The following is a 72,089-nucleotide window of genomic DNA, read 5'->3' on the forward strand; positions in this document are numbered from 1 at the left end:
TAGCCTGTTTCATACCTAGTCTGTTCGCCCCTTGGGTCTCTGGCTACTAGCCTGTTTAGCAATTGGTCTGTTTAGCTACTAGCTAGCTTAGCAGCTAATGTGCATAACACCTAGTAGGCCTAGCCAAGCCTGTCTTGTGTGTTTAGCCCCTTGCATGTAAAGTCCCCTGTGTTTAGTCCTCTAGTCTGTTTAGTGTGTCTCGTCGTTTGTATCCCATGTCTGTACTGTATATACGTTTGTGTAATCCCTTGTCTGTGTATTAGTTAATTATTGGTTTTGTTCATAGTATACACCCAAGTAAAGCCAACTTCCTTTGTTTGTTTGGTTTTATTATTAAAAGACTGTTTGCCACCTTATCCCCTCTGCGTCTTTGCCTCAACACCATGTCCACACTCCAACACCTAGCAGTATGTGACATTTCCTCTCTAAAACAGTACAGTTAATTACATCTGTTTGCCACGAGGTTCCATGAATTTGTTTACCAAACGCATTTAAACACACAAAATGAATTAAAATTTTTATAAAAAGGAGTATGTTTATTGAACTTTTATACAATCAAAAATGACCGGTCATTGAATATGAATGGTTAAGACTACAATTAGTATATAAAACAGAGGTTAAGCATATTTCTACACTCCTTTCCCACACCTAAACATGCAGGTATGTTTGAGCAGACACACAAGCATGCAAATTTGCAAACATGATGGAGCCCCTGGTTCAAGTGCCAAAAACCTTCCACGAACGCCATCCTCTGCTGCATTAGTGAATGACATGCAACAACATCCATGACAACCAAAGAAGGAGGAGGCAAGAGAAAAGTGCACAAAGTCACAAAAGCTTCTTGTGTCACAGATGTGGTACAGTATATATATATATATATGCAAGGAGCAGGCAATGACCTCAGAACGTTACCCAACCTGCTCATGACATGACAAAACTGAGGAATATTGGGATTTCAGAACTTCATGAGAAAATTGTTAATGTGTTTATATCGTGGTAACGGTGGGCAGAGTGGCAGAACGAAGCACGTGGAAGCAGCGCTCCTGCAAGCTCCCTCAACAGTTTTTCTCCCGCTGTCGATGGCCGGCCTCTCCCCTCCCAGCGTTTCTAGGCACGGCGTCAGACAGGAGTCCTCGCTGACTTGCGTCGGCTGGGTGGCTTTGCCAGCTGGGATCGGGGGCCTTAACTAACTCCTCATCATGGCCTTTTCTCCTTCGGTGGTGGGGACGCGAAGGCAGGCTTTTGCGTGGAGTGAACGTGCTGCGGGAGCTTGCGCAGCTTTTTCTTGTGCTGTCCTCAGCGCAGAGATCAAAGGGCGGAATTCCAGTGTCCTTATTAAAGTCCCTGGGGCGCGTCACATCGCCCCAATCGCATGCCACTCACTCATGCTCCACCGCATCACGTACTTCCCAGACCCCAGACTAAACCGCCTTGCTTTTATAATGTGGAGCACGCCTGAGATCCTATTAACGTTATTTATTGCCACGCAGGCCGAATAGGTGGCCCCGTCCCTTTGCATACCAGCAGAAGGGGGTGCCGCCTATGTAGGGAGCCTATAGAGTGAGCGAGGAGTGATAATAGATTTGGCCGCACACGCATTACAGATGCATGCTGTGACACTATCTATCTATCTATCTATCTATCTATATTACACTATACACTATATGCTATCCATAAAGTTTAATATGATGTTCGCTCCCCCTTTGCAGTTTCAACTTTTCTGGGAAGGCTTTTCACAAGGTTTAGGTGAATTTTTGTGTGTTTATGTGAATTTTTTATCTTCCAGAAACACATTTGTAAGGTCAGACACTGATTTTGCATAAAAGGGCCTGGCCCGCAGTTTCAACTCTAATTCACCCCAAAGGTGTTCTCGGGTTGAGGACAGGACTTTAGCCTAGTTTTTCCACACCAAACCCGCTTATTCATGACTTTATAGACATTGCTTTGTGCACTGGTGTGCAGTTATGTTGAAACAGGAAGGGGCCAAAACTGTTCTCACAAAGTTGGGAGCATGAAATTGTCCAAAATGTGTTGGTATGCTGAAGCATTAAGAGTTCCTTTCACTGGAACTACGGTATGAAGGCGAGCCCAACTCCTGAAAAACAACCCCACAACACCATGATTCCCCCTTACCAAACTTTACTGTACACTTGGCACAAGGAAGTACCGTTCTCCTGGCCCTTGTCAAACCCAGATTCATTTATCAGATTGCCAGACAGAGAAGCTTAATTCGTCACTTCAGAGAACACATCTTCACTGCTCCACAGTCCAGTGCCTGCATGCTTTACACCACTGTTACAACTCTGATGCTTTGCATTGCATTTTGTGATGTAAGGCTTGGATGCAGCTGCTCAGCCATGGAAACACATTTCATGAAGCTCTCTACTCCATACACTGTTCTTGATCTAATCTTGAAAGTTGGTGAAAAGTTGTGCACTATGCGTCTCAGCATCTGCTGATCCAGCTTTGTGATTTTATATGGCGTACAACTTCATGGATAAGTTGCTGTCATTCCAAATTGCTTCCATTTTGTTATAATAACAGTTGACTGTAAAATAATGAATATCAAGGAAATTCACGACTGGCCTTTTGCACAGGTAGCATCCTATCATGGTACCATTTTGGAATTTTGGAGCTAATTCTTTAGATAGATAGATGGATGGATGGATGGATGGATGGATAGATAGATCAGCATATGTTTATGTTTTTTCTCTCACTAACAAGATTAACCCTCATGTTGTGTTCGTTTTTGGCTCGCACTCATAACTTATCACTTTTGTTCTTTGACAATAATTCTTGTAGGGATAAACAAGCTCACAGGCAATAAATCGATCACATTCTGCCATCATCCTAACCTTTATCTCATCTTTGACACAAAGCCGCATCGGAGTGACACAAAGAAGCGTGAAACTTAAACCAATCAGGCAAAGGAAGGCCGCTGTGCCCAGGAGCCAGTTAAGTCCAGTTAACCTCCACTACAATGGTATAAATTGGCAATCCGCTAAACAAAAGAGACAGTTTTACTTCTTCGAAGTGGAGGAATAACCTTGCCCAACTCATACCACTGGCACCTTTGTTGACCTCCAAAGCACATGCCTTTTCCACTGACATTCTCAGGTCTAGTAAACAATACTAGAACAACTCCATTAACTTTCTCCCTCAAAACTGTTTGTGTATGTGTGTGTGTGTGTGTGTGTGTGTGTTAAAGTTCATGTATTATAGAGAACTTCAATAAATTCATGTTTCTTTATAAAAAACTGTTGTCTTGGTCATGTATTTTAAAGTCTAAACAACTGATAAATACCAGATTTTGTGTTATCATCGGTGGCCACGGAATGAACAGAATTGGTAAGATACACTAAAGTGTGCTAAACGCTGGATGGATAGATGATGAAGTGTATGCTGTAAATTTTATTCATTTTAATCAAATTAAACCAAATCCCTAAATTCCTTAGATTCGATTTACCTCTGACTTAGAGCTGAAACCCTACATTCTACACAACTTGAACACACACATGCGCGTGCGCACACACACACACACACACACACACACATACAAAAAAAAAAACACATACAAAAACAAACTAACCAAAAAGACCAATTTTGCATAAATCATTCCCCTATAAACAAGTCACACATTTCTAAGTAAATATATGGAAATCTCTCCAATGTAAATTGTACCATGACAAAAGAAAACAAACTTGTTTTCCAGTCTAAAATGTAAAAATAGAAAGTAAAAAAAGTTGCAAACATTTAAAAACGTTGCAAAATAATAATAATAATAATAATAATAATAATAATAATAATATAGTAAATAACTAATATCTACCATAAGCTACATTTTTATTTGTTGCTTAGACAAATTAGTTTATATGATTGGAGTTGATGCTAGTTTGCAGTATGATGGGCTGTAGCATAAAATAATAAAGTACGTATAATAAAATAATAGTTGTAGTGGTTACAAAATCAAAATGATAAACTGATCAACATTTTAAACATAGACAATTGTTGTTAGCAATTTAGGGAAACTTACCTTAGTGGGATGTTTCAAGTTTAACACCTAGACAAAAGCCAATTTTAAATACTGCTTATTTAAATGAAGATGGGCCCAGGGGTGTTGGACTAAATTTGAACTAGCTTCCATGTTCTGATGCATACAGATAGTTCCAAAGTTACTGCAGTAGCAATAGTTTACTGTATGAAACAATAGTTTAACCAATATTGATACATTTGACTTACATGTATTTATTCATTTATTTTATGAGTGCGCCATTTCCTATATTTTATTTGAGGTGTTAATGCTCCAAACTATTTCTTAAGAATTTATGAGAAGTACAATTACTATTTTCCACCTCCTATAAAAAAAGTATGTTTCCTTTTTCATTCATATTTAGTTTCTGTATAAATTATTCTAACCTAGTGTTCTACATCAAATGTTGTTCAACAAGAATTGTTATTTTTGGTTTTGAAGCTTGTGAATTCTTAAACCAAACTGTTACAGTAAGCTGCTTTGGTCACATCTTTCATTTATTTTAATGTGCTGCTCTTTGACACTACCCATTTATTTTTTTAATTGTTTTCTTTGCTTGATGCAAACCAAAATTAGTTACTTCTGAGCATCAGTAGCATCTTTTTGATGACCTCAGGATGTGTCTCCTGACATGGTTACTCACTGAATAATTTACTGTTAAATTTTCAATAAAAAAGCATATCAATCATTTCAGTAATTATCAAGTATTTAAATCTAAACGATATCTTTACAACAGCCACCTTTTTATTATAGGCAGTCTATACACCTAAAATAAAATTCTAGGTTCTAGGGTTTTTTCATTTGGGAGCCATGTGTTGTGACTTGGGTGGACGATGCAACAACCTACTTACAGCTACTGTATATGCTGACATATATCATTAGGGTTCCTGCTGGCTGTTATGTGACCTGTTTGTACTAGAACTTACTCTAGCCATTAGCTGTGACGTTTGTAAATAACTTTGAATAAAATCTTTTTTTCACATCACACCATGTAAATATCATGTAAATGTCAAAGTTGGGAGCTAAGTGAGTGAGGGTTACTTTCTACAACATTTACAAACAGAAAACATAGAAACCATCATAACAGAGATTGATTAATAGTTTTAGTTATTTATTATTATTATTATTATTATTATTATTATTATTATTATTATTATTATTGAATACATAGTTTGGATTTTTCCGTACTCTTTTTTTTTTACTTAAATCATCTTAAGAATTTAATTCTCCTAAAATAATTACTTTATTAAATTATATTTAATTTGCATTTTTACATTATTATATTATATATTATAATTATGTACTTTAGGTCCATGTATTAAAGAGAGTATTAGATGGTTCTTAATCAAAGAAATCACGCACTTAACATTATAATTGTAACAAATTTGTGTGCATTTATATAGAAAACAAGAATTATACAATATAATAAATATTTACTTACAGTACCTACATTATGATGGATTGGCTCCCTATCCACAGTGTAGCCTGCCTCGTTCACTGAGTCTCTTGAAATAGGTTCCAGGTTTTCTCCAACCCTGTACATGATAAGTGGTTACTGAGCATGTAAATATTAACTTTTTTGTTTATTTTTTGTTTTTTTGCTGTTTATTTTCAATTGCTTTCCTTTCTTTCTAAAAATTGTTTTAAAAAAATCATTTGTAATAATAAATAAAGTACCCCAAACCACATACAAGCACACAGTAAGACACACTTAAAGTGGCTGCGAGAAAATGATTTGCCTCACGTTGAAGAATTTTGTGAATCTTTGTTTGGTAAGAAGACACTAATTTGCCTTCCTTCCGAAATCGTTTGCACCTGTATGCAAATTGTTTATAAAATTAAATGCAAGAACTTCCAGTCCCAGCCGAAGTCTTTTACTGTCATTTATGTCATTTCAGACACACAATGTTTTTTACCCAACAGTAGAAAGGATAAATGACCACTAAGAAAAATCATCTTCATACATTATGTAAGAGCAGTTTTGATATTACGAGAAATAATCAACATATTTGCAATCAGCATACACAAGTGCTACAAGGCTGGGCAAATGCTGTAATTTATACTCTAAATCTATATTGTTATGGATTCAGACTTCTGGGACACCCTATATACCATTATTAATCACCAAACTCAAAATAGGAAACACTGTTTTTCACATCCTGTAAAGTAAAGAAAATTGTTAACTCTGAACTATTACTATTATTATCTATTAACTATTATACTATTATTATCCCTTACTGTACATGGGCATTACTAACAATTAAGCTACATCCAGCATAAGTGAGACTACATTTCTAGATTATCTCTCTTGAGTGCTAACACTTACTGTGGTTTCAAAAATTTTTATTTTTTCTTCCCCAAGCAACTCAATGTAAATGTAATGTAAATGTAAAAAGTGTGTGGTATAAGTAAGAGACCTGTAAAAACATTTACATAGGTGAGAAAAACCATTGCAAAAATGACAGGGTCTGTTTTGCTTTTAGTGTTCCTTTGTAGAACGACTATAGCTTTGGAAGGACTTTATATTTACATTCCGGAAACAATGAACTGGACTGATGCTCTTAATTATTGCACACAAAATTATGGTGGCCTGGCTACTATCACCACTGCTGAGGAATTGCAGGAACTTATTAGTCTACAAACCTATACTCAAGGCTGGATTGGGCTATTTAGAAGCCCAGTAAATTCAAATATTTGGCTCTGGTCAAATAGACAGCCGAATATTTTCTTTAGCTGGTGCAGTTTGCAGCCAAATAATTATAAGAGAGTCCAGAACTGTGTCTCTATGGAGCCATGTGGCTGGAATGACTTGGAGTGTGAAATCATTCAACCTTTTTATTGCAACAAGGTTATGGATATCTTGGTTATGGAGAAAAAGACATGGGCAGAGGCTCTTGCCTATTGTAGGACTCTTTACAGTGGCTTGTCGTCTATGTCACATCTACACCTGACTAAAAATAATGCCATACAGATCCAAGGTGACAGGATGTGGAGTGGCCTGCATTTCCTCAATGGAGCTTGGGTCTGGGTGAGTGGGGAGCGACTGGGGATTCCGCAATCACTGCCATCATGTCCAATTCAATCCTACAGCTGTGGAGCTTACAACTTAAAGAGTAATGTCTGGGAGAACAGAAACTGCAATGAGAAGCTTAGTTTCTTCTGCTACTAAGGTAAAAAAAAAAAATTCTAAATATTAATTTTATTATTTCTTAGCGTGACTTGTGGCTTATTTTAAATAACTTTTATGTGATGACCCATTGTCTCATTCTCTGAACAGAGGGATTTGCATGAGTGGGACAGAGACCTTGAAGAAGAATATACAGTTCAAGTTTTTGTTTGTTTCTTTCTTTTTTTATTTATTTCTATTAAAATACTGTACAGTCCAACTGTATGGATTTCTTGCTGCTCATGAATACATTATGATAGATGATAGTAGGGAATTGCTTGAATGCAAGTTATGTTTTGCAATGTAATGGCTTGTTATTTTGTTTCAGGCATTTAAATTAATTAATTAATTAAATTAATTAAAAAAATTATGTAGCTTTATGGGTGAAGGGAAATATATATAAATAACATATTTTTTAGTCTACTGACACAATAAGTATTTTCTGAATAAGTAAATTAATAAATAAATTAAGTTAAATGAATAAATAAATAAATGAATAAATGTGTGGTGTCCTGAGATATACTGGTGTGTAATTCAGAGGGTGTCTCTGTCTCCCAGGGGCAGGGTTGATCATAACCTCAACCAGGACAAAGTAATTATGTTATTATAATTTATATATTAATTAATATATATGTTATTACAGTTATGTAATTACAATAACATTTAAATCAGGTAATAAGACTGATGTATATGATGTTAATCAAAGTTATAACTCATTACTGAATAATAAATGCAGGGGTAGCTGGGGTATCTTTTATTTGAACTGCAATTAAATGCTTTTTTTCCCCCTATTTTCACTTTTGTAGGTAAACAGACTTTTAAAATTCTAGAAATTGACTTAGGGTTGATATAAATGCAGTGTAAATATATTACAAGTCAAAGAAACTAACTGTTATTAACACTATAGTGGAAAATGTCAAAATGTGACTATGTGGTTGTCCCAGGCCATCAGACATTTACATTTAGGCATTTGGCAGACGCTTTTATCCAAAGCAACTTACAAAAAGTGGTTTTAAATTTACATCATTGGATACATACTTACACTGGGTTAATTAGTTTAATAACTTAGTGCCATTAGTCCAAAACAACTGGGAAGAGGTTTTTTTTTTTTTAGGGTGGGGTGGGGGGGAGGTGTTGGAGGTAGTTGTAGTACTGGAGAAACAGATGCGTCTTGAGTCGTCGTTTAAAGATAGTCAAAGTCTCTGCTGTACGGACATCTAGAGGAAGTTTATTCCACCACCTCGGTGCCAGATGGAACTGTTGCTGTCTTGGACTGATTTTGTAACTTTAAAAAAGCAAACAGATATTAATACATAAACTGTCAGTTGTTACCTGAGGTTACATTGAAAAAATGTGAAACATACATCTAAGAGCTGGCTTCCTATAAAACATTTCTAGCTGTTTCATTTGATTTCATTTGAAATGTAGCATTACTAAGTCAAAATTAGTCAAAATAAAAATAAACTGTGAAGCTGCTTTAAGACAATGACCATTGTTAAAAGCACTACATAATTAAAATTGAATTGAATTGAAACAGTGGTGTAGCACTTTCTTGTTGTTTCTGTGGTTACCCCCACTTACCGAAAACCTGCCATAAATCAACTGATTTGGGAAATTGGTGTTTGAATCTAAATGTGGTTAGTGCTGTAGGATTGCCTGGCATTTTAATAGATAACTCTGTTATTATTGTAAGATGGGTGGACAACTGTTGTCTAAAGCATAATAATTTTCATTTTTTAAACTAATGGGTTTCATTTTGGTCTGACAGGCAGCACAAATTTGAGTGTGGCCCAGCGACAAATACCTTTAACAAGTCGCACAGTACAATTTGGGCACTGGAAATGATCTCTTTTTCTTAACTTTTATATTTCTCTTATATTAAAACTAAGGTGCAAGGAAGAGCATGGGGACGGATGTACTGAACTTACACCACTGCTGAAATGTAAAGCTGACAGCTAGTATTACAATTTTAAAATGTCCTCAGAAATTTTCAGTAGTGGAATGCAAATTACACAGATTATCATTATTTATTAAGATTATTGAGATGATATACCATTTGGCCAAAAGTATTCTACTGGTCAAAAGTTTGGGCCCTAGTAAAATTCCATCGATTTTAAAAGAAACACTTAAGCACACTTATTTTAAATAAAGCAACATACAATTTAAGACAATTCAAATACTATCTAGACATTGATAAAATAAATAAATTAATTAATTAATTAATTAAATAATAAAAAAGATCGGTGTACTTTTATTTTAAACATTAGTGGCTTCTGCAAGTTTGAGATACTGTAGCTTTAACACAAAGAAGAACAAATGTGATGCAGAAAAGATAAATAGAGTGCTCGACACCTTCTCCCTAGCATGTTTTTTTCAAAGTAATAGTCTGGGGTAATATTCTGCTCCTAATTTGGGAGATTAATTCATGATTAAAGGGTTTTGAACACGGAACATTGTCACTTCTTGTTGTAATGCCACACTATGCACTATACAGTAGATGGCGTTTGCATATGCATTTGGGAAAGTTGACGCGAAAACCGCGAATCTGGCAACTCGAGGTCGAGCGCTACGTGCCGCGTCTGCCTCCACGTGCCTCCCATTACTGAGTTTGCATTACGCACGCGCCGTATTTCTACACGCATGCGCAAACTACAATAACTTCCCTTTCCCTTACCCTGAATGCCCGAATAGTGAACCATTCAGTAGCCGAACATCATCATGTTTTCTGCCCTTATTCGTGGTTCTGCGGCCGGAATCAGGGGTTTAGCACAAACAGGAGCTCGGTCCACAGGTGAGTGTTTGGTTCTTTTTTTTTTTTTTTTTTAAATACTTAACTGTTATTATTATTATTGATTTTTAAAATATAGCTACTTTCAATTGTCCTTAGCTGCTATCTGGTGTTGCTTAGATTCAGGAGATGCTACATTTTAATAGGTGTTTATTAATAAAAAAATAGTCTTTATGCAGAATTTTGAGGAACAGTACAGTTACATTAACTGGGTTTGTATAAAGTAAATATAGTGACAAATTACTTTGGCTTCGGTGTGCTTAAAGTATTGCTGCGACTTAACATTGACTGGTTAGCATGCTAGCTTATCGAATACGTGCCCTTGTGATGACCGAGGAATCTTAGAAACACTGCAAACACACAGACTGAACTCTAGACATTATTAGCACGTAATAATGCGCATAGTCTCTTATCTCATCTATTTCACATCTACACAGACCACTTCATCATATGTAAATTAAATTATTTAATGTCAGTAGGAAACTGTCAAGTTCACATTGTTTAGTTTGTATCAAAGGAAAAGACATTGAAGAGGAATTTTATAATTGATTAAGGATGATTTTTTACCATTGAAAGTAGGAAAGTTATGGGGGTTCAAATTAACTTAAATTATTTATTTTTTTTGTAACAATACAAATATTTTATTTTTGTTTTTAATCCTAAAAAGAATATCAGTGGCAGGTACAGATGGGGGGGAGACATCAATTTTGTGGTGTATTGTGATTCTACTGTGTGACAATTCATGTATCGGGACACTGTCTCCAAAATAAGTTTTTATTATTATTACTCACTCACTCACTCACTCGTCGTCTGTGTCAGTTTATCCTGTATTCAGATTTGCGGGGGGAGGGGGGGGGGGCTTTGGGCATGAGGTCGGGGTACACCTTGGACAAGGTGCCAATCTATCGCAGGGCACACATATACACACACGCTGCCTATTAGCATAATGTTTGTCTTTGGATTGTGGGAGGAAACCGGAATACCCAGAGGAAACCCACCAAGCACGGGGAGAACATGAAGACTCCATGCACACAGAGATGGGAATTTAACTTGGCCAGAAATCACACCCGGACCTTGTAGGTGCAAGGCGACAGTGCTAACCACTAAGCCACTGTGCCGCCATTATTATTGTTGTTGTTATTATAATTATAATAATAAGAAGAAGAATAGTGTTTTCCACAGGCCTGAAATAGACTTGCGGTGTTAACCAGCGGAACGGGCCGGCATTACCTCCCAGGCGAAACGTGGTCTACTACCAATACCATATATTACGCAAATATAACCTTAAACATAATATTTGTATTTATTTTACATTTCTATTAATTTTCCAGATAAGAGATCAGAAGCTCAGGTATATTGACTGATGCCCAAGTATACTCTGTGTTGGAAACAGTTGTTATTTTTATTATTATTATTATTATTATTTAATTATATGTTTCAATTATTTAATTGTTATACGTTTCAATTATTTAATTGATATAGGTTTCAGTTACTCCTAGAGGAGGTGCTTTCTGAATCCATATCCTGTGTTATACACAGCTAATTATTTGCTAGTTTTGTAAACAAAATCTAAATACAAAAAAAAAAGGCCTTGCACTTCCAACGTCCGGTTCCGATTCCAGTTTGTTTCAGGTACTTTGGTTTCCTTCCACAGTCCAGAGAATTGTTATAGGTACAGGATCGCAACACTAATTAAATCGCAACCTAGGGATTATGACAATATGGTATCGTGAGGTCCCTGGTGATTCTCATCTTTTGTGGAAATGTTTAAGAAAAGAAAAGGGCCATAGGAATAAAAAGAGTTCATGAAGACATTTTTTAAACAATATTAAAGTGTAAACATGAATAAAAAACATTTTGCTTTGTGACTTTGAAAACGATGGTATAAGAATAAAAAGTGTCAAACATTTGTTACACAGATATTTGTTACAAACCTTTCTAAAATAAAAAATGACAGAAACAGCAAAAGGGAAAAAATGCTCATCACCCAAGCTAAACTGATTACAGGACTTGACATAATTAACCAGTGGGGGGAAACTAGGTCCTGGGGTCCGTTCTTCGTACGTCACTAACTCAGTTAGCTGGATTTGATTGTTGTGTATTTGTCCTGATCTGGTCAAGACCATTAATACAAATTCTTGTATAATTTTTATTTTGTAACACATTTATTTTTTAGGGGTTTCTCATAAATATACAAATAAATAATTATATATAATAAATAATTTTTATAATGATAAATTGGACTAAACTGATTTTATTATAACAAATAGAAATATTAATTACTTTTATATTATTTTTTTCATATACAACATATTTATTTTCATATTGCTTATTTTATTGTCTCATGTAATTTGTAAACCATTAACCTATGAATTTATGTTCTAATATAATATTTGATAGCGATTATGTAGAATCCATGGCAGGGGGGCATTTCAGCGCATAACACGTGTTACAGAAAAAAAAATTGAGCTCGCTCTTTTGCCATTTCGTCAACCAATCGGAGGGGGTGGGATCAGTGTTTCTAGTGTCGATGCATTTCGCCTTTTAAACCAACGCATGAACGCGCAATAATCCTAGACAACTCAATCTGACTATACTAATCATCAACAACAGGTGTGCTCGAAGAACCAACTTAGCCAGATCGTAATTAGCACGATGATCTCATCTTAGATGTGTCAGTTTATCTCGGATGTGTCGTACGAAGAATGGACCCATGGTCACACCCCAACCATCACAGATATCTGGTACTCTTTACTAGGGCTGCAGGCATCTTTTTCTTTTTAGAAAAATCAACTTTTATTTTTTTTTATGTATACAGCATTTTATCAAAAATAAACATTGTCATTATTCACAATACAAGGAATGGCTTAAATTTGAATGAGATGAATTAAGTGCATTACAGTGCCATACATTGTTATTTTAAAGCCTTTTTTTAGATGCAAAAAAAAAAAAAAAAGGGTATTTCAAATGACTATCAGCAAGTGGAAAGCCTGCTCCTTGAAAATGGACAGATAACTTGCGGAAAACGTGCATTTCCTGTACAGTCCTGATCTCGCTCCAAACAATTTTCAACTTTAGATGTAAAGCAGGCAGTATGATCATGGCTTCGGCATTGAGAGAACTTTATGCCTTGATGGTATCCAAGCACTAGTAAAACGCTCGGATAAGTGCATTAGTGTAGCAGTGGATTATATACAGTAGGGGGGAATTGGAAGTCATTGTTCTCATAACTCTGTTCTTTTATTCTGCACATTTGAAAGTTTCTGGATTGACTTGAACTTGGAAGCTTTCTTATTTGCAACCATGATCTGACAATAATCGAGGGTTCTTTCAAACATGCAAGCTGGTTGTGAAAATGAAAGTGTTAAATAAAAGAAAGTTCATTAAAGAAAAATCTTCTTACAAAATAGTTCTTGCAATATCCCTTGCTGTACAACAGCAAAAAAACAAAAAAAAGGGGGGCTGGGGAATCCACCACTTGCTGTTCCTTTATATAAAATACGTATTTGCCCTTATTTATGAAAATGGATATGAATGGATTTGTTTGTTTTTGCGCAAGGGATATGGTACCCAATGTACAGGACGTACAGTGACATCTAGTGGTTTGCATAAATTAAATGAAGCACTTTCCTGCCTTGCTGTTTAAATATAGTTGAGGTTACATGTAATTGACTGCAGTAAACTCTGTAAAGTTTTGTGTTTTTGTAAAACTTTAAGTCTGTGGGTGTGCAATAGTAAATGCACATAGTGCATTTTAAAGTATATAAATGTAAAAAAAATAAAAATAAATAAACCTTTGGTGGTAGCATATAGGCTCAATTCCCCTATGGGCTCATGCATATTTACTCTCTTTATTTATGAGTTAATTTGTAACATAGAAGGGACATTTGAGCCTTTAAGCTTGTGATAATTGAAGATTGATTGTGCTGGTTGTATTAATTCCAAATGCTCCCAGACTTTTGATCAGCATTTTCCATTAATACTGGTAATTTTGGTAATAGTTTTAAACAGTGATGCGTAATCAGAAACACCAGACATGTCTGAAGCTTCGGACATCACCAGTCACAGGGTATTGTCCATGTGACACAAGCTCCAAAACACAAAGTATTGAAACAATTTTGAGATCTAAGCATGTCCTTTATATTTGTTGTAATGCATCCTAAGAGGTAAATGATATTTGTTCTTTTGTTTTCTCTTTCTCTCTCCAGCTCCTTTGGCTTCCCGTTGCTACTCTCATGCAAAAGCAGAGACAGATGAGGAGTTTGATGCCCGCTGGGTGACTTATTTTAGCAAGCCCAACCTTGATGACTGGGAACTTAGAAAAGGTAAAATGTAAGGTGTATTCATGGGCTCATTCACTTGTGTACATCACCTTTGCTGAGTTAAATAAATTAAATAAAGGCATCCTAATAAGGCATCTATTTTTTTTTTATTTATTTTTTTTTTTTTACTGGTTATCCAGCAGAAGTGGATTATGGGAGACAAAGAAAGCCCAAAAGGACCTTTTTTTCCCTTCCTAGACTGAAAATTTAAATATTCAGCTTAATGGGAAAGTAAAGCATTTTATTATTGTGCTAAGTTAAAGAAGACAAAGTGTTGTTAAAACTAATGAGTGTTGAGATGACCACTGGGTATTAAACCTTAGTAAAATTGTGTCTTTTAAAGCTTTTTGCACATTTCTGTTTTTATAACAATTTGTCTTCAGGAGTGAACACTCTGATTGGTTATGACCTGGTCCCCGAACCTAAGATCCTCGACTCTGCACTGAGAGCTTGCAGAAGGCTGAACGATTTGGCCAGTGCAGTACGCATTTTAGAGGCGGTTAAGGTGGGTTTGTGCTCCTCTTATGGAGGCAGCGGACATGATACAAACAATAAATTAATTGCAAAGGCTGGTGATGAAATAAAAAAATTAACATCAATAGCTAACATCAATCAAGATCACTTAAATAACACAGCATTTTAAGTGCATTAGCCATGAAAGAAATGAAATTTAGAATGTTATGTGCTAATTTAAGCCATAATTGGACAACAGAGTTGCAAATAACTCGTGTAGTACTTGATTTACAGATTATATACCAAAATGTTAGGGTTTAAGAGGAAATCTCAAAAGTCGAGGTAGCATATGTCAGACCTGGAACAACATCATTGGCAAAAAAAACATTTTACAGATAGCTGCTAAATGGGCTAGAATTAACCACAAATTAATAAGCATGGGATGTTCCAAGGTGATTCACTCGAAAGAGGTCCTGAAAATTCTGTAATAGCTCTGGTGGAAGTTATCTCTGTGTATTTGCCTGACACATTTTGACCTGGCTCTCCATGTTCCTCCACCATAAGAAGGGATCTATGATCCCATTGTTCTCAGTTTCCGTACCGGTCTCTGACTAACAGTCTTGAAGGGTAGATCAGGACCATCGTATTTCTTCGTAAACTTCACTCTGACCTCGCTTAAACGAATTGGTCACCCAATCGGTTTGCAATATGAATCCCATTGCTCATTACTGTACATCACCATCCTGATGAGAAATGGAGTGAAGGGGTATGGCATTAAACGGCGTGATAGCTGTTTGGCGCCTTATTGGTCCGACTCGGGGGCATCCCGGCATGGTTAAAGTTTGATATACTGAGGAGCACATTGTATGATTTTTCGTTCAGTTAGATTTTTGCTAGCGAGTGTTATTACAGAATATTCGGTCCTTCTTTCGAGTGAATCACCCTCTTTAAGCAACACTATAAGCCAAAACCTTTTTGTATTAAAGGCCAGTGTATGAAGACTTGTAACAAGGTAAAATAATTAGCAAACCCGGACCCCTGAGGGGAGGGGATAAATTGTATAATATTTCATAATTCATAATATTTCTTGTATCTAGATGCATATGTATGGAGAAAAATCAAAGTGTACCTATAACCCACCCTGTCTGCTCACAACTGTTAGAGTCCAAATGTTTTTTTTGTAATTTCAGCTGTAGACAGGAAAAGACACGCCACAGTCGAAACAAAGTTGTTTGCAAATCTTTTTACCGTTCTGTGTATTTAGCTACTTTGCTGAGCTTTTGTCAGAATTGTTTAGAATTGGCAGAGGTGCGGTACATCTCAAACAATAGTAGAAATCAGTCAAGACTTCACAATGCTGTCATTAAACTGGTGTACATCATCAGTATCAACTCAAGCTTTCATAGGGACTTTAAGTATGAATGACATTCCATAATGGTACGTAACCATAATAGAGTGCAGCCATTTTTATCAATTGTTAAGCCCACATTCTGTTATCCAAATTAAAAACAAGTCACCAAATTAAAACGATTTTAAACATTGGCTAATGCTACAAAACTTTCCATATTCATTCACAGCGTTCTAAGAAGAATTAAAGCTGGTCTGAGGGCACTCCTTATTAAAGGAGTTCTAAAGCAGACTTTTTTCCCCCCCCGCTCTGTTTTAACCATTCCCAACTTGTCTTATTAATCTTTTTCTCAGGATAAGTCTGGACCACATAAAGAGATCTATCCATACGTGATTCAAGAGCTTCGCCCCACCCTTTTGGAACTAGGCATCTCAACCCCAGAGGAACTGGGCATCGATAAAGCCTAAGCAGGTGCATGCATGCAATGTTATCTCAGGAAATTCTCCTTAATAATAGGAGTAAAGCTGCAATATGGGTTTAATAAATTTGACAAATTTGAAAAGTAAATTTTTCAATAAGTAATATCTTAACTTTGTCCTGTAGGTTTTGTGACGCAGCTGACAAGGTTGTTCATTGCACTTCAGGTCTGCCTTGTTTTCTACATGTTCAGCATCTGTGAAGTTCTGTCTAAACGTTTTGAACTAATAAACAGCAATATTTAATTTGTGTGTGTGTGTGTTTTTTCGCCCCCTTTTTTATGGTTATGCACTGACACTTGCCAATTACATATAACCCTAGGTAAAGTGTTAATTTGACCTTTTTTTATTTAACTGTTTTGTTAATTGGTTATTGATTATACAATTGGTTTACGAAGCACCTTTCCCAAACCTGAGATCACAGTTCTTAAAAAAGAAAGACACAGCATTAAATAAAGCATATAAAGCCAAAATATTTAAAGGTGGGATTAAATAATTTGTTAGTTTTTATATATTTACCAGCATTTTAAAAATATTTAAAAACTATTTTACATGTTTTTGGCAAAAAAATAAATCCATGTTTAAAATTTAAACCAAAGGCAAGTAGGAGAGAGAGCTGAATTATATAACCTTGGTAGTGGCCACAGTCATAGGTGTACAATAAGTAGAGCAAAGGGTTCAGGGGGCAACTTTAGTCTCCAAAGTTAGTCAAATAGCACAATCCTAAAATGTGCATGATGTGAACATAAATTTAGTGTACATTTCTGACTACTTTACCTCATGATGTAACATACAGTATGAGGGATAACAGGATACTGCTCTGTCTGGAATTAATGCAATGGAGCAAAGAGCTTTCCCTATAGCGTTTTTTCAAGCAGCATCGAGTGTAGCTTTAAAAAGGGAACTAGAATGTTCAAACAAAACTGTTCAAATTTTTAATGTCCAATTTTTGGACAATTTGTAATGTCCAGTAAAATAATTTAATTTTTGCACAATAAATCAGGGGAAACGAGGGAAACGAGATGACAACAATTGCTTACTCACCTTTTGTAAGCCAAGGGTCTGTGAATTTTTCCTTAATGTTTGTCCAATGACAGTAAATGTGATGCAATTTAATCTGTTGTATTTAATTCTAATATTAAGCTAAAGGCAATGTTAGTGCAGGTGGGTACTCCAAAGGTTTATAAATCTCTGTTTATTTTCCAGGCTCTAATTACATTGGAACACTAGGACTGTCAGCAAAAAAGCAGTACAAAAGTAAGAAGTAAATAATACATAAAAGCTTTAAATGTTGCCTATGAATTTTGCATTTGTTGTTTTTGTCTGTGGCAAAACAGGGCTAGCATCGTCAAGGTTGGTGTAAAGGTTTTCTAAAGTTACGTAGTAGGAGTGGCGAGTTGCTCGGTCTGTCCGGTGTGCTTTGGTAAGCTTTTCTGGCCAGGAGAGACTCAAACACACACACACACACACACACGTTGTCTGTCAGAAAGGTCTCTCTTTATTAACAGCAAAAGATGGGGTTTATATATGTTTGACCAAATGCCTGTACCATAGACATATTTTACTACAAAGAACATGAACCATTGTAAATGTCCTGGTGAGATCCTGAAGAATCAAAGGAGAGGAAGATAGAGAGATGTCCGTCCAGAGACAGATCACAAGATGTTGGCTCGAGTTAGGGGGAGAGGGGGAAGGAGAGAGAGGGGGAGAAAGACATAAAGAGAGAATGGGAAGGTGAGCGTGGGAGCGTTCACACCTTAAAGAGCAGATCCAATAGGAGACAGGAAGATAGCAGCAGGAAAGATTTAACACGTTAATATCAGATCTATGAGGAAGAGAGCAAGAGAGTAGAAATTACTCCTTTATATATAAAATAATTCTAACAGTTGCCCCCTTAAATTCTAAAAGGATTTGTGAATGTCAATTAGTTAACAAACAAGATGGCGCCGGTGAGGTCGGCTGCCGTCACGACTGCTCCGACCACCTTTTCTTTGTTTTTGTTCTTTAAGTTAGTTTACAGCGTTTTAAAACCGGCAAAATTACCACCATGGGGTACATTAGTTATGATAGAGACACTCTTGTTTCTATTGGTATACAATGTACTCACAATTCGACGTTTTTAACTCCGGATCCGAGCTGGCCGAGTGAGATCCTGAGGGACAACAAAGGACGCGACGCGAAGCGGCGGCCTCGAGGGAAACGAGCCGGCATCAGGAACAGGCTGAGAGCCCGTGCACACCGCACACCTCTGCCTAGCATCCTGCTCGCCAACGTCCAGTCACTGGAAAACAAGCTCGATGACCTCCGGGCCAGGATAAAGTTCCAGAGAGACATTCGGGACTGCAATCTCCCCTGCTTCACCGAGACATGGCTGAACCCAGCGGTGCCGGACCACGCCATCCAGCCGGCCGAGTTCTTCTCGGTTCACCGCATGGACAGGACGCGGGACTCGGGGAAGTCAAGGGGAGGCGGCGTGTGTTTAATGGTGAACAGCAGCTGGTGCAACAGTGCGAGCGATGTTCCTCTCACACGCTCCTGCACACCAAATCTGGAACTACTGTCCATTATGTGTCGTCCTTTTTACCTTCCTCGGGAGTTTACATCGGTCATAATCAGCGCCGTTTATATTCCACCACAAGCGGACACGGACACTGCCTTATGCGAGCTGCATGAGGCACTCACACAACAACAAACACAACACCGGGACGCTGCGCTTATTGTGGCGGGGGACTTTAATAGTGCCAACCTCAAACGCGCAGCGCCAAACTTTTATCAGCACATCACCTGCCCCACCAGGGGCGAAAGGACACTGGACCACTGCTACACAACGGTCAAGGACGGCTACAAGGCACAATCTTGTCCATTGTTTGGTAAATCCGACCACGCCGCCATCTTCCTCATGCCAAAATACAAACAAAGGCTGAAACAGGAAGTTCCGGTTCAGAGGGAGGTCGCACGCTGGACGGACCAATCGGTGGCCGCGTTACAGGACGCACTCGATGACGCAGACTGGGACATGTTCAGAAACAGCTTCGATGGTGACGTCAGCGTGTTTACGGAAGCGGTTGTGGGATTCATCGGGAAACTAGCGGACGATACCGTAGAAAAAAAGACTATTAAAACGTTTCCCAACCAGAAGCCGTGGGTGGATAAAACCATCCGCGACGCTCTGAAATCTCGCACCGCTGCCTACAACACGGGACTCGCGTCGGGGGACATGGAACCGTACAAGGCTGCGTCATACAGCGTCCGGAAGGCGGTGAAAGCGGCGAAGCAGCGCTACGGGAGGAAACTAGAGTTACAACTCCAACAGAGTGACTTTAGGAGCCTGTGGCAGGGATTAGGGACAATAACGGATTATAAAGCACCAACATCCGGTATGATAAACGCAGACGTGACTCTGGCAGACGAGCTGAACACTTTCTATGCTCGCTTCGAGGCTGCAGCTAAAGACGCTAGCGATGCTAATGCTAGCGGCGCTAACGGCTGCAGACAGGAAGTCACTGCCAGCACCGGAAGCGCGTTTATCATCACCGAGCATGACGTGAGGAGAGCCTTCAAGAGAGTGAACACCAGGAAAGCAGCAGGACCAGACGGCATCTCAGGCCGTATTCTCAGAGCCTGCGCAGACCAGCTAGCACCTGTGTTCACTGAGATATTCAACATCTCTTTATCTCAGTCGGTGATCCCCACATGCTTCAAAGAATCCATCATTGTTCCTGTCCCAAAGAAACCTCATCCTGCTTCCCTCAATGCCTATCGCCCTGTAGCCCTCACCTCAGTAGTGATGAAGTGCTTTGAACGCCTGGTCAGAGACTTCATCATCTCTTCACTACCAGACACACTTGACCCACTACAGTTCGCTTATCGTCCAAACCGTTCCACGGACGATGCAATCTCTCTTCTCCTCCATACATCTCTCACTCACCTGGACACTCGGAGGGGGAATTATGTGAAAATGTTCTACATCGACTACAGTTCTGCATTTAATACCATAATTCCCTCCACACTTACCACCAAGCTGGAGCACCTGGGACTCAGCTCATCAATGTGTCAGTGGATCTCCAATTTTCTGACTGGCAGACCACAGGCAGTAAGGATGGGCGGACATGTCTCAGCCTCCCTCATTCTCAGCACTGGAGCCCCCCAGGGTTGTGTTCTGAGCCCCCTGCTGTACTCTCTGTACACCCACGACTGCGTGGCCACTACCAGCTCCACTACCATCATCAAGTTTGCTGACGACACTGTTGTGGTGGGCCTGATCACGAACAACGATGAGACGGCCTACCTGGAGGAGGTTGGAAATCTGGAGAACTGGTGCCAGAGAAACAATCTCCTCCTGAACGTCAGTAAGACAAAGGAGCTGATAGTGGACTTCAGTACAAAGCAGGTGAGGAACTACCAGACCGCCGTCATCAACAGGAGCCCAGTGGAGAGAGTGGACAGCTTCAGATACCTCGGTGTTCACATCACGCAGGACCTGGCATGGTCCTGTCACATCAACACCGTGGTAAAAAAGGCCCGGCAGCGTCTCTACCACCTCAGACGCTTGAGAGACTTTAGACTGCCCTCCAAGGTGCTCAGGAATTTCTACTCCTGCACCATAGAGAGCATCCTGACGGGAAATATCACGACCTGGTTCGGGAACAGCACCATGCAGGACAGGCGAGCTCTACAGAGGGTGGTGCGATCAGCTGAGCGCATCATCCGCATCGAGCTCCCTGACTTGCACTCGATCTACAGCAAGCGGTGCTTGACCAAGGCCAGGAAGATCGTGAAGGACCTCAGCCACCCCAATAACGGACTGTTTACTCTGTTGCGGTCTGGGAAGCGATTCCGCTCCTTGAAGGCCAACACAGAGAGACTAAGGAGGAGCTTCCTCCCGCAGGCGATAAGGTCTCTCAACCACAACCACGAACTAACACAATCTTTCCATAATTGATCAAATCTATCAATCCTTTTACATCCATGAACACTATGGACAATTACACGCTCACCTTCCTTCATATCTACACTACATGTTGTACATTCACATCCTGGACCATTGCACAAAGACACTTTAATAACCTCTGCACAAAGACACTTTGTTCTTTGCATATTTGCACACCCAGTACAGTATATTTCAATTTGTACAGTATATTTCTATTTTTATGCACATCATATTTCTATGTACAGTATATTTCTATTTTTATGCACATCATGTTTCTATTTTTATTTTTAGTTCTATTTTTCCTAGCACATTTCTATTTTTATTTTTAGTTCTATATTTTCCTAGTTTAATTTAATTTTTCTATTTAATTTCTATCGTATTCTTTTTATTTATATTTATTTCTTATTTGTAAACTTTAATTCTCTTTTAGGGTCAATGGCAGTCGTATAATGCATTTCACTACATTTCGTACTGTGTATGTTTGTGTATGTGACAAATAAAATTTGAATTTGAATTTGAACATAGCAAGAGATATTACTGGGAAGAAGCAGAGATTAATAATTAGTAAAGTCAGCAAGAATACTGATAAGAAGGATGGTAAAGAGAATAGATGGAATAGATAGAACATTAACAGTACCTAGGTCATCAGGCGTTGGCACAAAATAAAATAAAATGTGGAAAAAGAGCTAATACAAAGTTGAACCTATATGTGTATGTGAAAAAGGTGAGAGGCGATGAGAGCCCCCTTTTAAGGTGTCTTTAGGATGTGTGTTGCTCCACTAGCCCCTCGGTGCGGGCTAGGAGATTTTGTGAAGTAGTGGTCGATTATGTCAAGAGTCGTCTGTGGTGCCTTCTTCACACGGCTGGCGTGAATCCACTGTGGCTGTGAATCTGTGAGAACAGCTGTGCGAGTCACTGCAATTACAGTAGTAAGTGTACTGTAGGCAGCGTCAAACTTTTCACCAGCACTGCAAAACCCACAGCATCACCACCTGGGATGAAAGAATGAGTACTGTAGGCTTGTCTGTAGGCAGAGGAAGAGAAGCAGAGACATTACCATGAACACTTCAGTTTTTCAATGAGTGCTTGCATATAATCACTGTCAATAGATGTTGGAATACCATATCTAGGAATAATTTCTTTAGCCAGAATTGTAACTACTATTGTTGCATTTTCTTTTGAGCATGGAAATGCTTCTACCCATTTAGAAAATCTGTCCACAATTACAAGCATGTATTTAGGATTTCTGACAGGTGGCATGTGTGTAAAGTCAATTTGTAAACATTGAAATGGTGCAATAGGCATCGGCAAGGCATTATGTTTAACATGTTTACATTTACATTTACATTTGGGCATTTGGCAGACGCTCTTATCCAGAGCGACTTACAAAAAGTGCTTTAATGTTTACAACGTTTATGTTGTCCTTGTGTATTTGCGCGAGCACAGATCAAACAGGAATCTAATAGAACAAGTGTAGCCTGTTTGATATTGCAAATGCAGAGTCTGTCCGCGATCATACGGATTACCCCCCGTTTTGTGACATGTGAAATACCATGAAAAAGTCGCACTAATAACGGGAGGACAGATGCTGGAAGAGCTACACGGACCAAAAATGTAGATCTTCGGGTGATGAATAGGTTTGCAAGAAGGCTATGCCAGATGACAAACTTGGGACGGAGACATGGGACGTCAGAGAGAATACTGTATCCCTACAAACCTGTGGGGACAAAGATGCTTCTTTAGCGGCCCATTTGGCAACTTCATCAGCTAAACAATTACCTTAAACCTCTTCAGAGTCATCAGATGCATGACCTTTGACCTTCACTATAGCCAATTGCGGTGGAAGTAAACTAGCCTGTAAAAGATTAAAGACAAGATTAGCATGTGACATCTTTCCAAAATCATGTGTGACATCATAAGCATAAAGAGCCACTGTATCATATTAAGAATATGCCTGGCAGGGCACATATTATGTGATGGGATGGTCTGAGGCATCTGGTGAGCCTGCGGAGCAGAAAAAACATAACCATTTTCTATATCTCTCTTTTTCTTCCTACACTCCCGTTCCCATAGTCCTGATTTATTACAGTATCTGCAGATTGTTTCTTTACAGTGACGTTCCCAGTGTGCTTGTCCATTGCAGTTTCTGCATATAATAGTGTGGCATTTAACAGGTTTCTTTGAACCATTAGCACTTATTGTAGGTGATGTGTGATTAGATTTTTCTGAGCGAGGCAATAAAATTGCTTTGGATAGCAGCAGGAAAGATTTAACACGTTAATATCAGATCTATGAGTAAGAGAGCAAGAGAGTAGAAATTACTCCTTTATATATAAAATAATTCTAACTGTTGGTGAGCCAGTATTTTAGACTTTTCATGGGCCAACAATATTTAGAAACAACTTTACTGTAGCCCTTAATGTCAATGGAGTTTTTGTATACTGTTTTAACTTTATTTATTTATCATCAATTAAAAATAATTTGAGATATATCTGATTATTTTGCCACATTATTTGCACATGCTGCAAGACTAATATTATCTATCAATTTCCCTATAAAACATCCCAAAGTCATTGAACATTTTCAATACTTTGTGAAATGGATTATTTAAGAGGAAATGTCCTTTTGAGATTGTGAAGCATGTTGATATGATTGCAATACACCCGTTACAGATTTTTCCAGTCCACTTTCACACAGTAGATCTCCCATTCTACCACCTTCCAAAGGGGTTTCGTTGGTCATTGGTAAGGCCACTAAATGACCCCTTAATCATTGTGACCTTTATGAAACCATATAATTTTTGCGCATTATTATGCCGAAAGTAGCATTAAAAAGTGGGTAAATTGTGGCCATGAAGGGATGTGTTAACTGGTAGTCATGATTGACTGGTACCACAGTTAATCTGCAAATTACAGTATACCATTTTCACCAGACTGGACTGTTGACAATCTTTGAAGGCCAAATTTTGACCGTACAATCCAAGCAGAATTTGAGATTCATGACACATTTTTCCAATCAGAGACTACATTTTTCTAATCAGTTTTGGGGAGTCTGTGCCCTCTGTATACTCAGCTTTCTAATTTTGGCTGAAAAACCAACAGCTGATTTCAATAGTGGCGGACGCTAACAATGCACAAGAATGACACATGAACAGGGTGGTGTAACTTGCCCCAGGGACTTCAAAGGCATGGAACCAAATGCAGCTAAATGATCCCCGCGTTGAGGAGAGCAGCAAACAGACTGCACAAGCTCCGTCAGCACTTTCAATAAAGCGCCAGCTTTCGTGATCCTGCTGCTGAACAGGAAAGGGCCACAATGCTTTACATTAAAGCCCCCATTCCCAGCCAGGAAAGCTGGCCACTCACCAGACGTCACTTCCATTTGTGGCTGCACCTAAGGAGAGCTGTAATGGGCATGTTGGCTAGCCAGCGAAAGGAACCGTTTAAAGGTAGCATGTAGGAGCCGCTGCCCACGCTCGCCCACTCTGTCACTCTGCCTGCCACCATTACTCACCAGCCTAATGCCTACATGGCAGCTGGGCATGTGCACAACCTTAAGGCTCCCCTATTTGTCCATCCTCCCTTCATTAAACCCCTCCTTCCCCGCTGTTTTATTCCCCGATGAAATTACCCTTTTTTCGTAAGCCCTCATCTGTCCATGTGTTTCTGGTGCCCAGTGGAGAGAGTGGACAGCTTCAGATACCTCGGTGTTCACATCACGCAGGACCTGGCATGGTCCTGTCACATCAACACCGTGGTAAAAAAGGCTCGGCAGCATCTCTACCACCTCAGACGCTTGAGAGACTTTAGACTGCCCTCCAAGGTGCTCAGGAATTTCTACTCCTGCACCATAGAGAGCATCCTGACGGGAAATATCATGACCTGGTTCGGGAACAGCACCATGCAGGACAGACGAGCTCTACAGAGGGTGGTGCGATCAGCTGAGCGCATCATCCGCATCGAGCTCCCTGACCTGCACTCGATCTACAGCAAGCGGTGCTTGACCAAGGCCAGAAAGATCGTGAAGGACCTCAGCCACCCCAACAACGGACTGTTTACTCTGTTGCGGTCTGGGAATGCGATTCCGCTTCCTGAAAGCCAACACAGAGAGACTGAGGAGGAGCTTTTTCCCGCAGGCGATAAGGTCTCTCAACCACAACCACACCATTATGCAGAACTAACACAATCTTTTCATAATTGATCAATCAATCAATCTTTTTACATCCATGGACACTATGGACAATTACACGCACACCTTCCTTCATATCTACACTACATGTTGTACGTTTACATCCTTGACCATTGCACAAAGACACTTTAATAACTTTGCACACCTACCTTCACAACTACACTACATGTTTACGTTTACATCCTGGACCAGTGCACAAAGACACTTTAAAAACCTTTGCACAAAGACACTTTGTTCTATGCATATTTGCACACCCAGTACAGTATATTTCAATTTGTACAGTATATTTCTCAGTACAGTAAATTCAATTTGTACAGTATATTTCTATTTTTATGTACATCATATTTCTATTTTTATTTTTGGTTCTATTTTTCCTAGCAAATTTCTATTTTTATTTTTAGTTCTATTTTTCCTAGTTTAATTTAATTTTTCTATTAAATTTTTCTTTTTTTTTTTTTTTTTTTCTATTAAATTTTTCTATCGTATTTCTTTTATTCATATTTATTTCTTATTGTAAACTTTAATTCTCTTTTAGGGTCAATGGCAGTCATATAAGCATTTCACTACATTTCATACTGTGTATGTGACAAATAAATTTGAATTTGAATTTGATCCGCAAAGAAAGGAAACCATTGCTACAAAACAATCAAGGACGGCTAAAAGGCACAATTTTGCACCCTGTTTGAGAAATCCGACCATACCCATGACCATACTGCTATCATTCGCATGCCAAAATATAAACAAAGGCTTAAACAGGAAGTTCTGGTTCAGAGGGAGGCCGCGAGCTGGACAGACCAATCGGTGGCCGCCTTACAGGACACACTAGAAGACTGAGACATGTTTCGGCGCAGCTCTGATGACATCAGCCTATTTATGGAAGCGGTTGTGGGATTCATTCGAAAACTAGCGGATGATACCATACAAAAAACGTTTCCCAATCAGAAGCCATGGTGGATAAAACCATCCGCGAGGCTTTGAGATCTCACTTGCATCGGGTGACATGGACTTGTACAAGGCTGTGTCATACAGTGTGTGGAAAGCGATAAAGGAGGCAAAGCAGCGCTACGGAAGAAAACTAGAGTCACAACTCACACTCTAAAAAATGATTCTGTGGCCTTGTGAATTTCACAGTTATAAAAAAGTTATGTTACCTTAATAAAATCTCTAAAAGTCACATACATGATTGTTTGAGTTAGACAAATCAAAATAAATGCCTAAAAAAACAATTATTCATTTTGTCTTTAATTTACACTATAATTTAAGTTTACTTCACTAGTAAAAATCAGTATTTGACTAACTGAATTATATTTTTAACATGCACTTAATATTTTTTGATACATTTCAATCAAAATATCTGTTAATGGAGTAATTGTACTGATTAGTTTCAAGAACTACAATTATAAATTATTCCAACTCAATATTCTTTATTTTTAACAACAAAAACTTAAATAATTGAGTAAATTGCCCTGTGCAAGTGCTCATGGGAAGTCTGGTGTAACATCAGAGACAAGAAGGCTGTGAGGATGTGAGAATGGACATGAAGCACCTGGAACATTCCTTACAAATCCTGGTGAGTAAACAGCTAACACAAGTTACTGTAATAATGACTCTGTCTGCCTGCACACACAACTTTATAGGGTGTAAGTTACTGTTCTGAATCCTGTCACAGCCGAGCTCCAGAGCTAACGATAGCTAGCAACAGGCCAGTCCTGGGGTTCATTGTGATTTAGCTTGTTTGTTCCAACCACCAAACTGCTCAGCTAAAGCGGCGTTAATACAGACACTTAAAATCTGGCGTAAAAGGAGAGATTTAACACCGAGCAGCAGCGCGTGCATGTCCGGGTTTCCTCCGGGTTTCTCGGTGTAAACGGCGGCGGTTGTGCCGCAATATTTGAATTTCTCCCGCCAAATGCGGTGATTTTGTGCAGCCTACCGCCACTGTGGCGAGGATATAAAACTAGCATGTTCAAATACAGTAATTAACGCATTTGTAACGGTCCACCTCACACACTGAACCGCGAGTCTGCTCGGTCATTCCGACACTTTAAGGAAGAAACTCAGAACAAAGCAGGTTTAAACAGCAGAAATGAGGTGCAGTGTCCGGACTCGGGCACTGTTTTATCCGTTACTGTATATGAGTATTTTTAACATGATTAAGCATGTTAACACTGAGCAAGCAGCAGCAGATGTTATAAAATAAATGTGCTAAGTACTGTACTTATAACTAAAGCTTTGAAATATAAAGATTTAGTGAAAATACAACATTTCTCTCAGAATTAGAATTGGGAGAAAGTAATATGAAATTAAAATATTGAAGTGAAACATTATGTATGTTCTGATATGTAAGTAAAAGAACCTAAAACTGATTGATTTTGTGTGTGTTTGTGTGAAACATGTTATATATTTTCTATATCTCTTTCACAGCACCAACACCACTTATGAAGAGAAGTTGAATAGAGATAAAACAGGAGGTAAATGTCAACTTTTTTAAATGTTACAGAAGTATTAAATGTAAAGGTGTAACCATTAAATCAAAGATATAAATAGACTATTAGTCCAAAAAGTATGTATTTGAACGGAAGTACTATTTTACCAGTCTGGTAGACTTTATAGTAACAGTCACACTTGTACTTACTTGTATACTATTGTTCCTTTTTCAGGTGCCAGTTTATGGGATGGCGGTGTAAGCTCTGCACATTTGTCGTATCATTAAAAGGAATTTCGATCATTACAGAGTGAAGCATGGTACTGTTGGTCATGGATATTTAGTGTCCTGTCTTCATTTAGACTGTCATTGCTTCTTTTAGACCTGACAAGGTCTGCACACACATTTGTATGGATCCCACAGTTTGCAGGAAACTGAAGTGTGAAGGTGTGCAATCTTTCAGATGTAAAATGTGACTCATTAGATTCTAATACAAAAGTCTACTTTCCATGTGTTAACTGTATAATACTTGTGGCAGGAGTATTGTTTCTGAAACTGTTTACTAATAACATAAATTCAGCTCTTTGTTTATGATCTTGTTACATGTCATTTGCAAAGTAAACCAGGTTGAGTTTAGACTTCATGTCTTGTCAAATTTGGCAAATAAATGTTTAAAATGAAAATGTTTTTATTGTTTCTTTCATTCAGTTAAAATATTTAGTAAATGTAGCACATTTGTTTATTAAATAATAGTATAATTTTCAGTATCTTCTACCTTCCATTTCAATTATATCTACTCAATTATTTTACTCATTTTCACTTTTCATTAACTTCTAATTTTCATTACATTTACTCAATTTTGTACATCATTGTACTAAATATAGTTATTCAGGTCTACTTAATTTTTTTACTGACTTGTACTCAATTCATGAAGTATATTTTACATGATTTTTATATTTTTTTATATTTACTCAATATTTTTAAGTGTAAAAATGTTTCACCAAAAAAATTGAGTACAGCACAGTTTTATTTTTTAGAGTGCAAACAGAAGGACTCAAGGAGCCTGTGGCAGAGACTAAGAAGATTAACAGACTATAAAGCAACAGCATCTGGTATGACGAACGCAGACGTGTCTCTGGCAGATGAGCTGAACATTTTATATGCTTGCTTCGAGGCTGCAGCTAACGGTGCTAATGGTGCTAGCAATACTCATTCAAATGCTAACGGCACTTATGACTGCAGCCAGGATTGCAGTCATAGAAGAGAATGCCAGCACCGGAAACGCGTTCATCATCACCGAGCATGACGTGAGGAGAGCTTTCAGGAGGGTGAACACCAGGAAAGCAGTAGGACCAGAAGGCATCTCAGGTCGAATCATCAGAGCCTGCGCAGACCAACCAGCACCTGTGCTCACCGATATATGCAACCCTTCCCTCTCTCCACACATCACTCATTCACCTGCACATTAGGACGGGAAATATGTTAAAATGCTCTTCATCGACTACAGCTTAGCATGTAATAACAAAATTCTTCTCACACTTACCACCAAGCTGAAGTACCTGGGACTCATCTTTGTACCAGTGGTTCTTTAATTTCCTAATTGGCAGACCACAGGGAGTAAGGATGGGTAGACGTCTTAGCCTCCCTCACTCTCAGCACTGAAGCCTCCCAGGGTTGTGTTCTGAGCCCCCTGCTGTACTCTTTCTACACATATGACTGTGTGGCCAGTTCCACCACGATTATTACATTTGCTGATGACACCGTCGTGGTCACCGTCGTGATCTCTGACAACAACGAGTTGGCCTACCTGAAGGAGATTGGGAATCTGAGGAACTGATGTCAGAGGAACAACCTCCTTCTAAACGTCAGTAAGACAAAGGAGTTGATTGTGGACTTCAGCACTAAGCAGATAAGGAAATACCAGGAACCCATCATCAATAAGAGCCCAGTGGAGAGAGTAAACAGCTTCAAATACCTCGGTGTTAACATCAACACTGTGGTGAAAAAGGCCCAATAGCATCTTTACCACCGCAGGCGCATGAGAGATTTCAGACTGCTCTCAAGGTGCTCAGAAACTTTTACTCCAACACCATAGAGTGCATCCTGATGGAAAACATCTCAACCTGGTTCAGGAACAGCACCATACAGGACAGATGAGCTCTACAGAGGGTTGCGATACAGAGAGACTGAGGAGGAGCTTCTTCCCGCAGGTGATACGGTCTTCCAACCAGATCACTACACAGGACAAAATCATCTCTGCATTTTTGCACATTGCACAATGCACAGCTATGGACACTATACAGGACTAATCATCTCTGCATTTTTGCACACTGCACAGTAATGGACACTTATGGACATTACTCATCTGTACACACATGCACAGTTACACATACCCCGGACATTCATGGACATTGTACATTTGCACTAACTCTTAACTTTCCATCCCACTTTTGCACATTGCAGATTATGGATATTTATGGACCATGGGCATCTACACATACATGCACATTTGCATACTTCCTGGACATTTCCATTTATTTCTATTCAAATTCATACATTACATTGTATAGATAAGTTCTTATATATATTATATTAAAACATATTTTAAATATTTTGTTCAATTTTCTACAGCTAGGATTCTATAGCTTAACTTATTCTTATTTTATTATTCTTATTTTAATTTGAGATGTATATAATTGAATTAAGCTGTTCAAACATTTACATTACATTTAGCCATTTGACAGACAACCTTAATCAAAATGACTTACTATTAAGAAACATCTCCTGGATGCACTGGGACGCATCATCAGTGATGTTTTCCTGAGGTCATCGAGTGTTTCGGGTCTCGCAACATCATACACCCTCACCCAGTCGACCCAGCCGGGGGTGATCAGGCCCCAACTTGCGTCTCAGTAGCAGCCCACGGATCTGCCCTTTTCAAAGGTCAAGGTCCAAGTACTGGAGAAACAGATGCGTCTTGAGTCGTCGTTTAAAGACAGTCAAAGTCTCTGATGTACGGACATCTAGAGGAAGTTCATTCCACCACCTAGGTGCCAGAAAAGAAAAGAGCCTGGATGAATGCCGCCCTCGATCCCTAAAAGATGGTGGGATGAGGCGAGCAGTGCTGGAGGATCGGAGGGAACGTGGTGCAGTGCGTGGTGTAATTAGCGCAGAGAGGTAAGTGGGTGCTGGGCCATTTTTAGCTTTGTAGGCAAGCATCAGTGTTTTGAATTTGATGCGGGCAGCTACAGGAAGCCAGTGCAGGGAGCGGAGGAGTGGGGTGGTGTGGGAGAACTTGGGGAGGTTAAAAACGAGACGTGCTGCTGCATTCTGGATCAGTTGCAGAGGATGAATCGTAGACAGAGGCAGGCCTGCCAGGAGTGAGTTGCAGTAGTCATCTTCCTGCAAATCCCCTGCAGCCTACCTCTATGGGCTCGTAAAAGGTCTTCCAGCCTCCCTCCCTGCACTCCTCCACCAGTTCCTGGTACTTTGCCCTCTTCCTCTCATAGGCCTGCTCCATGTTTTCCTCCCAGGGCACTGTCAACTCCAGTATGATCAGCTGTTTTGAAGACTGAGAGGTCATGATCATATCTGGCTGGAGGGTTGTTGTTGCAATGTGCTGGGGAAACTTCAACTGTTTCCCCAGATCCACCTGCAGCTGCCAGTCAGATGCTGTGTGGAGTAGGCCTGTTGTGATCTGTTGGTGTGCCCTGGGTTTTTCTCCAGCTTTAACAAAGGAGATTGCCTTCTTCGGAGCATGTTGGTTTTTGCTAGAGCTGATGGCTGAGGCTAGACTCTCAGCAACTGCCTTGAGCACCTGGTCATGGCGCCACCGATAGCAACCATCTGCCAGGGCCTTCACGCAGCCACTGAGGAGATGTTCCAAAGAGCCTCTGCCGGAGCACAGGGGGCAGGAGGGTGTCTCACTTTTCCCCCACACATGGAGGTTTGCTGGGCTTGGTAGGGCATCGTAGACGGACTGCACCAGGAAGCGGACCCCCTGGAAGTCTGGCTGCAAGATGTTTGCCCAGGTGATCCTCCGCTGCAGTTCACTCTCCCACCTCGTCCACGCTCCCTGTTGCCGTAGTCCCACTGCCCTACTCACTCGCGCTTCCTCCACACCCGCTCTAACTTCTTCAGGTGGTGTCTTTCCTTTCCTCGGGTCTGGCTGATGAGGGTCTTTGGGAAGTAGCCCAAACCTGCTCTACCTGTTGCCACAGTGCCCAGCAGTGCCTTCTGTCTTAGATGTGACTCTGCCAGCTCCACTGCTTCCCCAGCCCTCCACTTCCTTCCTGTCCTTACCTCAATACCAGCTGCTGACACCTTGCAGTCTTTTGAGTCCCTGTACTGTAGAGCTTCCCTGGTGCGTGCCACCATAAAATCTTCTTTGAGGCCACTAAGAGGCAGCTGCAGAATGTTACTTGTTCCATACAGGGCAGCGATGGTGAGGCTGCGAGGAAGGCCCAGCCACTTTCGAAGAAAGCTGCTGATCCTCCTCTCTAGGGTCTCAACTGCTGTCATTGCGACTGTATAAATCAGGAGGGGCCACAGAATGCGGGGTAGTATTGAATGCTGGTAAATCCAGGCTTTGAACCTACCAAGCAAGCCAGACTTGTCTACCTTGGTGAGCCAGGTGCCGAGCTCTAAACTGGCCTTCTGGATGGCTGCTGAATCCTTCAGGCTGGAGTTGAACAGTTTTCCCAAGCTCTTGATGGGTTGTTCTGTGATGGTTGGGATGACAATTCCTGAGATAGAAAAACGGAACTTGTCGATCACCTTCCCCTTCCTCAGCACCATGGACCTTGATTTGGAGGGATTAAAACTCATCCTTGCCCAGCTGATGATTCTTTCGAGCCCTTGTAAGATCCACCTGCACCCTGGTACCGATGTTGTTGTTACTGTGAGGTCATCCATATAGGCTCTGATGGGGGTTGTCGCACACCAGACTTAGTCAGAGGCCCTCTGCACTCCACCTCGGCTGACTTAACCACCATATTCATGGCTACAGAAAAGAGGATAACAGAGATGGTACAGCTTGTAATTATCCCTTTCTCTATACAATGCCAGTGTGATGTTTCGGACCCAGAAGTAACTTTCATCCTGAAGTTATTATAATAATTATAATAAGAATCAGGTCCTTGATTTTTCTGGGAACATGGTGAACATGCAGAGCGAGCTCTATTAGCTGGTGTGGTATGGCCCCATAGGCGTTCGCCAGGTCCAACCACAAGACAGCTAGTTCGCCTCTGTTCTCATGGCCCTCTCTGATCAGTTGTGTTACTACTCCCATGTGTTCCAAGCAGCCAGGTGTGCCGGAGATCCCTCCTTTCTGCACTGACAGATCAATGTAGCTTTTCTTGGGGAAAAACTCGGTCAGTCTTTGTGAGACAATGCTAAAAAACACCTTCCCTTCCACGCTTAGTAGTGAGATGGATCGAAACTGACTAATATCTCTTGAGTTCTCCTCTTTGGGAATCCAAACTCCATCAGCACACTACCACTGATCAGCTACTTTCCCCCTTCTCCAAATCAGGGCACTGTCAACTCCAGTATGATCTTATTTTAATTTGAGATGTATATAATTGAATCAAGCTCTTCAAACATTTACATTACATTTAGCCATTTGACAGACAACCTTAATCAAAATGACCTACATTTTTATCCCATTATACATTGTGGGATTTGAACCTAACCCTTCCCAAACCATAGTTCAATGCCTTAACCACTAAGCTACCCCTGACCCTAACCATGCCTTGATGTCATGGGAATGACTTGAATCACAGTTGGTGGCCTTGCTATTACTCTATGATGAGCTGCAGCTTGTAGCATAACAGCCTTCTACCCAAAATGTGCTGTGTTCCCTTTGTTGAAAATGGTGATCATGCATGCCTGAATAACAAAACCACACTGTAAACCCTAATGTTGTCTTTACTTATACAATCAAGTAATGTTGACTAAATTTTGCAGTTTGGACCCATCACTTAAAAATATGAGTTCCTTTAACTTATTTACCATCAAAATGCATAAACTTAAGATTTCAAGTGTTGTGAGCTCAAAATCATGATTAATCCTTTGGGGGAAAAAACATTTTCAAAAGGTCAATTATTACAAATGTAGTCTTCTTGATTGTAAAATTCTAATACCATGTGCAAAGTTTCTCTCTTTTTTAAATCAGAAAACAAATGGCTTCAGATACAAGTTTTCACCAAAATGGGAATAAATTTAGGCTACTTATTTTTTATTTGGGAATTTTTGTTGACAAATTAACTTTAACCCATATACAAAAGTTTATATATACACACATATATTGGGGGGATTTCCCCCCTCTGGTCTATACATCCCTGCCTCTGCTGATCAAATTATTCGCAAAATGTGGTTTTTTTTTTTCACGCTTAAACCAAATATTATGACACCCCTAACTGCACAAAGTGTAGTAAACTAGCCTGTAAAATCTACAGTCAAAAGTGCTTTACCGGAAATCTAAAAAATTATAGTTTGAAAATGGCCCGTGCTTACATGCCCACAATTCGTGGTTCTTTATACATGCGGTGATTGGCCATGCAGGGAGTTCTGCCTAGCAACAAGAGAACTAATGCGCTGATTAGTCCTTCTGCCCTCGTCTGTTCTGTTGCTGACACCAAGTTTGAAGACGGACGTTTTCCTTCTATGTTCGGTAAGTAAATTATGTAGATATAAAGTAATGATTTTGAGTAAAATATGCTTATATATTGTAATACTGAAAAATATTCGTTAATTCACTTAATCATATTGTAATCGTGTATTTCGTGTAAGGCCAAGTCGTGATGGACAAAGTGCAGGACCTCCCACAGGCAATTTGTCTTCTCTTCGGTCTGATTTACATAGTAGACCTGCATTACCCAAAACCACTCGCCAACACGTTTGATTTCATCCAGCGTGTACTAATGTTAATGGGACAGAATATTCTCAAGCCTAGAGTGCAGTCTCTGGAAAACCAACTTTTTGCTTACTTTTTACCACCTTTAAAGTGACCTTATTTACATTACAGTATAGTGTTTATTGTTTTCAATAATATTGTGGCGTGGGCGGGGTGGCGGCTGACGACCAGCATGCCTTGCGGGGATGTCGGTGTGTTCACCATGTTGGGGAAGGTTGTTTGGGTTAGTGGCTTCGGCCCTGTTTGTGTGTGGGGAAGAGGTGATGTGTGAAATGTGCTCCGGTTCATGCTGAGGCTGAATTGGATGTAGGTTCCTGTGTGAATGTGCTGCTCATGCCATACATGCTGTGTGCCTAATAAAGTACTCCCAGCCATTGCATTGGGCAGCAAATAAGCGCACTCGTCTCTCCACCATCCTTTCCGGCGGAAAATTGTGACATTTTGTCAATAAAAAAATCTAAGCTTAAAAATGCTGTTCATTGTTTTATTTCAGTTCGGTGTGCACAAAGCTTGCAGTCAAATATAAGAACATTGTTTAACAGGTTTAAGTTACATTTTCATGTTGAGTTAACTTAAATATATAAGTACACTTAAAAAAAAAATATACCAAGTGAACGCAATTGTTTAAGTACATTAAATAAGTGCTCAGTTTGTTGAACTGAATGATTTAAGTACAGTCTACAAAACCGGCAAGTTAAATAAACTTAAATATGCAAGTTTTGGAAGATTCCATTACTCAATTAAATTGAGGCAACGAGTTTACTCAATCAATTTAGTCCAATTAACTTATTAGGGTTTTCAGTGCAGCAATTCTGCTCACAGGCTTACTGAAAGCATACCTCCCCCATTTACTTTAATTCTGCAGCTTTACCACATCTGACACCAGTGACTGCTGTTTGGGAAATGTGTCCTCAAGGGAGTTATTGTGGTCCTGGTGCAGCTCTTCATGTGGTTGCCACAGGAAATAGCAGAGTGGATATGATGTCACTGATCAGCATTACTCACCAATACCAATACAACACAATTGTCTAGAGACCACCTTGTGCTTTACTTGGAATTAGGTTTCACCACTTCACAGACTCCCTGTTTTGTCTCTCCATCCTTTGTGGCATCCTCCTTTATTCTACCTATCTCCACCCCTCAGAGTCAAGGGCCTCTCTTCCCTTGTGGACCACACAACTTTGGATGGAGAGGCATGGCTGGATGCATTAATGTCAGCTCCATGTAAGGAAGACACCAAGGGGAAGGGGAATTTGTCCTTTTCCTCATGGCAAGTCTTATCTATAGCGAGTTTCCACTGAAACCCTGAAGTTTTCGTTGCACTTTCGTTGGCCAAGTGAGCGCAATCGATGGTAATGTAGTGCAAGTTAGATAGATGGTAATGTAATTGCCCTTGGTGATGTGATTTTCCACAGCAATTTTTTATTATTAGAGATAAGACACACCAAAAGACTCAGGACACTTTAATTGGAATGAGGAATTGACACAATTGGTAATTATATAACGTTCATTATATTCTTATGAGGGCTATTTTGTATTGAATAAACTCCTATGCTGCCTCGTTTCTTTATTTTATAGGGCTGGCATATGTAAGCACATATGAAAGTGGTGTGTGTTGGGAACGTCAGCTGGTGAATATAATAGCCACCCCAAAATAGTTATTGTGCCTCAAACTTTCAGATAACATCTTACTAAGATATACAAAGATGCAGTGTCTTCGCACATTTCCTCAAGCACTGTGGCCGATTATTCTGTGTCGTAATCCCAAAAGAGACTGACTGATCATAGCATTGCTTTTTTCCTGAACACAAAAAGAATTGTACAAATTATTGAGCATTAAAGCAATTTCTTTCAGTCTTTTTCAATCACAAGTGGATGGGTTGGTTAAATAAATAGATGAACATTTATTAAAAACATGATTTATATAAATTAAATAAAATATCAATGCTGGCTGTAAAACAAAAAGGAAATTGCACTTGGAAAGGAGGATAGTGTTTAAATAACTACACACATCAAGTTCAGTTCAGGTTACAGTGAAACCTTGGATTACGAGCATAATTCGATAATTTGCTTGTATTTCAAAACACTCGTAAATCAATGCAAAGTTCCCCATACGAAATAATGGAAACTCAAATTATTTATTCCACAGCCCCCAAAAAATAAATACATAAAAATAATTAATACAAAATATAAAGTAAAAATAAAACAAATTAACCTGCACTTTACCTTTAGTAAAAATAAATCCTGACAGATAATTGTTTCCTTTTATGTGCGCAGGTGCTGAGCAAGTATGTGTGTTTGTGTATGTGTGTAAAGCTAAAGTAAGAGGAGAGGAGAAATCAGACCCCCCCCCCCCTATTCTCGTTTTTATCACGGTAACCCCTCCTCTTCTCTTATTTAGGTTTCACACACACATTTACAGAAATTATGATAATCTTCTGGACAACTTGTTAGGTCAGCAGTCTTCCCCGTGATCGAAGTCAAATATCCTAATATTTTAACATACTAGATTTTTGATTTTCATGGCGGTGTAAGCAGTAATCATTTAAATGAAAACAAAAAGTTTTACTTTTTCAATAACATAAAAAAATTTTTTTGGAAATGCACTATAAGTAAATGTATGCAGATGTGTTTGTTTTACAGTTGAAGGAGTCCTTCGCTGTTAAATGTTTAAAAACCTCTGTTTTAACTGCTGAACATATGGGATTAATGTATTCATAAATACTATGGAATATGTTGTTCGAACTGAAACAGAGATGTCACTAATATCTCCAAGGCAGCATGCTTTAGTTAGCAGAAAAACATTATTGATGCTAAAATCACATACTGTATATACTGTAAGCCTGTACCCTCACACAGAGTGGAGTAACATCTGATTCTATTCAGTGTCATTTGCAGCAATGCTTTACATGCACTTTAACTGTATTGCTAAATAATGAGAAAACTAGAAATAAATACTCAACTATAAATTATATTAAAGACTTTATTTACAAATTAATAAAATACATGTATGTATTGGTGGTGCAAGAAGGCAGAACATCAAGGGTCCGTCCTCTCCACGACAATCTACAACAGGGGAGAAATAAAGACATGGTAATATAAGTGTTTAGTAAAAAGACTTTATGGTGTTACTATGCAGCTCCATGGCATCTCTGTAATATACATCCACAAATGGATTTATAAGCAAGTTAATATCACTTCATGATGTTTGACATCATATGACATCAGTTTGACACATGCAGGCAGGCACGCACACAAAATTTCATAGAATGCAAGCTTTTAGTAATGCTGTGTATTAAAACCAATTATTTGGTTTTGCTATTAAGGATTGCTGCAAAATTTGGCCCCATCTCCACCATTCATTAACACACAAGCATTTCACTGCATATCGTACTGTGTATGACTGTGTATGTGACAAATAAAATTTGAATTTGATTTGAGTTTGACACACATCATGTCCATGAAGAGAAATGTGTCCCAGTCCCCTGATTAAGATGTGCTCAGTGGTGTTCTTGAAAAGAGAGGTAAATACTTCTGAGCACTCACCTTCTGCTCAGGATGTAAAGCTGGTGTAGAAATCAGCTAATACACAGGCAGTTGATGATTTACACTCAGTTCACTGTGAGAAGAAAAACACACAATCATACATATTATAAGAAGTACAAACATAGATTAATTTTAAATATTAAACATTACCTGGTAAGTGTGTGCAGTTGAAAATTTAGTGAAAATTATAACATTATCACGCTGTAATTCACTGTATACTCTATGATGTTAAGTCCTGGAGCTGATATCCGGAAAGGTTCCGTGTTCAGTTGCGTTTTGACCCCATTCCCATAGTCCTTTGCGCATTAGCTTTAGCTTTTAGCTTGCAAAATGCGGGAAAAAGAGAGTTCTCACACGGGAAAAACGTAGTTGTGCACAAACGGGAAAGAGCAGACAGCTACACGGAAAAAGCACACATTTTCAAGGGATAAAAGCATACATTTATAAGGGGAAAAAGCACAATCATAAGGGAAAAAGCATACATTTTTAAGGAAAAAAACACACATATATGGAAAAGATGATTTGCCCTTCTGGGCCACCGTACTCTTGCCTAGTTTATATAAATTTTTTTTTTTTAAAAAAGCTACAAACAAAAGTTTTTTGTTAAAAAAAAACAAAAAACTGTACTGTACATATGCACTTACTGTGCATATGTACTGTACATATGCACTAACATTGTGCCTGCAAACCCCAAATTCTATGATAGAGTCATGTGCCTAAAGATTTTGCTGAAAATAATTTAAAATGTTTGAACATTTAATGTCACGGGCTACTGAAGATGGACAAGAAGACTTAGCCCTTGTTAGCGTAGATGGTAAACCCAAACGCGGAAGTAGCGCGAAAAGGCAGGATAACCACACGAGTTATTATTAGAATTCTCTTGCGGCGAGAGCAAGCGTTTACACAGAAATAAAATAGGAGAAGAAATAATTGTCTCCTTTTATACTTCCTGAGTCGCAACCGTACTACTTCTGGGTCCTAGTGCCAATCGCGAAGTGAGTGCGTATGACATTTAAAAACCATAAAGCAACTAAAACTCACAAACAATTGAGCAGAAAAAAATGTGTTTGCATTTGTCTGACAAAGTCATTAGGTATCAGCACTGTATCTTTCTGTAGGCATGGAGTTATACTCTGTATTATAATGTTATATAATTCACATATATGGTGATGTTCTTAACTTTGTCTGTTGTAATCCTTGAACTCTTCGTCTATTTATTTTTTATTTTTTTTTTAACTTGTGTGAGAGAAGAGCCATTTTGGTAGTATGCAACATAATATAAAAAGCAAACTTGTTTCACTTCTCTGTGTATTTCACACATAACACTTAAATAACCAGGCATAATTTCAGCTTTTTAATTTTTATTCAAAGCATTAAGAATGAGATTCTAAGAACCTAATGTCCATGAGAATTTTCTGTTAACACCAAATGAAAAGCCTGTGTTTGTGATTGCAGCATATTTAAGAGGCTATATTTACTAAAATAAATTTAAAAGGAGATAATAATAAAAGCCTGATATATACACTGATCAGCTAAAACATTACAAAGCAAAACAGTATGCTCAATCTTGTGGAGGTTCTGCTGAAGGTGACTAAAAGACCACCCCGGTAAACTGGTGAGATGGTCATGAGCATGGGTGTGTCTTGGGTGCCCATGATCCTTTCAGTTTACTAGTATATTAATTGATAATCAGGGTTAATGTGTTAATGATATTTAGTGTTTATGTTATGGCTGATCATTGTATAAAAGCTGTTTTCCCATTAGTACCCCAAAAAACTTTTTAATCTAAAAAAGCAATAGCAAATATTTGGTCCTTAGCAAAAAAGACATTAAAGATACTTTTTGTTTCCTTTGATGCTCTCTCACAGAGAATCATAATTCATGCTTAAACACATTAAAGCCTTTCCAGTGTAGATTGTCAGCAGGACAAGCTACCGCATAAGAAAATCAGCCCAGAAATTCACTTGTAGATTCTGGACGGTCTTATCAACTTCATTCTGCATTTTTGCAAAGAGAAAGTTTTTTTTTTTATCCCTCATTGGTTTATAAGAGAAGTATCCAAGCACATTTGCAGCAAAATTGTAGATTAACAATAAAAATGTGAATCTCTGATCAAAAGACAGTATAATTTTCAAAAATCATTTAAATTACAGATTAAAATGATAAATTAATTGAATAACTTTGGAATATCATGGACATTTTATCCCTGTATTTGTTTTCTAGACATTTCACATACCAATATAGGAAACATAAAAAAAAATGTAATGACCACATGAAAACTACATTTCACAGGTAAGTCTTTTTTTTTAACAGTGTAAATTAAAATTCAGTGTGGATAAAAATGTTAACATGATTCATGGTCATGTCAGGTCTAAATAACAAGGATAACAAGGTGGTGGCATTAAAGGCAAATTTAAAATTTTGTGAGATTTTGAAATTTATACCTATTGAAAAAGAAAATATAAGGAATCAAAATTGCCACCAAACTTAGTTGTATTTCTTTTGCCTTGGAACTTCCTCCTTGTATATGTGTATTACTCATTTAAATTGATAGATTCTTCCAGTTCTAATAGAAAAAAAGAATAGAAAATATGGTAAATATTGCAGGATAATTTTAAACGTAAAAAAAACCAGAAATGTTTTACTTACTTCAACAAAACCAATGAACTGAATGGTAACTCCAGCAAATGGCATTCCAGGAATTTCAATTGCACAAATGTTCTCCAAAGGAATGCGGTGTTTAAATGTGCAGTGTTTAGAGCCACCCACATAAACCTGAAGAAGCATGGAAGATTTTGTAAATGAATAAAAATTTTATGTTTATTTAATGTTTACTATGAAATAATTTAAAGAAACTGACCTCATAGCCTTCTGATTTAAAAACAAAAATAATTTGAAAGGAAGTTTTCCTAGTGAAGGGTAAACCAGGTAAATTTTCTGGTGTCTCCCAGCCACCGTTTCTGAGGGAGTTCAGGACAGTTTCACCAGAAAAGCGGGGATTGTAGTGAAAAGCAATGTCATCATTATCCCCCTTCCCTGTCTTGAAATTAACTGAAAAGCTAAGAAAAAAAAACATATATAAATATAACTTGTAATAACTTTTGGGCAACATTTCTAAATGTGCTTCTTAAATCATATAGTCAATAGTAACATACAATCATGCTCAAAAGTCGATAAAAAAATCATCTTGTAAACAACATATAGCTTTACTTATTACTATTCACCATTATTATTATTATTATTAATAATAATAAATTAGGTTTCCTTTTTTTCCCCACCGCAGCAATTCAGTTTGGTTAATTCTGGTTGCAGGACTAAAAATTTTGACTGAAAGGTGCTCAGGTTCTGTGGCTGTAAAACAATTCCAAATCATCACCATTTTGCCAAACATTGTCCTGGCTTTGAAGCCGAACAATTTGGTCTTTTTTGTCCATAAGACATTGTTCCATAAATCTTGTAGTTTGTTTGTATGCATTTTTTTTTAGAAGATCAGTCGTGCTTTTGTGTTCTTTTTTAAAAGAACTTTGAAATCCTGAGGGGGCTGTAAGGGGGTACTAAGTATTACTCTTATGTTCTTGTTCTTTTTTTGCCTGATTTTTAAAAAATAATATACTGTATGGTAAAAAAAGTTAAATGTTGTTGTTAATATGTTTTTGTTCATCTAAGGTTGTATTTGCTTAATACTAAACCCACTATGATCAGATTTTTTTTGTTTTGTTTTTACACAAAAATATATATCCATATAATTAAAAAATGAGGGCACAAAATTTTGAACATGGTTGTATGGTGTTGTCTTTGTTTTAATTTAAAATGCTTTAAACACATACCCTTGTGCATTTGCAAGAACAGTCCCATATACAAACATGGCCATGCCTGGTTTGAGCCTATTTAGGATTTTACTTGCATAGGGAATCGCCTGGAGACAGAACAAATTATGTACACAATCACTCAGCAGAAATCTTATTGTTGTTTGATGTCAAACAGTTGTGATTATGTTACTACATTGCTGCCCAATGGACAATATCAAACCAGTGATTGTATTAAGTTGGTTTTGAAAGTTGGAATTACATTGCTAAAATCAGGGTTAGGGTTAGTGGTGAATGAATAATCCAACACAACGTTCCCAATACAACCTCAAAACAACAGAATAGCAACATTTATTTTTAGCATTTATATCACTTTATTACTTAATTATTTTTTCAGTAATCTATATCACTTTATTAAAAGCTGTTGGCACAACATCTGACCACATTTAGAAATTTTGTGAGCACACAGTGAGGGGTTAAATTGACTGTCATAGTTTTGTTTCACATTTTTCATTGTTATAGAGTTCATTTTCATCTTCTATACCAGTTATCCTGTGTACAGAGCCTACACACACCCATACACTATGTACCATACTATTTTGTAATACATTTTGCAAACAATGTCCAAACTAAAAAAAGTCTTTTCTGACAGAAGGTATTTTATATACAGTGGTGTGAAAAACTATTTGCCCCCTTCCTGATTTCTTATTCTTTTGCATGTTTTTCACACTTATATGTTTCTGCTCATCAAAAACCGTTAACTATTAGTCAAAGATAACATAATTGAACACAAAATGCAGTTTTTAAATGAAGGTTTACGTTATTAAGGGAGAAAAAAAAACTCCAAATCTACATGGCCCTGTGTGAAAAAGTGATTGCCCCCCTTTTTAAAAAATAACTTAACTGTGGTTTATCACACCTGAGTTCAATTTCTGTAGTCACCCCCAGGCCTGATTACTGCCACACCTATTTCAATCAAAAAATCACTTAAATACAGTAGGAGCTACCTGACACAGAGAAGTAGACCAAAAGCACCTCAAAAGCTAGACATCATGCCAAGATCCAAAGAATTTCAGAAATGAATGAGAACAAAAGTAATTGAGATCTATCAGTCTGGTAAAGGTTATAAAGCCATTTCTAAAGCTTTGGGACTCCAGCGAACCACAGTGAGAGCCATTATCCACAAATGGCAAAAACATGGAACAGTGCTGAACCTTCCCAGGAGTGGCCGGCCAACCAAAATTACCCCAAGAGCGCAGAGACAACTCATCCGAGAGGCCACAAAAGACCCCAGGACAACATCTACAGAACTGCGGGCCTCACTTGCCTCAATTAAGGTCAGTGTTCACGACTCCACCATAAGAAAGAAACTGGGCAAAAACGGCCTGCATGGCAGATTTCCAAGGCGCAAACCACTTTTAAGCAAAAAGAACATTAAGGCTCGTCTCAATTTTCCTAAAAAACATCTCAATGATTGCCAAGACTTTTGGGAAAATACCTTGTGGACCGACGAGACAAATGTTGAACTTTTTGGAAGGTGCGTGTCCCGTTACATCTGGCGTAAAAGTAACACAGCATTTCAGAAAAAGAACATCATACCAACAGTAAAATATGGTGGTGGTAGTGTGATGGTCTGGGGTTGTTTTGCTGCTTCAGGACCTGAAAGGCTTGCTGTGATAGATGAAACCATACTGTCTACCAAAAAATCCTGAAGGAGAATATCCGGCCATCTGTTCGTCAACTCAAGCTAAAGCGATCTTGGGTGCTGCAGCAGGACAATGACCCAAAACACACCAGCAAATCCACCTCTGAATGGCCGAAGAAAAACAAAATGAAGACTTTGGAGTGGCCTAGTCAAAGTCCTGACCTGAATCCTATTGAGGTGTTGTGGCATGACCTTAAAAAGGCAGTTCATGCTAGAAAACCCTCAAATAAAGCTGAATTACAACAATTCTGCAAAGATGAGTGGGCAAAATTCCTCCAGAGCGCTGTAAAAGACTAGTTGCAAGTTATCGCAAACGCTTGATTGCAGTTATTGCTGCTAAGGGTGGCCCAACCAGTTATTAGGTTCAGGGGGCAATTACTTTTTCACACAGGGCCATGTAGGTTTGGAATTTTTTTTTCTCCCTAAATAATAAAAACCATCATTTAAAAACTGCATTTTGTGTTTACTTGTGTTATCTTTGACTAATGTGTGACAAACATGCAAAAGAATAAGAAATCAGGAACGGGGCAAAAAGTTTTTCACACCACTGTAAATATATATATATATATATATATATATATATATATATATATATATATATAATCAATTTCCTGATTCGAGTGCACGTCTCTCACTGGTATAATCAACATCCGTACACGCGTTTACTGTTTACTATAACACTTTGACCATGTGTGTGCGCGTAAAACATGTTTTATTTTGTGTTTGTATGCGTGTGTATACAGCGCACATGTACTGTTCATTATAACACGTGTTTGTGTGCGTGTAAAGCAAAAGAAGACTCGGTAGAGAGGTTAAAGATACATTTTCTCTCTCCCTCTCTGTATCAGCCTTTACTTTGACATTGGACACTTCACACACACACACCTCCTCTTACCTTCACGTACACACTCCTCCTCCTCTTCTCCCCTCTCTTTGTTTTATTTTTACTTTACACTAGTGATTCCGTTAGTGTGCGCTTAGAAACAGAAACACTTATCTGCTGGGATTTATTTTTCCTTTTTTTGTAAAGGTAAAATGCAGGTTAATTTATTTTATTTTAACTTTATATTTTTTATTAATTATTTTTATGTATTTATTTTTTAGCCTGCTTCCAGAACAAATTATGCTTGTAATCCAAGGTTCCACTGTATATGCATTAATAGCATTGACAATAGGTTCCCGGGTGGAACGGGGAAATTATAAAATGTTTGATGTGTTTTATATAAATAAATAATTTATAAATAAAAAATAACAATAATAAATGTGGTTTGGAAGTCATATTTGCAACATTCATTTGGGGTCATCTGTTTAACATTATCCCAATATCATGTAGTTAATATTTGTCCAATGTTTCTTATCAAAATAATTCTAATTTTTAAACACAAACTTATACCATGAGTGTTCTAACATCTGTAATATTGCCACAATAATAATAAAAAAAAACTAATATTTTTTGACATAATGATAAAAACTCACTTACAGGGAAATTTACTGGATATGAAGTCTCTAAAGGCAAAAATGGCAAAATGGAGGTTGAGCTTTCTGTTACTTCCTTTAGTTCTGCAAAGGATGAATGAGTACTCCAATTCTGAGGAGATAAAGAAAGTATGCATGTTATTGAATCGCATCTTTAAGTTATTAAGTATGTAAGCAAGTAAATAAATATATAAATGAAGACAATTGATTTAATTTTATTCGTTAATACAGTTCGCAGGTACACCAATAAAAACAAAAAATCTTGTAAACTTACATCAATAAAACCACAGACATTGGTGGCAACATTTCCACAAATTTGAACCATAGAAACTTTCTCTAGGGAAATACGGTGCCTGAATGTGCAGTGTTGTACGCCGTTCAAAAAGACCTACCAAAAGGAACTTTTTAATGATTGATCACAATATTTATTTAATTATACTTTAAATAGATTTCTATCCATAATTTAGGAGCAAATAAAGACACCTTATAACCATCAGACTTGATGGCTATAAGAAGAATAAAGGCTCCTCCGCTGGTGTAGGGCACACTATGTACATCTTCTTCCGTCCTCCATCCTCCATTTTGGAAGCTGTTCAGGACTGTTTTATGGTTAATCCAGGGTCTGTAGTGAAAAGCAACGTCATGGGCATCACCAAGCCCTGTTTTGAAATTAACTACAATGCTGCGAAGAAAAAAAAGTGAAAATATGGTTAACTCAAAAATGGTGGACTACCTGGTGGACTGCAAGCCTTTTTTAATAAACTGTATTAGTTACATATGGTGTTTTCATATTTTTAACTGTATATGACATATTTAAATCATACGAAGCTGTATTTGTAAGAACGGTCCCTTGTAAGAAAAAAACCATGTCTTCTTTCAAACCTCCTGGAATTTTATCAACATAAGGAAGTCTCTGAAAACAGAAGAATTGATGTGCACAATTAGGAAAGTACAGAAGTTCTAAATCTAATGGTAAAAGATAAGGTTTTTACACTATTAGCACAATGGTTGAGTTTAAAACATTTATTGTTAACACAAATGTTGTGGCTTTTCTGTCTATGTTTTACTTACAAGGTTACTGATTGGATATGTAATTTCTAAAGGCAGGGATATCGAACTCAAAGTTGAGCTTGGTGGGGTTGGGGGTTTTGGAGTAATGCTCTTATTCTGAGGAGAAAAAAAATACATATTTTATTTATTACTGTTATCAGTATTATTAATAATAATTAATTAATACCGTTTTGTAAGTTTACATAATTGTAAACTTGCAAATGTACATAATTATTTTGATAATTAATCTTTATTAGTAAAAAAAAAAGTTCTTCATGTTCATGTTCTAAAATTTTGTGAATTCTGAATAGAAAGTTTGACATATTTTGATAAACTGGTGATTGTAATAAACTGATTTACTTACCGCAAAACCAAACCATCGTATTAAAACATCTCCTGAAATTCCAAGTGTATTTACTCTATCTACAGGAATGCGGTGATTGAATTTGTAGATATGTTCTCCATTTACATGGACCTGTAGATGAGTTTTAAACGTGTTTTAATGTTTGACGATGTTTTGTTTATTAATTATCAATGATTTATTTTAAGTTACCTACCTCATAAAAATCCCTATAGATGATAAACAGTAAATTAAAGGATGCTCCCTCAACAAACGTCTTATTGTGACCCAATTCCCCTTTCTGCCACTGCCCGTTCTTGAAGACATTCATGTATACATCCTGACCGATCCGGGGATTGAAATGAAAAGCAGTATCATCACCATCTTGTATACCTGTTTTAAAATTTATTTGAAACCTGCATTATTTACAATACCAAGATTGAATAGATTACATTAAAAATAATTAAACTGCATTGCTACAAGTCTGTAGCAGCTATCAATTAAATTTTAAGTAATAAATATTAAGAACAATAAATATAGCATACTGTTTGGCATTAGGAGGAATAGCTCCTTCAACATGCAGCTGCATTCCTGGTCTTATACCTCCTGCTACTGGTCCAACATAGGGGATGCTCTTTAATTAATAAAATATAATTACAAAGACAGAAAAATACAAAATTCATATTTGGTCATGTTTTGATTACTTCATTATTCTATTAAATAATTTGAAGCATTGTGTGCTGATTAGCTTACAGGGTGGATCACAGGATTTAAAACCACGGATGGGATGGAATAAGTGAATGTTTGGCGCCAATCCTAAATGAGGAAAAAATATGTATAATCAGAATTTACATAACTACTGCCTTGATTATTTATTGAGTTCCACTGGATGTCTCATTTATTTTGCAATTTATTTAGGTTGTATTTTGGTATATTCTGTCTTTGAAAATGAAATTCCCTGATAATCACACCTGAACACAACATAAAGTTAAAACAATGAGTCATTATATATATATTCAAAGTGTAAATATATGTTTACATTATGCATAGGTGTGAAAGAGGTTTCGGAGATGAGCAGGGTAATAAACAGTTTTAGTCAAATCTAGTTTTAATAAGAAGAAATCTGTCACATACACTACAGGGATCAGTGCAGCTCTTTTTCTTAAATACCCCAGCTCATTAGGATGGTGGTGCCAGAGCACATGATCAGCCAAGGTACAGTCCCCCCCAAAAGCAGAGAGGTTTAAGAACCATGCTTAAAGGTCCCAGACGGTGGTCCACCAGTTGCAGTTCAGCAGTACCCCTTGCTGAACTCTCTATAAATTAACATTTATGGCATTTGGTATTCAGAACCTAATAAATTTTCATCTGCTCAAGGGTGGCACACCTTTGTGGTGCTAGGGTTTGAACCCACGATCGGTAGTCCAACGACTTAACCACTGAGCTATCTCCTGCTCCTCTGAACCCCTTGACTTTAAGATCAGTAACCCAAAGCAGTAACCAATGGTCCACTACTGCCCTCACGTGTGTTAACATAATGGTTCAAATGTCAACATGAAATCTCAAATTTAGGTCAGAACAGTTACTTGTTTTTAACTTTTTAAAGACAATTGACATCTTATTGTATCAAGCAAAAATTAAGGGGACACTCAGTTTGGCCTTGTGTCAATATAGGGAGGTAGAGAGCACCTAGAAACCTTTACAGACGTTGGGCGGTATCCGGTGGGTATACGGGGACCGCCCACAATCTAAAGACTTGTAGGTCAGGCTAATTTTCATTTCCAAATAGCCAGAGTGTGTAAATGAGTGTGCGTGATCACATGTTGGTTGTGGCACTGCATGCATTTCCATATTTACCCTGTCATGCCCATTGCTCTCAATTAGGGAAAATCAGAACTTCTTAGACCACCTGGGCATTTTTCATTGCTTCAAGATTGTCTTTACTGTATGTTGCCTAACAAAGTTGGCTTCTTTTCAATTAGCTTTACTGATAAGTGGTTTTATTAATGTCTGATACTGTTCAGTAATAATCCTTTGAGTGCTCATTACATTTTGCTTGTGGCAATGCGCTTACTTTCATTATCAAACATAGCTGTGATTTTTATTGTCAATGTTTTAATGATGCAACTTTACCAAGAATTAGCTTTTATAATTCTTTGGCAAGGCAATGTATAATTGTATTTTGCTCAGTTTTTCCCATTGGCTTTTGGTTTTTCTGCATCTGTGCCTGCTATTGTGTGTGGCTCGCTGCTGCATTCTTGCTTAGTTTGCTAGATACTGGGGTTCAAACCTTCCAGTTATATTTTATATGCATTCCCAGGTTAAATAAGACTTGAGTTATGTTTCAGTTTTAATCAGTTAGAGGTAAACAGTCACAAAGGCTTGTGGGTAAGTGATCATGTGTGACAATGTGGCCCAGTATTATAAATAGCATTGAAATATATAATAATAATAATAATAATAATAATAATAATAATAAAAATCATGGTTTACTTACTTCAAACCCCAACCAGATTATTGAAACATCTCCTGAAATTGCAAGTGTAGTAATTCTTTCTAGAGGAATGCGGTGATTAAATGTGTAAAGACGCATTCCATTCACATGGACCTGTAAACAAGTTTTAAATTTGTTAAATATTTAACCTATAGGTTTTGTTCAATAATTATCAATGATTAACTTTAAATAACATACCTCATAGAAATCCTTATAGACAATAAACAGTAATTTAAAGGATGCCCCTCGAACAAAGGGCATATCAGAACCCAATTCCTCTATCATCCATTGACCATTCTGAAAGGCGTTCATGGTTACATTCTGGCCGATCCGAGGGTTGAAATAAAAAGCAACGTCATCACCATCTTTGACCCCTGCTTTAAAATTTACGTGAAACCTGTATAAAAATAGTTTTTATGCAGCTTATTATGCAAGTTATTCAAGTTATTTGCAATACCAAAATTGAACCAATGTAATGTCAATTCACATCTATTTTACGTGTAGCAACTACAAATGTAATAATGCTATATTCATATTCATATAATTATCATTGCTGATTTTGTATTTTATGTATGGTAACTTTTTTTGTAACTTGTATTTATTTTTACATTATTATTATTATTATTATTATTATTATTGTCAACAAATAATAAATGTCCTTATGCTGAGTTACTGTAATATAAAATGACACCTGACCAATCCTACCATATGTGCTAGTTTTATGTTCCAATTCAAACCAGAATTGCCCTGTGATGTTAAGGTCAGGGCCCTGTGCAGGGCCCATAAGGTCTTTCACCCAAATGTTGGCAAACCATGACTCACATTGTGCACATAAATGACCTTCTAGATAATTGCATGTTGCTGACCTTGTGAGATTAGCTTGAGAAAGACCTTAATATGGTCTTTCAGATGTCTACAGTACATGCTTTTGCCATATAGAGTCTTCAAATTTATTTATATACTTATTTTATTTTATTATATATATATATATATATATATATATATATATATATATATATAATTAAAAAATTAAATGTTTATATATTTTTAAATATATTATTGATATATAACCAACTGTTGGTTTCATTAAAAAAAATATACCATTTTTCCTGTGATATAGTAATCTCTAAGAGTAGGTTTTGAAAGATGATTATATATATAATCACCTTTCAAAACCTACTCTTAGGGTATTACTTTATCACAGGAAAAATAGCCTATTTTTGATGAAACCAACACACACAAATCGTCTCCTAATTAATATAGTAAGATTGAAGAATGGATTATTATAACTTACACTACAGTAAATGCTTTAAAACACAGCACACTTCTTTAAATTGTATTTGCATTCTTCTAACCATTTTAGCTTTGCATTCTGCTGCTTTCACAATGAATCTATGCCATGCGCATATTCCTATCCTCTTGGCGAATTATGATGAATTGACATTTTATATGGATTTCTTTAAAAATATACTGTAAATGGTATCATACTGATGGGCATTAGGATGAACAGTCCCTTCAACATGCAGTCGCATTCCAGGTCTTAAAATCCCACCTATAGATCCAACATAGGGAGTAAGCTGCAGACCAATGAACAAATTACAATTACTAATACAAACAATTATTATAAAATTTCTATTTGGTGCATTATTCTGGAAATACTATAAAATGTTTTTGTGGGGTTTATCCACAAGTGTGCACTTTTAACTCACAGGCTGGATGACTGGATTTGAAACCTCAGACGGGATTGTCGCACTGCTGATCGATGGACCTGAGAAAAATGTTTGGCTGCCCATCTGATGGTTAAAAAAAGATATCAGAAGCTATTTGGAAAGTTTAAAACATTTATAGGAAATTTAGAAAATAAATAGTAGAAGTATTTTCCATGATATTGTATTACAATATATAAATGCATGTCCTATTATTCACTGAGCACTTTAGATATATGATAATAACTGAGAACTTTAGATAAACCTTAATAACTTTAGATATAACATAATTTAATAAAACACATAATTAGGGGCATGTCGTCACAAGGCCTTTGGGGTGTGTGTTCATATGTGACAATATGGGTCAATATAAAATGACACATAAAAGTAAAAAAAAAAAAAAAAACATTTTAACATTGAATCCTCAAGTACTATATCCTCACTACTAATAGTAATGACACTTATATATATATATAACATACTATATATTATTCATTTTGCATGACTGTACACACAAAGGCACAGAAACACACACATTTACACACAAACTGGCTATTTCAAACAAAAGCAAATAAAGTGTTCATCTCAGAATAGTACTTACAAAGGTCGTTGGATGGCAATGGCTATGACAACTCATGTTGGCAATTTACACGATGAGAAAATGCACACAGCAGGCAAAATTGTGTGACAACAGAAACAGTTTTGAACAGTTTGCAGGAAGTTAAATAGTGTAGCCATTAAGGGGTGGAACTCTTTTTTAATCATGTGTTAAAGTAGTGTTTTCATTAAACTAGCTTTTAGTTTTACACTATTTGGGATTCAACCTCAGAACCCCAGAAGGTACAGTGCATAATCTGTTAATAATAAACAGTGTTTGTAAAACTGCAATATCACACTCAGGGTCATGACAGCCATGCTAATATTCAATACAACAGCACTATGTCTCATGCAAAAACTTTTTCAGCTCGCAGCCAAACCTTGGACTTACCATGGCCAAATTCTCACACTTACACAATTTGACCAACAGTTTGCTATGTGTGGGTCATCCACAAACTATTTTCATGAATTTGAAACCACACAAATATCTAAAATATCTTTGCATGCTGAAATTTCCTTTTGTACAAATATGTTGAATAACAATTCTTCTGCACACAAAGTTGGCAACACGGTGGGTCAAGGATAAAGTGAAAGCACATCGACATGTCGCCTCATTCTTATCGAAAAGCTTTAGGATGAACTGGACCACAGACAGTCGGTTTTCAGACGGAGGCATTTTTTTTGTCCGTATTCATTTTTGAATGCTATGCATTTAAACGTTAGCCCTTTGGAAATTAAAAAATTCATGCAAACTTCCTTCTGAGATATGCCCCAATCCAAAAAAGTATTTTAATCCTTTTTTTGCATAAATAAAGTGCTGAGATAAAAGTGCATTAAAAAGAAAAACAATGTGAACACTTGATTTTAATTTAGTTTTAAAGCATTTCCTATGTAGTGGATGAAAGAGAACTGTGTTTATTATAAGTCTATTGTGTGAAGTAATGCAATGGGCTCTATATTATCTGGTGGAATTTTCTGACAAAGTTAACAAATTTAACATACTTATTCATTACATTAACTTTTAACCCTTAAAACCCAATACATAGACCTGTGCCAGCAATACAGCATAAGTCAATTACAATTTAAGTAAGCTACATATGTGAGCTTATATAGAAGCCTTGCTGTGCTTCCTGCGTGTTTACAGGGAGGCTTGAGATATCAAACTGTACATTTGGGTTTTTGGATATGTCAGATAGAATAAAAGTTATCATTACATGTAAATTTTGCCTGTAACGGAATATGGGAATGACGTTGCAAAAACATAGAACTCTCGAAATAAGCATATAATTATTATTATTATTTTTAATTATTTTTTTATTATGGTCATAGAAACAACCAAAAAGCACCAGAAAAACAGGTGATCATGTGTATCTGTACTATTTCTTTGCCCATGTGACTCATTTTTACATTTCTTGCTTAGTCATTTTTGTATAGTTGGTTAAAAAAAAAAAAAAATTAAATAAATACAGTTTATCATATTGCCTAGGTTGTTCGGGAAAAAAAAGATATGTCGTTTTATTCTTTCACTAATCCAATAAAATAATGTTTATAAAAAACTTTTTCATGGACTACCACTATCTTTGTGTAAAAACTTTTTTTTAACACTATCTACTAATTAGTGACTAATTTTATTCATCCACCCATTTTTATAGTGTTTATCCTGTGTAGTGTCAAGAAAGACCTACATTTTATGCTGGAAAATGCACGGCACAGAGCAAGGGCACCCTGAAAGGGGTTTCAACCCATTGTAGGTCATAGGTGCGCACACACATACACACACACACACACACACACACACACACACACACACACACACACACACACACACACACTATGGCCAATTACTCTACAATGCATGTTGATAAATTGAATTGATAAACTGTGTCCATAAATGGGTTAACATGGTCAGCAACTTTCAAGCAATGATTAATTTAGTTAACAAAAAAGTATAAAAATGTTTTGAGGTGTGATTTAAATATGGGAAGGGTAAAAGCCTGACTATTATACAAAGGCAGCTTATTCCAAAATTTTGGAGCTGCAATTTAAAGGCATAATCACCCTTACCCTTACTCAATTTTAAACAACAGCAACAAAGCAAGAAACGAACAGGTAAGCTGTATAAGCACTCCCAATAAAGTATTAAATGAGAGCTCAACTAACATATAAATAAATTAATATAACCTTCCGATAGGCAGTTGAGTGTTCTTCGCAGTCTGTTTTAGGGGTTTTGGAAGATCATTTATTTTAATATTTTTATTTTTAAAAGGCGGTTAAAGCAAGTTACCAAATTTAAAATCACACATATCTTTAACACTAGAAGCGCCACACCAGTGCACTTACTTTTAAGGAGATTCACCGGTTATTTGACCGCCTGTTGTTTTGAAAGGAAAGCTGTCGCTGACACACAATGATCGCTAGATGGCTCTTTCACCCAAAGCAAATAGTTTAGCTACAAGATCAACTTGCACTTGGACAATGTACCATTTTTTCCCACGTTGATAATCAGCGATATTTTTTTGACTGAGAAACTGAGAAAACCTACTACAGAGTCTCTAAGGGGACAAAGGAAGAGAAAAAAAAACGGCAAAAAAAAAAAAAAAAAAAAAAACAAATAGTGTGTGTGTGTGTGTGTGTGTGTGTATGTTTTTTGCGATATAACCCAAATTTAACAAAATGTAATAAAAGGAATACGTTACAAAATAAGATTAACTAGTTAAAATGAGAACAAAGAAAAGAAAATAGAAATAGAAATTTGTCAAAATTTTGAAATGGCTCTGGTGTGCAAATATGCATAAAAAGTGACTTTATAAGTGTCTTATTTAAAGTGATTTGTGCAGTGGTCACTAGATGAAAATATAAAAATATGACAATATAAATATGAAAATATAAATATGTAGTGCGAAGTGTGCATGAATGTGTCCAAAGTGGCCATGAACTCCCAGTCAGTGTTGGATGTTGCAAAAAGACAGTATTAGTCCTGTGTTGTGTTGAGAGACCTTATCGCCTGTGGGAAAAAGCTCCTCCTCAGTCTCTCTGTGTTTGCCTTCAAGGAGCGCACTTATATACAATGTGTGTGTAAAGTACCATTTAAAGCTATTTATTAATTTATCTTTTTTTTGCCTACTTACTTACTTACTAACTAGTGAATGCTTTAGTAAAGGGCTCAGGGTGCAGACATTTAAGTCATGAAAGGAGGGTCCTGGATTTTGATCGAGTATGAAGTTTTGTTTTTTTCCTCATTGTGATCAAATGCCTGGTACTCGGCGCTTTTAGTGTTAAGGCTTTGTTTCACCCAAAGTATCAGACGTTTTGCAATTCTGTGTTCCGAATATAGACCTGACCAAACATCATTCTAAATCTGTTGCACATTGACATCAATTCAGCTCCCTCAACAGCTTGTTCAGGCTCCTCCAGTAGCTCCAAAAGGCTGTCTGTTACCCGTCTGACCCCATCCTCCACAGCGGAGCTCTGCTTAAAGAGAACAGAGGAATTAAGTAAAGACAAAGATAAATAAACTTTACAGAATATCTAGTTGTAATAAAAAATAAAAGATATTAGTAAACTTTAACCACAGAGTGTGAAAAAATACTGTTTTTGAGAATTCTGGAATGTAAATAAACTACCTGTGCTAATGTTAACCAATAAACTTTTTTAGCGTTAACCACGGTCTGTCTGTATTATCGTCTGTATTAAATTAACCAAGAATTTACTTAATGCGCTTTTTATACAAATAAGTTAAGTGATATAACACTATGAGCATTAGTTCATCTCTGAAGCCAAACTATAACTTACTGAGTACTGAAGCCCCCCCCTTCCCCCCCAACACACACACCTTTCCCCACTCATTAACTGATACATACTTCCGAATTTTTATCCAGCTCGTTAACTAAGCGCTAGCACTACTGTGCAAAGTCACGGCCAAAGTGGAAAAAATATAAACCTGGTTATAAGTGTTTAGCTTGCTAGCCCCTGTACATCTATCCTCAGCTTGTGTCCTTCATGAACTGCATCACATTAAATTTTAGTCACAGAAATAACCTGCAGAATAACTCTTAACCGAAGAATAAATAAATGCTGAATTTATCCAGACAACACTCTGGAGACAAGATTCTAAAGGCATTTTCAGAGAGCACAAACACTCTTCATCGAGTAGTGCAGCTTTTGTAATAGGGACATTAATAGTATTTTTATTTTTGGAATCTTTTTGAGGAAAACAGGAGTGACATTGTGAGTTTGTGACACTGACAGTAAGCTGTAATGTTAACTCCAGACTTGGTAAACAGATCATTAAGTTATCTTAAGTTACATCTGACCGCTGCTGGTCCTGCCAGTGATTTTTAAACTGGAAAATAAACTATAAACTACCCCAAAAAATTTTATTTAAAAAAAACACCACTTACTGCGAATAGTCCATTAAGCTGCCATCTTCATCTCTCTAGTGCAGTTTGACAGCGCCAGTTCCGGGGGGGGAAGGGGGTTGTTAAAATCACGTGATTGCAACTCAGTGCAGCTAAATTGCTGGCTTGTGTTAACGTGTTTTTGAGAACAAAGCGCCATCTAATAGTGGAACCAGGTAAATGAATAAGTAGGGCTTGAATGGGCATGTTTACTGTGAAATCTTGACACGCCTTTCTGGCAGGAGAGGGAGAGGGGATTACGCCGTCCATAGGGCAGCCGCACGCCATTTGCGCACCATTCACACGGCCGCGGCTATTTGATGTGGCTCCCTCTGTAGAAACAACCAAAAACAACCAGAAAAACATGTAACCATGTGTATCTGTACTATTGCTTTGCCCATGTAACCCATTTCTAAAAAAATTTTGGCTTAGTCATTTTTGTATAGTTAGTTTAAATAAAAATAAATAAAATACTGTTCATCATATTGCCTAGGTTGTTCTGAAAAAATGTCCAAAAAACTCAAAGTCAATCCAAGACCATGAGCTCACAAACAGGAGGAGACAATGCATTGGGGCAAGACCTGCATCTCTCCTGAGGAACGACAACAATGCAGAGTGGAAGGGGCCTGTTTCTATGGTGGAAGGTCCGATCACCAACTCAAGTTCTGTCCAGTAAAGAGGAGAAACCCTATAGTTCAACTGGGAGCACTACTGTAGAGGGTGCGACTTTAAAAAGTCTCCCAGACCAGCGTTGGCTACTCCCTGTCTTCCTCATCCAGGAACAGCAGTCTGGAAAGCAGGCCCTGGAAATCCCCTTTCTGCCCTTAGAGACCCACCTCAAGGTCAAAGCTATTGACGGAGCCACCTTCCCGTTATTACTCATAAAACACCAGTTCTAGGCCTGCGGGTCTCTGGGAATCACTCAGACCAGATCCCCCTGTTCATCATGGAAGGATCTGGACTTGCTTTGGTTGATCCACCATAACCCACACGTCGCCTGGGCCAAGAACACCATCACCGCCTGGATCCCTTCATGTTCCACGACCTGCTTGCAAGCCATTTGTCTGTCTCCCCGTGGGGGCTGGGTTCTTCTTCGTAGGCAATATAGACGGGTTCTTCCGTCCCTGTATTGATAATAGGGGCCTAAACGATATCACAATTAAGAACCGGTACCCACTTCCACTGATGACCACTGCCTTCAAACTTTTCCAGGCTATTCATCAAGCTGGATCTACGCAATGCATATCACCTTATCCGCATTCGAGAGGGTAATGAATGGAAGACTGCCTTTAACACTCCAACGGGTCGCTATAAGTAGCTGCGCTCTGATGCTCCAGCAGTCTTTTAGGCTCCAATCAATGAAGTTCTCAGAGATTTCCTAAACTTCTCTGCTTTCGTCTATCTGGATGACATCTTGATATTTTCCAGAGATCTGGAAGAACGTCTCGGGTTACTTTGCTGTAACCCTGTTCCCTGAAAAGGCGGGAACGAGATGCTGCGTGAAAACGCTATGGGAACATCTTGTCATGTTGCGGGTTGTGAAGCATGTGTGTACCAAACACGCCAAATTTTTGGCTTTTATAACCTCGGTCAGGTGACGTCATCTGATAGGACGCACCTGCAGGTTATAAATAGGAGTGAACCGGAAACATTCCTCAGATTGATTTGTCTGAACGGACGTCCGGTCACATAGGCAGTGCGGCATTGGGACGCAGCATCTCGTTCCCGCCTTTTCAGGAAACAGGGTTACAGCAAAGTAACCTGAGACGTTCCCTTTTAAAGGCTACACTCGATGCTGTGTGAAAACGCTATGGGAACGAGAGTGCCAACGCCGCCGCACTGCAAGTGTCTGGACTCCAAGGTTGTGTAGCGTGTGCGCACAAGGCTGAGAAGGTCTCAGAACTATGTCTGGGTAGCTGACTCGAGGACCCGTGGCCCGGAGTAGCATGAACATCCAAACTATAAATGGTAATAAATGTGTGCGGAGAGGGGAATACCTCTTGCTAGTGCAATAGATGAGGCGATCTCCCTGGTTGAATGAGCCCTGATTCCTAGAGGCGAAGTGAGCCCACGCGCCTCATAGGAGAGGGCAATAGCCCAGTGTAGTGGGGGCCACCCCCCGTTGCGGCCCCAGACCATGTAAAAGCTACTTTGACTTACGCCACTAGCTGATGCGGTGGACGTAAATCTGAAGAGCACGTACTGGACAAAGTAAGTGAAGTCTTTCCTGCTCCGAAGCTGTAAAGGCGGAGGACAGAAGGCTTCAAAACAATAGGATGCATATTGGAAAATGTGTGCGGAGAGGACCAACCCTCCGCATTACAGACTTGCTGCAAAGGAATACCTCTTGCTAGTGCAATTAATGAGGCGATTCCCCTGGTTGAATGAACCCTGATTCCTAGAGGCGAAGTGAACCCACGCGCCTCATAGGAGAGGGCAATAGCATCTCTCACGCAGCTTGCGGCTTCAAAACATGTAAAAACTGCTCTGACTTATGCCACTGGCCAATGCGGTGGACGTAAATCTGAAGAGCACGTACTGGACACAGTAAGTGAAGTCTCTCCTGCTCCGAAGCTGTAAAGGCGGAGGACAGGAGGCTTCAAAACAATAGAATGCATATTGGCAAATGTGTGCAGGGAGGACCAACCCTCCGCATCACAGACTTGCTGCAAAGGAATACCTCTTGCTAGTGCAATTGATGAGGCGATTCCCCTGGTTGAATGAACCCTGATTCCTAGAGGCGAAGTGAACCCACGCGCCTCATAGGAGAGGGCAATAGCTGTCCGATCCTCTTAGAGAGGTAACACCATTTAGAAAAACCATTTTAAGGGTCAGAAACCTGAGGCGCTGACTCTAGTGGTTCAACAAGGGGCACAAGCCAGAGGACAAATATTTTCTGCAGAAACTCCAGCACTGAAACAATTCGGCAGTGGACTGGGTCTACCTGCTTCGTCATGCACCAACTTTCAAATACATTCTATTTGAGGGGAGGCAGTCCTAGTACTTAGAATAGTCTTAATTACGCTGGCTGGAAGACCAGCTTGACTTAGAGTCAGAGAGTAGTAAAGGGGACATTTGCTGATCTTGCGAGGCAAAGAGGTCCACCTACGCTACATGAAATTTTCCCAGAAATGTAAATCGCCCTGAGGGACAGGAATCTGGTGCGCTAGCTATTTAGCGGCGCGAGCACAGTCCGCCCTGGCGATTAATATATGAGACTGCCATAGTGTTGTCCACCCGCACTAGGACATGGTAGTCTCAACTGCTGGAGGAAGTGCTTTAGGGCCTGAAATAGAGCCATGATTTTGAGGCAATTGATGTGCCGCGCAAAAAGATGGCCTCTCCAGCTCCCTTGGGCAAGCGTCTGTCGTTAGCATCTGCGACGACAAGACGAACTTAGAGTGGGACCCAGAGTCAGAAACCGGGGTCTGAACCACATAGGAAGGGTACGAAGCACCTGGCACGTAGCCCTTATTGGGGATTGGCCCTAGAGTAAAATCCCCTGGTTCTTAGCCACAACTAAAATGCTCTCATGTGCAGAAGGTCCAAAGGTGTCACCGTGGATACAGCTGCCATGAGAGCTAAGATCTCTGAAAGTGATGGTCACTTTCTGGTCTAGCTTGATTTCCTTGACGGTGTTGAGAATGGATTCGACACGAGCGGGAGACAGCTGTGCCCGCTTACGCTCAAATTCCATGTGACACCCAAAAATGTTGTCCTCTAAACAGGAAAGAGCATGCTTTCATGGCATTGGATCTCAATCCTAGGAAACAAAGATTAGCTAGAACGACATGCTGATGTCGAAGTGCTAGCTACTGAGACTGGGCCAGCCAGTCATGTAATTCAAGACGGATGCTCTGGAGTCGTAAGAGCCAGAACTACATTCATGTATTTTGTGTATGTGCGGGTGAAAAAGCTAGACCAAATGGAAGGACCCGATACTGGTAAGCTTCGCCCCCGAAAGCGAACCTCAGGAACCTCCTGTGTTGTGGCAATATTTCCATTGATTTATTTTTAGATAGCGGTAAAGCCCGCAAAATCTAAAAAATTCGACGCAGCTCCCCGTTCCTCTTGCTCTTTCCGGTTTCATGGAAGTGGAGACCACGCCATTGAAACGCGGAGGGTGATGTGAGAACTGAATCCTGTAGTTTCTCTGTACAATGCTTAGTGCCCAAGGAGATATACTTGGCAGTAGCTTCCACGCTGCCAGTTTCTCAGAAAGGGGCAAAGCTCAGCGGCTTGGTTAAACGGGGGGGATGTTAGATGTTCGGCATTCTGAAACACGGCAGGAAAAACCCGAAGAACTAACATTTTATTGGAGACTGGAGTTGCCCGAAACACCAGTGGTGGCGGAGCAAGAACACCAACCTCCTGGGGGTGCCAGGGAGAAGACATTCTTTAAAAGGAATTCTGCGTGCCTCTCCCCATTGGGGGGCCACCCCCCACGGTCCTGGGCACATGAACCTCAGGGCTTCTTTGTGAAGACAATATGCCAGTCTGACCTCTTTTGAGGCGGATTGCGTGACGCAGCGAGGGGGTGCCCAGCTCAAAAACACTCTCCTTGTGGCCGACAGTCCCGACTCTTGAGCAAGGCGGGGAAGGAATTTCCCGAAGGCTTGTTATATAACTTCGCCTCATGAACCTAGTGGCGACCGAGTTAACGACATCGCCAAGTAGGCCGGGAGGCGAGAATGGGGCATCGAGGAGGAATACACGATCCTTCTCCTTAATGCCCCTGAGATTCAACCACAAGTGCCTCTCCGCGGAGACCATAGCAGCCATAAAACGGCCGATAGCACGAGCCGTCTGCTTTGTTGCACGAAGAGACAAGTCTGTGGCCCGGCGTAAATCCAAGGCGTGCAAAACCGCCATGGTGTGCAATGCGCCAACCTGACCTGCTGCCTGAAAAGCTTTTCCCTCCAGGGAAGATAAAAAGTCTACACAGCTTAAAAGGAAATAATAGCTTTTCAGGAAGGATGATGTCCCAGAAGAGAGATAGCCTGGAAGCGTCTCTTCTATCTGGGTGTCATCATATAACTCCGCGTTTCTACCTCAATTATATTTAAATAAATAAATAAGTTGATGGCAGGAAAACACGGGATGAATACAGCTTACTCCATGAAAGGGTTAACTTATATGGAGATTGCTAAGAAAAGGGGAGTGAGCGTCGTTGAGGCTCCGCCCCCGGCCACCCGACAGAACCTGCCGTCTATGTTTTTATTTTTTTTTTTAATTATTATTATTTTTAAGTGCTTAGAGGCTATTACCATCTCCGCGGAAGCAAGAGAGGATGTTTATCCTTGCCCATTCACAAGAAGCACAGCGCGTGCTTGCGAGTGGACAGAGGGATTTCCCGATCCGATGAGAACGCGAAAGAAAGGAGTTTTAAATCCGTCTCTCACTGCTCTGCCGGATGCACGAGTTTAAGCCCCAGGAATGCACGTCCTTCTCTGGATGCCTCAGGATCCTCGCAGGGTTGGCCTTTGTCTACTGAAGCTGGTACAATCTCCAGATGCCTCGGGATGGGTAGAAAAGTACAGAACAGATGGAGAGAATTGGTATAGTTGCCATTCAGGATAGATGTACTGAAGTATGAAGTTATGGGATGAGTTACGCGTATGCCAGATTAAAGAGATGCGTCTTGAGTCTCCTTTTAAACTGTGAAACTGTGTCTGAGCCCCGAACACTGTCTGGAAGGCTATTCTAAAGCTTTGGAGCTAGATATGAAAAAGCCCTACCCCCTTTTGTAGATTTTGAAATTCTGGGAATTACAAGAAGTCCAGAGTTTTGTGATCTTAAGGAGCGTGGTGGATTATACAGTAGCGTATCAGAAGACTGGTTAGGTATGTGGGAGCTAAACCATTTAAAGCCTTGTATGTAAGTAATACTATTTTGTAATTAATTATAAACTGAACAGGTAGCCAGTGCAGGGATGATAATATTGGGGTTATATGTTCATATTTTCTGGATCTAGTGAGAACCCTGGCGGCTGCATTTTGGACTAACTGAAGCTTGTTTATTGAGGATGCAGGACAACCACCTAGTAATGCATTACAACAGTCTGGAGGTCATGAATGCATAAACTAGCTTTTCTGCATCAAATATGGATAAGATGCTCCTAAGTTTGGCGATATTTCTAAGATGGAAAAAGGCTGTTTTTGTGATATTGGAAATATGATTTTCAAAGGACAAGTTACTGTCTAATATTACGCCTAGGTCTTTTACTGTTGAGCTAGTAGTAACAGTACATCCTTCTAAACGCAGGCTGAATTGTGAAAGCTGTTGTGTGCTGGTTTTTGGCCCGATGAGTAATATCTCTGTCTTGTCTGAGTTCAGTAAAAGAAAGTTATTGGTCATCCAATCTTTTATGTCCTAGACACACTCGGTTAATCTAAACAACTTAGGTATTTTAACTTGTTCATCAAAGCTGAGAAATGCAAGTTCCACACCACATCAACCATGTTTTTCGGGTTCGTTATAGGTCCTTTAGGCATCCAGATGGAGCGGGCCATACTTCAAGCAGTTACAGACTGGCCCACGCCCACCTCACGGCGGGAACTTTAAAGGTTCATTGGCCATGACAGAGTGATCTAGCCATGATGGATCACTTGTGGGAAGCCAAAGAGAGTCGGTGGGCTCTTCTCTGATCACACCAGTGTAACATCCAAAAGGTATCAAATACAGCAACTTAAGTCTTCTCTTTTAGTCTCAGCAACTCACATTAATTCATGTGTGCCATGGTTACCCATTCTTCAAGTTTATGACAGTAAACCCAGAACTTGCCAGTCACTCTTTTTGCAGTTCTTTTTGTATATGTAACTTTACGTACCATCTGAACTGCCAATGATCCACGTTTCTGACGTACAGATGAAACAAGGCTTATGTTACTCTATCACCGTCCATTTGGGTAAAGCCTCACGTTCAGATGTTACTAATGATAGAAAAATGGCATTCTATACGTTTAAATTATTAGAGCAAGCTGTTTAATTAGAAAATGTTTCTTTTGTCATGCTGTGACTTTTTTGTCATCTAAGGTATTCTTTTATCTACATGATTATTAATAAGATACATAATCTCTAAAAGGAAGGACATTAAGTTCATGATATAGTACTCAGACCACAAGGAGAAATTTAAAATATAAAGTATGGTTTTGAAATGTAGCTTAAGCAAATAATTAATTAACATAATCAGCTTTCTAATACAGAATTAATAGCAATAATCTTGTAAACATACTGTACATCTTTATTTCACTTATTTATTTTTAATTGTTAAAAACACACTTCACATTTCATGTCATAAATGTTTCATGTCATACTGATTGGGAGGGGGGGGGGGTGTTTGAGAATAGGCTATAAGACATATTATTCTGTATTCCCTATGTCTCTATGCACAAAAATAAATAAATAAATAAATAAATAATTAAATAAATAAATAAAAATAATATATTTTTTTATTGTTGGCCCACTTAGCATTTTTTTTTATTTTTTTTTTTAGCATTAGTCTTATCTATATTTGCCAGACATAGTCATGGTGTTCTTGTTTCTGGTTATACCTTGTTTAAGATTTGTTAATGCATAACCGGCACGTTAATAACCCATGTGCACTCTTATCCTGCCTCAAGACCTCTATTCATGACACATTTTATTTTTTAAATATAAATTATGAGAAGAAGCAGTCTGTTGTATGGGATTTGGGGGATCATAAATCATAAATCTTAGCTCTGAGAAGCAGTTAAAGGCAAATAACTAAAATAACTTGAAAGATATTTCAAAAACCTTTTTTATCATCAAAAGATCTAAATCAACCCAAGGTAGAGCTGTCACTTTACTATTCAAATAATGTTTAATATTCAAATAATGTTTCTTCAAATAATGTTTTACTTGTTATTCAACAAGTAATTCAAATAATGTTCATTCAAATAATGTTCTACTTGATAGTCAGGGACATGAAGCCAGGGGGGAAAACAAGCAGGCTACCATTATGGCATTATTACCATTATGAAATAATACAAGTTAACTTTAATGTAAAGCTTAACTGTGGTACTAATTTTTTATTTGAGATTTTGGTTCATCTTCTTCTTCTTCTTCTTTGTCTTTCGGCTGTTCCCTTTCAGGGGTTGCCACAGCAAACTATTGCCTCCATCTAACCCTATTCTCTGCATCCTCTTCTCTCACCAACTAACTTCATGTCCTCTCTCACTGCATCCATAAATCTCCTCTTTGGTCTTCCTCTAGACCTCCTGCCTGGCAGTTACAACCTCAACATGCTTCTACCAATATATTCACTATCTCTCCTCTGAACATGTACAAACCACCTCAATCTGGCCTCTCTGACTTTATCTCCAAAACAGCTAACATGGGTTGTCCCTCTGATGAACTTATTCTCGATCCTATCCATCCTTGTCACTCCCAAGGAAAACCTCAACATCTTCAGCACTGCTACCTCCAGATTTGCCTCTTATCTTTTCTTCAGTGCTACTGTCTCTAAGCCATAAATCATTGCTGGTCTAACCACTGTCTTGAACACCTTTCCTTTCTTTTTTCGCTGATACTCTTTTATCGCACAACATACCTGACACTTTTCTCCGCCCATTTCAACCTGCCTGTACCCATCTCTTCACATCCTTTCCACACTCTTCGTTGCTCTAGACTGTTGACCCTAAGTACTTAAAGTCCAGCACCTTCTTTACCTCTGCTCCCTGTAGCCTCATCCTTCCACTTGGGTCCCTTTCATTCACACACAAGTATTCCATTTTGCTGTGGTTAACCTTCATTCCTCTGCATTCAAAAGCGTACCTCCACCTCTCCAGATTTTCCTCCACCTGTTCCCTGCTCTCATTACAAATCACAATGTCATCTGCAAGCATTATAGTCCATGGAGACTCCTGTCTAACCTTATCTGTCATTCTGTCCATTACCAAAGCAAACAAAAAGGGGCTTAGAGGCGATTCTTGATGCAGACCTACTTCCACCTTGAACTCTTCTGTCACATCTACAGCACATCTCACCACTGTCTTACAGCTCTTGATGTGTTGTTTGGCTACACTCTCCCCTACCAACACTTTGCAGTCACTAATATCTTTCAGATTACAACATCAACACAAGATGTAGTCTACCTGTGCTTCTGTCTCCATTCTTATATTTCATGCTATGTTCCTGCCTCTTCTGGAAGAAAGTATTGACTACTGCCATTTACATCCTCTTTGCAAAGTCCACCACCATCTGTCCTTCTACATTCCTGTCCTGAAAACCAAACCTGCCCATCGCATCATCAACTCTGTTCCCTCCCCCAACATATCCATTGAAGTCTGCACCAATCACCACTCTCTCACCTTAGGGGATGCCCTGCATCACTTCATCTAACTCACCCCAGAATTTCTTTATCTCTTCCAAATCACATCCTACCTGTGAGGCATAACCACTAACACCACACCTTTAATTTCCAGATTCAGACTTATCACCCTGATACTCTTTTCACCTCTAGACAACAAACTCCTTTTTCAGTATAACTCCTACTCCATTTCTTTTCCTATCCACACCATGGTAAAACAATTTGAACGCTAATCCTAAGCTTCTAGCCTTGCTACCTTTCCATCTGGTCTCCTGGACACACAGTATATCCACCTTCCTTCTCTGCATCATATTAACCAACTCTCTTGCCTTCCCTGTCATAGTCCCAATATTCAAAGTCCCTACTATCACTCCAAAGCTCTTGCCTTCCCTTTTCTCTCTCTGCCTTTGAACACACCTTCCTTCCCTCCTTTTTTGACCAACAGTAGCCTAATTTCCACTGGCACCCTGTAGGTCACCCTTCTGCTCCTTTGCACTCCTTTTAGGGACGTGTTCTTGGCATGTCCAGCTGGGAGGAGGCCAAGGGGTAAAGCGATTATATCTCCACACTGGCCTTGGGATCGCCAAGTGAGAGTTGAAAAGGCTGTGGAAAGGGAAAATTGGGGTTCCCTATTGAAACCAATTTCAGATAAGCGGTTTGTGGATGGAAGGATGGATGGATAATTATACTGATTAGTTTTAAGAAATACAATCATTGTTTATTCCAAATCAATATTCTTTATTTTTTACAACAATTTCTTCAAAATATTATTAAATTGTCCCATGTAAGAAGAGGGTCCTCATGGAAAATCTGCAGCAATATTGGAGATATTAAGCAAGGACATACTGTCATGAGAACAGGCAAGAAGCACCCGGAGTGTTCCCTACAAATCCTGGTGAGTAGTAAAAGTTATGTAAGTTAATGAACGAATGACTCTCTCTTCATGCATACACAACTTTATAAAATTTACTTTTCTAAATACTATTGCATCTTTGATAATAGTTAACATGTCTGATAGCTACTTATCAATGGGCAAGTTTTGATCTTAATATAATGTTGCTTGTTTGTTTCAACCTGCAAACTGCTTAACTAAAGCATGGTTAATGAGGCTTTGCTCCCCTATTTACTGTATATGTGCATATTTTTTTAACATTGTTAATCACTTAGAATGCAGTAGCCTGCAGAGAATAGAGAGGATTAAGGCCACAGCTCTAGGTCCAGTAGAACTCCAGTCACATTTTACAGCATAAGAGGTAGGGAGAAGACAGCAGGGAGCTACAGATGTGGCCATGAAGAATGTGCATTTTTTCCAGCGGAAGTCTCGCAGAGTGCCTATAAACCATTTGAGAGTTAAGTATTATTTGCATGCAATGTTGTAAAATGTAGCGTTTTACCGCCGGAAGGATCTTGGAAAAACAAGTTAGCTTGATTGCTGCCCAATGCAAATGGCTGGGAGAAATTTATTTCACCACACAGTCAACAGTACAGCACGGAAACAGCATCCGAGAACCACACCCACACAATTCAGCCTAAGCATGAACTGAAGCACAGTTAGAATGGAGGTAGCATTTTGCTATCCTTAAACACACAAACATGGCTGAAGCCACTAACCTAACTAAACTTCCCCAACAGGGTGAACACATAACCCCGCCCCCAACACATAGAACCTCGCCGAAAACCCCCGCAAGGCACGATGGTCGTCAGCAGCTGCCCCGCCTACGCCACACTACCCCCACCCGAGCTGTGACTGTCCCCCCTTACCCATGACTATCTCAGTCTCCCTTCTCAAGTGAAAGCGGTTGGCGCTGCCGTTGTGAATGCCAGAGTCCTTTGGTGGGGGCGAGAGAAACGCAAACATTGTCCTGAGGTGGTCCGATGAAATTTTTCCTTTTTTTATTCATTTTTTTCATTTAAGCTCTTGTTGTCACTCCCCCCAAATAGCACATCAATGAGCATTTAATAGCTCATGATACATATATTTAAACAATTTATTTATACAGATGTACCCGTTTAACATGGAAAATTACATCATGTTAATCCTTCTGTTATTTTTTCAGATTATTTAAGTATTGTAATTTCTGTTCATGCTCCCTTATCACTGGATATCCAATTATCAACGCATAAACAGACCCCATCGTCTTGGCAGTTTAACTCACTTCTTTTAGCGGACAAAGATTTTTGTACATTAATTTCTAACACTATTGATGAATTTTTGTTGTTTAACCATTTTGAGTACACTTCTTATTCGTTATTATGGAAAACTCTCAAGGGTTATCTTAGAGGGCAAATCATCTAATACTCTGCTTTTCTAAATCAAAGTCGCAAGACTAGGCTCAACGAACTAAAATATGCTATTAGCAAACTTGACTTTATGCATCTAATCTATCTCCGGAGTTGTACGTACAAGCAAGGCATCGATTTACAAACAGAATTTAATCTTCTTTCAACAAAAGAAAGAGAATGTATGTTGTTAAAGACTCACGGAACATATTACGAATATGGTGATAAATCAAGCAAATTGTTAGCACATCAGCTAAAACGACAGACTAACCTTAACCCTAATACCACAAATTAAAAACAACTTAAATATTATCACTACTGATCCCATAGAGATCAATGAAGTTTATTCTCTTTATAAATCTGAATGCCTTAAAGACAATATAAAATTTAATGATTTTCTTTAAAGTATTGATATTCCTTTTATTGATACAATTTCTGTAAAAGACTTGGACTCTCTATTATCTTTTGAAGAAATCATAGTTTCAATTTAGGCAATGCAGTCTAATAAAGCTCCAGGTCCAGACAGTTTTTCAATTGAGTTTTATAAAAAGTTTATAGATAAATTGCAACCATTGCTTTTTGATGTGTTCAATGAATCCTTAGGCCAGGGCTCACCACCATCTACTTTATCCAAGCCTCAATTGCTTTTCTTCTTAAAAGGGTAAAGGATCCCCTTCATATAGGGCATTATCTTTGCTAAATGCTGATGTGAAAGTTCTGGCTAAAGTAATTGCATCCAATTTAGAGGATATATTACCACATGTTATATCTGAGGGGCAGACCGGTTTCATAAAAGGAAGGCATTTGTTTTTTAATACTCGTACACTTTTAATATAATTTACTCCAAACAAACATCTGTATCCCCAAAGGTTGTAATTTCACTAGATGCTGAGAGCAGCTTTTGATAGGTTTGTGGGGGAATATTTGTTTGCAGTATTAAAGAAATTTGGGTTTGGTGATACATTTATTTCTTGGATTTGCCTGCTTTACAAATCCCTGCAAGATAGTGTTCATACAAATGATGTAACCTCTGATTATTTTACTCTTGGACATAGTACCTGGCAGGAGTGCACATCTTTAACATCTAAATCTGCCTTTTAAACGCAATTGTTCAGGCTTTAAATATCTTGGTATTACAGTGACTCGTTGTCTATCTGACCTTTCTCATGCCAATTTCTTCTCTCTTATTTCTGATGTAAAATCTGATATTCAGAGATGGAGCAATTTGCCTCTTTCTTTAATCGGAAAAATCAATGCAGTTAAAATGACTATTCTTCCTAAATTTCTTATTTTTTTTCAATCAGTTCCTTTATTTCTTCCTAAGTACTTTTTTGATTCCTTGGATAAAATCATAATCTCTTTTTGATTGGGCTGGAAAACCTCCTAGCATCTGTAAGACCTTACTACGTAAATGTAGACTTGGTGGACTAGCTCTGCCTAATTTTCAAATTTACTACTTGGCTGCACATATTAAAAAATAAAATTTTTGGATGAACTCATCTGAATCCCCATGGTGCAAAAAATATGATAATGTAAAGGTTTGGGTGATACTGTCAGGCTGATTAGATTAGCACCTATGCATTTGAAAACCACTGTTATGCTGATGAGATATGGGCTGGGAAACTTACCAGGCTGTTCCCTTTCAAAAGCGACACTCGATGCTGCGCGAAAGCGCTATGGGAAACGATTCCTCGTGACTGGATGTGAAGCACGTGTGTGTCAAACACGCCAAATATTTTGGAATGTATAACCTCAGGCAGGTGACGTCAACCGATGAGGTGGACCTGGAGGTTATAAATAGGCATGAAACACCCTCAAATCATTTTCTCTTCGGGATCCGTCTTTATTTATTTACTTACCATGGCTGATTCTTGCAGGAAATGCGTCTATCCATGTGGGAGGAGTCTCCCGGACGGCGATTTCCACATTTATTGTGTTGAGGGGAAAAGCACGCTTTTCTTGGGCTTGAGGGAGGATGATGAATGAGAGAGGAAGAAATTTCCTCTCTCGCTTCCGCGGACCTGGAAACTATCGCTTCAGAGTGCCCCTCCAGAGAGGAGCAGACTTTTCAGGAGCTTTTAGAGGTAGTGACACGCGCTGTTGAGCGCTTACACCTCGAATGGCCGCAGGAGCAAGACTCCCCCATGCGGTCGAAACTAGATGACAGGTTTCTGTCGGGTGGCCAGAGGGAGGAGCCTCATCGGCCCTCCCTCCCCTTTTTTCGTGATCTCCATGACGAATTAACCCGTTCATGGGAGAGGCCATATTCATCTCGTGTGTTTGTGCCAACGACATCGATGTATTCCAATGTCGTGGGTGCAAATACACATGGTTATACGATGATGCCCCAGATAGAAGAGACGCTTACAGGCTATCTCTCTCCTGGGACGTCATCCTCCCTGGAAAAGTCCACGCTCCCCTCCAAGCCGTGCAGATTGACATCTTCGCTGGTGGGGAACGCTTTTCAGGCAGCAGGTCAAGCTGGTTCTGCTCTGCACACCATGGCGGTCCTACAGGCATACCAGGCTGACTTGCTAAACGACTTGAGCACCGGCGGGGTTGCTAACGAAGCTGCGTTTTTGGAGTTACGCCAAGCCACAGACTTGTCTCTTAGGGCAACCAAGCAGACGGCCCGTGCTATTGGCCGCTCCATGGCTGCCTTGGTGGCTACAGAGAGACATCTGTGGCTTAATCTTACGGGCATCAAAGACAGGGACCGTGCTTTCCTTCTTGACGCCCCTATCTCGCCTTCCGGACTGTTCGGTGATGCTGTCACGACCGTCATGAACAAGTTTCGGGACGCAAAACTCCATGAGGAAGCCTTTGTGAAGTTTCTTCCCCGCCGTGCTCAACAGGCGGAGTTGTTGGCCACCCAGCTCCGACCAGCTCTGGCCTCCCCGAGACGGGAGGTTCAGAGGGAGAGTGTGGCGAGGTGCATCTCATCGGGGTGGAGCTCGCCGTGCTTTACGAGCCGTCGCGAGGAGAACAGACCTGAGGACCATGTTAAATGAGAGGAGAAAGGCCTCAGGACCGTGATGGAGTGTCGAAGTTCGTGCGCCTTTTAGAGAGGCTGGCAGCGGGGAACCTACTGCCAGCTATGTCTCTTTAAGCACAAGGCACTATGGAAGACCACCACCCTCAAGGGAACCGGTGTTCAATTCCTGCCGCCACTGGTGTCTTGGGAGACAGCGGTTTCCAAAAAGTGTTAGGTGCTCGGTTCCCTCCTGTCGTGTTTTCAGGACACCGAACGCCTAACAGCCACCAAAATCACCACCACTCCCCTGCCTAGCTGAGTGAAAAGCTACCGCCCCTTTGGAGAAGCTGGCAGCGTGAAAGCTACTGCCAAGCATGTCTCCTGGGCTACAGGATTCAGTCATTTTGTTTCTACGGCATGGGTTTCCACATCCGTGAAACCACAGTGAGCAACTCTGTTAATTCAAATCACAGGCTGTCTGGCAAAGGGGGCCATAGAGCATGTTTCCCTCCCCAACGAAGCCATCTGGCGCCAACGCGTCGCCCTAGCTCACACATCTTTTCCTTTAGGGTGGAGTTCTAACGCCACAAAAGCGTTCTCCTTCCTTCACAAGGTATGAAGTTGAGTGTCATGCGGAATCCGACCGCAATGCGGGCACAGCTGTTTCCTGCGTGCACCGAATTCATTATAGCACTCTAAAGGAGTATAAGCTAGGCCAGGTGGTAACATTACCGCTCCCAGAGTGGTTTCAGTGGTGGCTAAGTGCCGGGGGATTACATCTAAGGGCCAATTCCCAGAGGCAACAAGGGTTACGCACCGGGAGCTTCGTACCCTTTTTATGTGGTTCAGACCCTCGTCGTTGACTCTGGGTCCCACTCTAGGTCCGTGCTGTCGTCGCAAGCGGCTAACGGCAGACGTTTTTCCCTTAGGGTCCGGAGCGCGGCCTTAGATTTCCACCTAGCGTGGAAAACTACAGCAGTCTTGTAAATATTGCCCGGGCAGACTAAGCTCGCGCCGCTAAGAAGACCAGCGCACTAGGTTCTGCTTTGAGGACAGGACAAATTCTGTCCCTCAGGATCATTTACATTCTAGGACATGGCGAAACATGCAGACTCAGTCCACTGCCGAACCGCTTCAGTGCTGGTGCTTCTGCAAGAAAGTTGACCTCAGAACATACGTAGCCACTTCTCGCCTACATCCTGACTGATGGGGCTGGTGGAAAGCACCCCTTAGTTTCAGGCTTATTAACGGGCCTCATCAGCCTTTCTATTGTGCTTAGGCTTTGCCATTGGCTAGCTAGAGCTATTCTGCATCCATACCCAACTATCTTCCGCAGTTGTCTTCGA

General features: G+C 39.0%; 2 protein-coding genes and 1 pseudogene across 3 annotated transcripts; 1 reads left to right on the plus strand and 2 right to left on the minus strand.

The window, feature by feature from the left end:
* The first annotated feature begins 9,829 nt into the window (after positions 1 to 9,829).
* On the plus strand, positions 9,830 to 16,829 carry LOC128527937 (cytochrome c oxidase subunit 5A, mitochondrial). Its single transcript, XM_053500606.1, has 5 exons — positions 9,830 to 9,987; positions 14,193 to 14,309; positions 14,690 to 14,811; positions 16,461 to 16,578; positions 16,711 to 16,829. Exons 1-4 carry the CDS (start codon positions 9,915 to 9,917, stop codon positions 16,572 to 16,574), a joined length of 426 nt encoding a protein of 141 aa, XP_053356581.1. The 5' UTR covers positions 9,830 to 9,914; the 3' UTR covers positions 16,575 to 16,578; positions 16,711 to 16,829.
* A 14,691-nt stretch (positions 16,830 to 31,520) lies between these two features.
* Positions 31,521 to 34,686, minus strand: LOC128527662 (uncharacterized; annotated as a pseudogene).
* Positions 34,687 to 39,946: 5,260 nt separating this feature from the next.
* LOC128527577 (galectin-4-like) lies at positions 39,947 to 51,857 on the minus strand. Of its 2 annotated transcripts, XM_053500021.1 has the most exons (18): positions 51,767 to 51,857; positions 51,169 to 51,252; positions 50,948 to 51,036; positions 49,658 to 49,856; positions 49,463 to 49,573; positions 47,719 to 47,781; positions 47,511 to 47,599; positions 47,183 to 47,381; positions 46,990 to 47,100; positions 46,647 to 46,742; positions 46,400 to 46,488; positions 46,059 to 46,257; positions 45,850 to 45,963; positions 45,580 to 45,687; positions 42,416 to 42,504; positions 41,449 to 41,647; positions 41,238 to 41,363; positions 39,948 to 41,154 (listed from the first exon to the last, which is right to left on the minus strand). In XM_053500021.1, exons 1-18 carry the CDS (start codon positions 51,800 to 51,802, stop codon positions 41,131 to 41,133), a joined length of 2,025 nt encoding a protein of 674 aa, XP_053355996.1. In that variant the 5' UTR covers positions 51,803 to 51,857; the 3' UTR covers positions 39,948 to 41,130. The 2 variants fall into 2 exon arrangements, with proteins under 2 accessions (XP_053355997.1, XP_053355996.1); XM_053500022.1 differs by lacking the exon at positions 51,767 to 51,857 and having other exon boundaries at positions 39,947 to 41,154; positions 50,948 to 51,011; positions 51,169 to 51,250.
* Positions 51,858 to 72,089: the final 20,232 nt, after the last annotated feature.

Source organism: Clarias gariepinus, chromosome 7 (assembly GCF_024256425.1).
Source record: "Clarias gariepinus isolate MV-2021 ecotype Netherlands chromosome 7, CGAR_prim_01v2, whole genome shotgun sequence".
Classification (NCBI taxonomy): Eukaryota; Metazoa; Chordata; class Actinopteri; order Siluriformes; family Clariidae; genus Clarias; species Clarias gariepinus.

Excerpts from the sequence above, each read along its gene's own strand:
- LOC128527937 (XM_053500606.1), top strand. The coding sequence starts at position 9,915 with ATGTTTTCTGCCCTTATTCGTGGTTCTGCGGCCGGAATCAGGGGTTTA. Across the intron at positions 14,310-14,689 it reads TGACTGGGAACTTAGAAAAG|GAGTGAACACTCTGATTGGT; the intron begins GTAAAATGTAAG and ends ATTTGTCTTCAG. Across the intron at positions 14,812-16,460 it reads GCATTTTAGAGGCGGTTAAG|GATAAGTCTGGACCACATAA; the intron begins GTGGGTTTGTGC and ends TCTTTTTCTCAG.
- LOC128527577 (XM_053500021.1), bottom strand. The coding sequence starts at position 51,802 with ATGAGTTGTCATAGCCATTGCCATCCAACGACCTTT. Across the intron at positions 49,857-50,947 it reads GTTCATCCTAATGCCCATCA|GTTTCACGTAAATTTTAAAG; the intron begins GTATGATACCAT and ends ATTTTTATACAG. Across the intron at positions 45,688-45,849 it reads ATGTCTGTGGTTTTATTGAT|AATTGGAGTACTCATTCATC; the intron begins GTAAGTTTACAA and ends TTATCTCCTCAG.